The 72089-nt window shown below is 41.6% G+C and overlaps 1 long non-coding RNA gene and 1 pseudogene across 2 annotated transcripts; both read left to right on the top strand.

Annotated features, from left to right (window-relative positions):
• Positions 1-19520: 19520 nt before the first annotated feature.
• Positions 19521-22003, top strand: LOC101012512 (annotated as a pseudogene).
• A 705-nt stretch (positions 22004-22708) lies between these two features.
• Positions 22709-50028, top strand: LOC110744074. Of its 2 annotated transcripts, XR_002524169.2 has the most exons (4): positions 22709-23288; positions 44725-44817; positions 45308-45490; positions 50000-50028. It is a non-coding gene; the product is annotated as an uncharacterized LOC110744074 (long non-coding RNA). The 2 variants fall into 2 exon arrangements; XR_004177104.1 differs by having other exon boundaries at positions 44725-45490.
• The last annotated feature ends 22061 nt before the right edge of the window (positions 50029-72089 follow it).

Raw genomic sequence — 72089 nt, 5'->3', positions numbered from 1 at the left:
AAAGGTCACCCAGGCAGTACGTCAGTGCTCCCACCTGAGGGAAGACAGGAGCTGGGGTGGGGACAGGGAAAGATTTGTCAGTGGCATTGGAATCTTTGCTTCTTGAGGCCAAGTTCTCCCTTAGGAGCCAGGGATGGGTGGAAAAGCAGTCACTGTTGGCAAGGAGGTGTGGGAGGCCTGCGTGTGTCCCAGGAGGACAGGACACTGGGAGAGCTTGTCCTTGGAGGGGCAAGACTGAGGCCACTGCTGCTCTTCAGGCTGACGCATGGTGGAGGAAAGCCCCTGGAGGAGAAGAAACAAGGCCAAGGCCAGTGAAAGGCAGGCAAGAGCCAAGACCTGTTCTACCTACTTCAGGAAGCTTCCTGGGGAGGAGGCTGGGTGCAAGAAGGGGAGACTGGGTACAAAAGCTTGAGCTCATTTCTGTTTCTTGCAACTTAAAAACAAGCTGTGTTTCTACCCACAGTGGAGTCTGGTGTTGCCTTCCCAGCTCTGTGCCCATGAGAAGGGACAGAGAGACTGAGGGAGAGTGGCCACCACTGGAAGGGTCCCGGGGTGGGGCTGGGCTGAAAGCTGCTTCTGGGGCACAAGTGATCCCAGGCCAGGTGAGAAAGGAATGCAGGTGGCTTCTGGGACTTGTGAGCCAATGTGGCTGGGGAGGTGCCCAGTCTCTCTTTGGGGCTCTGCAAGTCTTTGTAGTGCAGTGACTGGCATTTGCCTCATCTCACCAAAAGCTGCCACCAGAGTGACAGAAAGAGTCCTAGCGAGTGTCCACGCATAGGTTCCCTCTCACTTTACCTGGACAAAGTGAGGACCATCTTTGGAGCAAGAAGCACATTCTTAAAGAACCAGCCACAAACTAGGTCAGTTTCAGGGGTGGAGTGTCGCAATGCTTCCAGTGAGAGGCACATGGGTGTTGTCACTAGGGAGGGGCGAACAGGTTCCGGAAAAATGCCCCCCACCCCACCCCCATCCCTACCTCCACTCTGCTTAACTTTCTTGTTTCATATTAGAGCTAAGCAGTGGTTCTTTTGTTTTTAAGGATTTTTTTTTTTTTTAAATGAGTGAGACTGTTTTTCCCCTTGCACCCCTTTCGATTTGGTTTTCAGGAGTAGTTTGGAGTTTAGCAACCATGGCTTCTAACTCTTTGGACTCTGATGCCTGTGAGGCTTCTCAGATGGTGATTTAGAGTCAAGGAACATGCAGTGCTGGGGCTGGAAAGGGCCTCGCAGTTCACCCTTGACTGACGGCAGAGCTGAGACACTGAGGTTTGCCCACCGTCCGGGAACGAAGTCGCTGCCTCTATATTAAGCCGCTTCAGAGAAATGACTATAGACATCTTTCTGAAAACCCTTCAGAGAAGCAGATCCATCATTTTCTGTGACAGGGCGCTTCAGCGTTAACCATTTCTGAAGCTCAGGAAGTGGTTTTTTATTTTATTTTATTTTTCAAAGAGTGTAGGGGCCTGGGGAAGAGGGTTGTTCCAACTTGTTCCAATATAATTGTAGGAAGATTTGACGTTGCCATCTTTTTGGCCAAAGCTGGGACCAGAGAAGTGTGGCAAGGCTATGTTTTTCCAGAACTTTCAGGATTTGAGTCTGGTGAGTTTCAGAGCTGGTTATAAATCAAACTTATAAACAAAATGTATAATCATCTCTAGCTTGTAGACATGTGTACCAGGCAAACTATCATCTCTTCCTGCTTTGAATGCCCATTACATTTTCCGTGTATCACTTCTGTAGTATACATATATACACACACACACACACACACACACACACACACACATATATATATATATATATTTTTTTGAGATGGGGTCTCACTCTATCACCCCACCTGGAGTACAGTGGTATGATCACAGCTCACTGCAGTCTTGACCTGCTGGGCTCAAGCCATCCTCTTCCCTCAGCCTCCTGAGTATCTGGGATTGCAGGCTCATGCCACCATGCTGGGCTAGTTTTTGTAGAGGTGGGATTTTGCCATGCTTCCCAGGCTGGTATTGAACTCCTGGGCTCAAGCGATCCTCCCACCTCAGCCTCCCAAATTGAGAGGATTAGATGCATGAGCCACTGAGCCTTGGTTTTGTGATATTTCTAATACTTGTTACTTTGCTACAGTCATTCATTTAATACATCATCGCTTCTGTACTGAATGTGAAGAGCTCTGAAGGCCTGAACTGTGTCCGGTCAATGCCTTGCACTTGGTAGGTCTTTGAAACACGATGTTGGGTCAGTGATGCTCCCCACCATGGCAGAGGCCATCGTTTGTAACCTGGCACCCACCAGTGATAGATGAACCTCATTTTGGAGGTCACGATTCTCTATCATTGTTGTTTAGTTTCTTTTATATCTCTTTGCACAGAAAATGCAATTTAAAATACAAATGAATGGGTCACATTTTTAAAAGATTTTTTAATGGAGGGAATATTGCAAAAAACATGTTAATAGGCTATCAGTGTTGAGGTATCAAGATTCCAGCCTAAGAGGACACAGGGGTTGACTTACAGAACACTTGCCCTTACTCCATGCCCCCCGAAGGGGTTCTCAATGTGTGGGGCTGGGGGATGTGGGGACAGGAAGCCTGTCTCAGGTTCAGAGGGTTAATGACGTCATCCTCTTGGAGGCAAATTTCTGTGGGAGGTACTGCCCTGCATCCAAAGAACCTAGCCATGATAGGTTTGAAATCTATTTGGGCTCGGAGGGAAGTATGACCTGTCAACATCTCCTTTCTATCGTCATTCATCTGATTTCTTTTTTTATTGTAAGCCATGAAAAAAGGATGCTTCAGTGTTTCCTTTCAGGAAGAAGAATCGGAATTTCATGGTAGGAAGTGAGCAGTCCTTTGGGCTTGCTGGCAGCCTCTGACCATGAGCTGCATTCAAAAATGCTTCCCAGGTCTAGGTCTGCATTTTTTAATGACGAAGTGACCTCCGTCTATTTCCTTCCAAGATGGTGCCCAAAGGCCTGGGGGCTTTGAGTCAGGGAGTCAGCATTCTGACAAACAGGTCCTAGCTGAGCTGAGCTGAGCGTGTACACTGTACTGGCCACCTGGATGGGACTCGAAGAGGACACAACGTTCAGATCAGTTTCCAAAGCTGTAGGTGCTTTTGGCTCCTGGGATCTGGGTTGGTGCTTAAGTCCTCAGAAATGTCTGTCACAGGCCACACTTGGCCTTACTGAGCCCATGGCTGGCCCCTCAGTGACATGGACCCCAACAGCGTATCTGTTTGCTCATTTGTTTGGGGAGAGGAGGTTTGGTATGAGGGGCAGTTGGCGGAAAACAAAGAGCAAGAAGACAATTTCCATTCAATTCCTAGTGGAACAATGAATTACTTGGGAGTGAATTGATGTGGGGAAAATACCAAATATTTTAAAGCAAAAGGAGTCACCGAAAGATCATTAAATCTACCTTTATTCTGCTACACAGAAAGATTATGAAGAAATGCCTCTTTGTGGCCGTTCGCGTTTAGAAATTCCTTGAAGTTGCCTGGAAGTTACCACTGCAGCAAGTCACAGCTGCTACGAGTTATTTCCGGGAGGTATGCCTTTCTGCTGAGGCCCCAGCTCTGTAGTTTTGAAAGTTTTCCATTTGTAGACAGATGCTCCATTAGTTCTCTATGCTTCTGTTAAAACTCAGGAAAAACAAAGGGACCTCATTCTTTTTGTAACAAAACACAAGTCGTTCTGATTATGATTGCTTCTATTCCTGCAAAATCACGCTGATTCTTGATAAAATGCGGCAATCACACAGTATGGTTCATTCTGCTTCACGAAGGGCTTGCAAACCTTTACGCATGAAAGCCCACCATGCTGTAGCAGGCTGGGTAGATGGGGAAAAGATCAGAAGCAGAAGTTGTTCTGGTTTGTTGGCTGAAATGGAAAGGTCTGTATAGTTGGATTCTCATATGCAAGATTGTAGAGTCACTTTTCCTTCTCATCAGGCGTCCTCATGATGCAAGAGAGCATTTTCTGTAGCAGTGTCAACAAAGGGAACATCAGCAGATAGTGCTGTTCTGAGATGTTTTCTCAAGGCCTGAGCTGGATTTGCTCTTAAGCACCTCCAGTTCTCTCTCCTGCCACAAGAACTAGTAAACCCAATAAACGTTTGTCCGGTTCCAGACTGTACACAGCCAGTGCTGTATAAAGGCACAGAGAGAGACAAAGTGGGTTACATCTAGTCCAAGCTCCCTGGGTGCCTGTTGGGAAGTAAGATTCTCATACAAGAAGACTAACATGGTCACAGAAAGGACAGAGTCACTATATATACTGAGGACCCAGTGGATGACACAGACAGACTGCTGTCAGAGTTCAGAGAAAACCAAACTGCAACTCGGTAGGACTTGATGGTCCAGAAGCCTTGGTTCCGGAGGAAAGAAGCCCACCCTTTAGCTAGAGGTGTGATCTTCTCTTTCACTTCTTTCTCTTCTCTGGGTTCATAAACATATATGAGGATCTGGATTGTAACTTGCCTTTAACTTGCAGTGCATGCTAGAAAATGGAAGTGCTTACCTTGACCACTCTTGAGTAAATGCTGCCTTAGTTAGAAAACGGACGTTTTCTTAGGGATTGCTAGGAATAGGTCCAAAATCACACATGGAAAATCAGTGTTCTCTAGCACCAAAGTCAGTCAGGAGGGTTGTAAAGAAAAAGTATGGGGTCTGCAGGCCTCTACTTCTGTCTCTGTCCCAGACTGGAAGTTTCATTTTAAGCAAATGGTCATCTTTGAACAACGACAATGATGACAATAATGACAAAAGTCTAAATAAAAGAATATCTTGTTGTAACGATTGTTGTACGATGGGAAATACTAGGATCCCATTATCCTCAAAGAACTTCTCGGTTCTTTCCTGTTGGATTCTCCAACTTTATCCGTCGGTTTTTTTTTTTTTTTCTGTCAATCATTTGGGCTTGTAAAAGGCAGAGGGCTTTGGAATGAGACAGTTTGGGTTTGTAATTTGGCTCTGCCACTTAGTAACTGTGGACTTGGGTGACTCACTCGCCATCTGGGACCCTCAGTTTCCCCATCCAGACATGATGGTAATATGCCTACTTCTTAGGATTGCTGGAAGATTCACTGAGATTGATCCTTGTGAAATGCATAGCAGAGAACTGGCATGTGCTGAGGACTCAATAATAGCATCTCTTGTGCTTTAAGGATCTGTTTCATGGCTGTGACCAGCTTTAGGGGATCCACGCTGGTGGTCTGCTGTCCTGAAGAAAAGTGGGAATGTACTTCCCCACCTCTGCAAGGCTGGGGCAACCCTGGCCTGCAAGAGTGGCTCGAAGGGTGTCAGTCCCGTTTGCTTTAGATGCCCTCGTTTTTGGTGATTGGATATTGGTCACACTGATTTCATGCTGCACCTGGGGTACTTGGTTTATCCCATCTACCAACTGATGTTTGGTAGCAGAAAGGACACAGCCAAAGCCAGGCACAGCAAAGAATCAGGGGTGATAAATCTGGACTATTGAAAGTGCTGGAACTGGGCAGTTGGACCTCATCCTATGACGTCCTACCTCCCTCTTCTTTGAGAGGTCTGGCTTAGTACTCCCAAGGGAGAAATGGGGAATGAAGCCTTGCAACTAGGGGTGGAGGTGAGATGCCTAAGTGTATACAGGCAATGTGGCTGGAACCTCTGTACCCCTCCTGGCTCTATCACTTCCCAGTTAGGCCATCCTGAGCCCATTATCTCACCTCTTGGTGCCCTGGTTTGCTCATCTCTAAAATGAGAAGAATCATACCTACTTCATGAGGTTGCTATTGGATTAAAGGACTTAATAGACACAAAGCAATAAACAGTTCCCAGCACATGATAAATAAATGTTAACGCACCGATGCTCAATAAATGTTAACTATTTTAATTCATTATCCAACTCACTGACATTCGAGTGGAATTACAGTCAGTTCCCCGAGGAAGGCAGCTGGTTTTCTGTCCCTGTGGCCATTGGCTATTACAAATTTTAATAAAGATACCATTCCCTCCCCTTGTACTAGATTTTCCTCCATCATTACAGCTTCCCGCCACTGACACATCATTGCTGTGATTAGTAGGTGTAGGAAAAACGTTGTGGTCTGGTCTATGTCGTGAAAATATTTGCGGGAGGCCCCTTTGATTAGCTTTGTTATTGCTTTTAATGCACTACACATGGGCAGTAATACGTGTTTGGAAAGAGGCCATATTGCCTTTCAAGACAGATGATCACAAACTAGCTTTCATTCATTTGTGGAGTCAAGGAATTCCAGCAAACGTTCCTAAGAACGGCCACTAGATATTCGCTGGTATTCTCCCTGTGACCGCCAACGTTCCTTATAATCTTTCCCTGCTCTATACATTCTGCCCTGGGTCTCTCAATGATGCAGATATAAAATAACATCTGAATTTTAATAGTTTTGATTTTATTTTTATCAAAGTTGCACATGTACATAATTTAGAGAGTCAGATTATGAAGCTTATTATGAAAAATGGTGATCCCTTGCCCAAAACCCTCCTACACTTTCCTAATCTCCAGAGAATATCACCTTTTTTTTTTTTTTTTCTGATGAAGTCTCACTATGTTGTCCAGGCTGGTCTTGAACTCCAGGGCTCAAGGGACACTCTTGCCTCAGCCTCCTGAGTAGCTGGGACTGCAGGCATGCTATTCAACTATTTTAATTGTTCCTTTGGTATTAACCTCGGTTATCTCTAAGTAACATGTTTTGAGTGCTATTTCTTGAATTTCACCATTAGGCATTTTCTATTTTCTTTCCACTGCTGGAGATGAAACTTACTTTCTCTTTCACCAAATCTGCCCCTCAGGTACCTCTGATTACCTCTCAACATTCGCTCCCCGCTCCCCATTCTCCCACTACGGTTATGTAGTAAATGTGGTCATGCTATTTTATGTTAGTGTTAATCACAACCAAGACTTTAAAAACACTATGATTACTCTGTTTTCTTACAAAGTTTTCACTTTCTTGGAGTTAATAATTGTCTTATATTTATTTAGTTTTTAAAAATAATGATCAGGGCTAGGTGCAGTGGCTCAAGCTTGTAATCCCAGCACTTTGGGAGGCTGAGGTGAGTGGATCACCTGAGGTCAGGAGTTTGAGACCAGCATGGCCAACATGGTGAAACCCTGTCTCTACTAAAAATACAAAAATTAGCCAGGTGTGGTGGCACACACCTGTAATCCCAGCTACTCAGGAGGCTGAGGCAAGACAATAGCTTGAACCCGGGAGACGGAGGTTGAAGTGAGCTGAGCTAGCACCATTGCCCTCCAGCCTGGGTGACAGAGGGAAACTCTGTCTCAAATATAAATAAAATAAAATCAAGATAAATAAGCCCTAAACATCTGCTTGTTTTAGTCTCTGCTCCATGTGTTCAGATTCATCTAGTGTGCAATACATTTATGTTTTGGAAAGTTCCTTGTGTGTGATTGATAACCTGGTGATTGTTCTCTGGCCTTGAAATCTCCCTTCCCCTCATCCTAAAGATACTCCTTGGCCTTTAAGGGGTTGGAGCCCTGTTTCCTGGTTCCTGTGTCTTCATATCTTCCCCCTCCTTTCCTCACTTCACTTGCTGGAGAACCTCCCCTGGTTTTCTGTTTTCTCCCCTCAATATTTCAGTATCTTGTCTTTGTCTCCAGTGATTAAAGCGTCACAAAGCTCTATCTTGGTGTATGTCTCTTTTCATTCATTCTCTGGGGCCACTCAAGCTTTTACAATCTGGAAACCCACGTGCTTAAATTCTGAGAAAATTTCTTGAATAATGTATTTGATAATCTCCCTCCACCTTTCTTTTTTCTTTGTTTTGGAGTTCTAAAACAGATCTCTAATTTTTTTTTTTTTTTTTTCTGCCCAGGCTGGAGTACGGTGGTGCAATCATAGCTTACTGCAGACTCGACCTCCTGGACTCAAGGGATACTTGCATGACCCTTGAGTGCTAAGTGTAGTTACTATCTAAGCAATCTCTGCAAGTTGACTGGTCTTCACGAGATGAACGTTCCATGCAGTAGAAGGGTGGAAATGGTCCCTCTTCTCTTAACCTTTTCGCCTAATCTATCAATTCAAGCTTCTGCTAATTCAACAAGCAGTTGGAGATGGCGGGAGACCCTAGACAGTGTTTCTCTTTATAATACCCATACTGCTCAAGTCTCTTAAACTTTCCAAAGATAGTACTTACTCAAAGCCAGTTTTCATCTTAGATCTGGAAGTGTTTATAAAAATGGTTTCGTTCACATTTATAGATGAATATACAAAGGCCAAAACTGTGAACTGGCTTGCCCAAGGTCACACAGGCAATATGAGGGACAAGACCTTAATTCCAGCCACAAATGGAAAAAAAGCAGTTTTGTCTATTTTTAAGGACAGTTTGGCCGATTATAGACTGTTTGGAATCTTTATAAGTGCATAGGTCCTTCTGTTTCTGTCTATGGCTAGGGAAACGGAGAGCTGCCTATTTTTAGTTTGGAAAAGTGACAATGTAGGCTGGGCACAGTGTCTCATGCCTGTAATTCCAGCATTTTGGGAGGCCAAGGTGCCAAGGTGGGGGGATTACTGGAGCCCAGGAGTCCGAGACCAGCCTGGGCAACATAGTGAGACTCTGTCTCTACTAAAAATAAAAAAAATGAGCGTGATGTGGTGACACATGCCTGTGGTCCCAGCTACTTGGGAGGTTGAAGCAAGAAGATCACTTGCTTCATCCCAGGAGTTCGAGGCTGCAGTGAGCTATGATCTTGCCTCTGCACTTCAACCTGGGTGACAGAGCAAGACCTTATCTCAAAAAAGTAAAAATAAAAATAAGAAAAGTGAAGATGTGAATAGGATATAAAATCATACATAAAAGTTGAATCCCAGGCCAGGTGCAGTGGCTCACGCCTGTAATCTCAGCACTTGGGAGGCTGAGATGGGATGATTGAGTGAGCCTGGGAATTTGAGACCAGCCTTGGCAACAGAGCAAGGCCTCATTTCAATTTTTTTTTTAAAATGAAAAAATAAAAAAAATTGAAATTAGGTAACAAAGAAAAATATATAGAAAATAATTAGAAGTAAATGAGAGAGAGAGGGAGAGAGAGAGAGAGAGAGAGGATTTTCTAGCTCACTTTCAGCTTACATCCTTATGAGCAAGGCATATCTCCCTGGGAGCCAGGTTCAGAGGACAGCAGTTGTACTTAGTATCACGAGTAGCGGTTGCTCAAATGTGGAAACCATAAAGAAGATCCTTAGTTGGAAAACTCTGATTTTCAGATGAAAACCATCGCTGCCTTCCTCCTGTTTCAGCTAGGTGCCTTAGCGTGCCCGCTGATGTTGAGGAGGGGACAAAAGCCCTCCCTGGTCACCCTCTTAGGCAGCAGATGCACCTGCAAGATGGTAGCATTCCTCTTAGGGTTTATGGTCCTCCTTCCTCCTACTTGGGGGCCAGTGAGCAGGCTAAAGAACGAAAATGAGCAGAACAGTCAGACCCTCGTTGATCTGGGATCTGAAGCAATCTGCAGCCTCAGAGCTATGGCAAAATGCACAAGGTCTGACTGAAGTACTTAGTGCAGTTAGCTGACCAAACCACCAATGTGGTTGGGAAAAGAAACTGAGTTGGATGGACTTGCTCGATTCATAAAACTGGTTCGAGCCTGTGGGGGCTCAGCCCTCATCTCACTGTTTCTAACTGCACTTACCAGCAGGGATGACTTTGATTTGTATAATATAAGAAAAAAGCAGCTCAATAAAAACGCACTTGGTTCTGTGTCTTTACATGAGCGGCTAACAAATTAGCACAAGGGAAGCTTTCGCAAATGAGAGATTAAATTTCCTTGTTTATGTTGGAAATCTCCCCTCCGTCTCTGTCAGCAAATGTGCTATAACATTCTTTCCGTGCTGGGCAGCTTTCAGTTCGTTTGTTATTTTTACTTCTTTTGTTCTTGCTGTTAGGCTTCAGAGTGACCATCTCTGTAGGGTAGATAGAAACTCTTGTCTGGGCTTAGGGAAGGCTTCCTGGGAGGCGGTGGGGGGTGGGAGTGGAATGGCGAGAGGATTGGCAGACAACCGACAGGATGCTCAGTGCCAGGAGTGGCGTTGGAGTGGAGTTTATTTTTTCTAAGCATAAGTATGCCCCAAACATTGCATGGGATGTACTTATACTAAAAAAAGTACCCTTGTTTATCTGACATTCAAATGGGACTGAGGGCCTGTGTTTTTATTTGTGAAATTCAGGGAGCCACAGAGCCTCTTTGGTGAGGGGAGGAAGGGCCTGTGGGGCTGAGACATTCCCAGGGCTGTAGGGAGGGAGCTGCTCTTCCCATTGTCCTTTTCTTTCCCTAGACAGAAAGAAGACTAGGTTTTTTTTTTTTTAAATTTAAATTATTTTTTATTTTTGTGGAGACAGGGTCTTGCTGTTGCTCAGGCTGCTCCCAAACTCTTAGCTTCAAGAAATTCTCTCACCTTGGCCTCCCAAAGTTTTAGGATGACAGACATGAACCACTGCACCTGGCCTTAGACTAGGTTTTAACTTAAAGCCTGCCACTTACTTGTTTTAGGGACCAGGTGAGGACAGTGGGTCATTGCCTTGGGCACAAACCCAGTAACAAAGATAAATAATATTTGAATGCAACATAAGACAAATTGGAAAATGAACACTTCTGTCTTTATTTAAAAATGTCATAATTTGTTTATCGTTACTCTTTGGTGTGGTGGCATGCACCTGTAATCCTAGTTATTTGTAAGTCTGAGGCAGGAAGAGTGCTTGAGCCCAAGAGTGCAAGGTTGTAGTGAGCTATGATTGTGCCACTGCACTCCAGACTGGGCGACAGAGTAAGACCCCAACTAAAAAAAAAAAAATGCTCCAATGTTATATTAGTCGATTGTTGTACGTGGACGAGGTAAACATTTTTTAGCAATACAAATACTTGGAATCTTTAGTGTGATAGTTTTGTTTGTATTTGTGTTCTGTGATATTTAGAAATCCTGGATAGCTATGGTTTATGCATTCAACTCATGGTTGGTACATGTAAACCCAGTGTTTTAGACTTGCCACATGGAATAAATGGAGCCAAATGTCAGTCAGTTATATTACCCATTTGGCTGAGAAAGACATGTGCTGTTCATATAATAATCAGTGTACACAACACACATGCATGTGCACGCGTGCGTGTGCGCGCGTGCACACACACACACACACATACATACTCTCTCTCTCTCTGCCTCCAATACATAAAGATTTAAAAGCAGAGATTAGGCTACTCTGGGCACTTATCCTAAAATGTATAAGTACCACCTTATGGGGTAGTCCGGCTCTGCGAGGACTAAAAATAACTTTATTTTTATAAAAATAAAAAAGCAACCAATACACATAAATACAAAATAAAAGTAGAGAGTAGAAGAATAAAAATACGGGAGGGGAGCTTAAGAAAGTGGGTGTGGGATGCTTAAAAAATACAGAAGAAAGAAAACTTGGGACAGCACTGGCATTAGTTGAATGAATGAATGGAACGAATGAATGCAATGAATGAATGAGGGAGGGAGGGAGGAAACAAAGACAGCCCTGGGCTCCATGAAGCACATGGCAAGGAATACGATGTGGGGGTAGATCCCAGTGGAACCAGGCAGTGATCGCTCAATAGCCTCTCCTCTGTTGGGTGGTGGCTGAAGGACTCCTAACCCCTAGCCCAGTGCTCCGGTAGTGATGAAAAACTCGCATTCTAATTACTGCCTTTATTTTTGCATCATTTAATACCTCATGGTATTCTGAAGAAAAGTGACCAACCGCCCCATTTAGAAATTAGAGCTATCTCAAAAATAAATCCGATGTACAGTATTTTAGCAGATGATGTGTGTTGAATTTAGAAGTTTGTAAATGAACAAGAGTAGGAGTCTCTTAATGAACAATTTCACCTACATGAGTTTATCCTGAGAAAATCTTGAATTTGAGCAAAGAGTAACTGACGTTGATGTTTTCTGTAGAGGTGTTTCCAGCCTCAAAGACTGCAACTACCTAAACACAATAATTGAATTGTTAACTAAATTATGAAACAATTATACAATGAAATTGTGTATAGCAATTAAACAGTCACATTGTAAAACAATATTTAACAATGTGGGGAAATGTCCATTTCATAGATTGTTAGATGAAGATATTACATAAGAATGAATGAAGTATGATCATTAAAAAACATGATCATGTATCTATGCATATCATCTATCTAATTGTATATAATCTTTATATACATCTAGTCTATATAGAATTGTGTGAAAAGCGATATAAAGGAAAGAAAAACCTAGGTTCTACGAAAAAATGTTGAGAGCAGCAGTTTCATTGGATGGTGGGATTTTAGATGATTTCATTTTCCTTCTTCACAGTTTTCACTGTTTTTGTTTTTGTAATGAACTTGTTACTTTCACAGTTATAGATAAATTAAAAGTATTCACTTTTAAAGGAAAAAATCCAGATTATAAAATAATTATGTGGAAAATGGTCTTACCACATGTGTAGCTATGTGTGTCTGTCATGCCTAAAAAAAATGGATCATAAATAAATGTAACAAAATGTATACAGTTTCCACAGGTGATAAAATTGCAGGTGATACTTTTTTTATATTTTACAATTGTTTTGGCCAAAAACATATAATACTCTGGAAAGCAGAAAGAAAATACAATAAAAAGAATTGGCCAGGCACAGTGACTCATGCTATAATCCTAGCACTTTGGGAGACCAAGGTGGGCAGATCACCTGAGGTCAGGAGTTCGAGACCAGCCTCGCCAACATGGCGAAACTCCGTCTCTACTAAAAATACAAAAATTAACCAGGTGTGGTAGTGGGCACCTATAATCCCAGCTACTCAGGAAGCTGAGGCAGGAGAATGGCTTGAACCTGGGAGGCAGAGGTTGCAGTGAGCTGAGATTGTGCCATTGCAGTCTAGCCTGGGTGAAAAAGGGTAAAACCATGTACCAAAAAAAAAAAAAAAAAAAAAAAAAGAGTAAGTACAATAAAAGGAATCTATGAATAACCTGGATAAAGGAAGGTATTTAAATTACATGTAATAATATTCTTTCAGTATCTTTTTGTGAAAGACGCTTAAGATGCAATTTCTTTCTTTTTTGAATAGGGTCTCACTCTGTCGCCCAAGCTGGAGTGCAGTGGTGTGATCACAACTCCCAACAGTCTCAACCCCCTGGGCTCAAATGACGTTCCCGCCTCAGTCTCTCAAGTATCGGGGACTACAGTTGTAAGCCACTACGCCCAGTTATTTTTTTTGCATTTTTTGTAGAGAAGGAATTTCTGCATGTTGCCCAGGCTGGTCTTGAGCTCTTGGGCTCAAGTGATCCACCCGCCTGGGCCTCCCAAAGTGCTAGGATTACAGGCATGAGCCACTGTGCCCTGCCTCAAGATGCAATTTCAAATGAAAGTTACTTATAAGAGATAATGCAAACTCTTGGAGTTATTGTTACGCATGGATCCCTGCAGACACTTCTGCTTACTGCCTTTCTGCCAGGTGTTCCTCCATCTCATAGATAGTGGCGAGATAAATTTTCTGAAGCACACAGATACAATCATGCCACATCCCTGTTCAAAAACCTATCAATTCCCGTTACAATCAGAATAAACTCCAGCCTTTTTTTCCCATCGTGAAGTTCCTTCACTGTCTCGTGGCAATCTGTTTTCCTGTCTATCCTTCCAGACTCCACACTATGCATGGATTCATCAACCCATATTTAATGAATTCTTGTTACGTGTAGGACACCATGCGAGGTGCTGACATACATAGTTTGTTCTCGTCCAACTAGACAACTCAGCTTTCTCATCTGTGATTTGTGGTTAGTCATCTCTGTGTTTTCTCTTAGGCTGTTTTCTTTTTACGAATGTTCTTTCTTCCACTTGTGCTTTTCAAATTCCACCCTTTCTGTAAGTCCCAGCCCAGGTGGCACCTACTAGTTCCAGTTGGTGATGGCTATATTTTTCTGAAGAATTCCTTCTTTGTACATTTCTTACAGCTCTCCTCCACACACTGTATTTTACTCCAGCAGGCAGAGATTTTGAGTCACACAGGGACTAACCGGCTTGGGCCAGGGCAGGGCTGGGGGATGGCAGGGTGGAGATAAGGAGCTCCCCAGAGAGGAGCGAATATCAGAATCGTGGTGGGCAGGACTTATGGTGGTTTAAAACAGACTATTAAAAATAACCATTACCAGGCCGGGCACGAAGGCTCAGGCCTGTAATCCCAGCACTTTAGGAGGCCAAGGTGGGCAGATTGCCTGAGGTCAGGAGTTCAAGACCAGCCTGGCCAACATGGTGAAACCCCGTCTCTACTAAAAATACAAAAATTAGCCGGTCTTGGTGGCGGGTGCCTATAATCCCAGCTACTCGGGAGGCTGAGGCAGGAGAATTGCTTGAACCCTGGAATGGAGGTTGCAGTGAGCTGAGATTATGCCACTGTACTCCAGCCTGGGCGACAGAGCAAGACTCTGTCTCAGAAAAAAAAAAAAAAAAGAAATAACAATAAAAGAGAAAAATTACCTCCTGCTTATTTTTTAGGTTAGTATGACATTTATTTGGACCTTTTAAGTGACAGTATCAAAAGGGGCATGGATTAAAAATGGTGAGCCACACTGCTTGACGGGATTGTGTGAGAGTCTCTATAGCTGCTGATTGAATGAATGAATTAAAAAAGAATACCTGAAAATTACTTTCTCCACCAGTTGCAGTGGCTCACGCCTGTAATCCCACCACTTTGGGAAGCTGAGGCCAGCGGATAACAAGGTCAAGAGTTCGAGGCCAGCCTGGCCAACATGGTGAAACCCTGTCTCTACTAAAAATACAAAAAATAGCCAGGCATTGTGGCTCACGCCTGTAATCCCAGCTACTTGGAAGGCTGAGGTGGAGAATTGCTTGAACCCGGGAGGCAGAGGTTGCAGTGAGCCAAGATCACACCATTGCATTCCAGCCTGGGTGACAGCGTGAGACTCTGTCTCAAAAACAAACAACAACAACAAAAAAAAATCCCCCCACTTTTTCCAGAGTTAACATGAGGCCTCCCTCTTGCTGTTGGACATTCTATGGGTTTTCACAAATGCATGATGACATGCATGCATCCACCATTGTAGCTTCATACAGAATGGTTTCATTGGTCTAAAAATCCTTTGTGCGTAGACTATTCATCCCTCCCTCTCCCCAAACCCCTGGCAACCACTGATTTTTTTTTTGTTTGTTTCCAAGACAGGGTCTCACTCTGTCGCCCAGGCTGGAATGCAATGGTGTGACCATAGCTCACTGTAGTCTTGAACTCCTGGGCTCAAGCAATCCTCCTGCCTCCTCCTGTAGCTTTTTTGATTTTCAGTAGAGACGGGGTCTTGCTATGTTGTGCAGGCTGTTCTCAAACTTCTGCACTCTAGCGGTCCTCCTGCCTTGGCCTCCCAAAGTGCTGGGATTACAGGCGTGAGCCACTGTGCCTGACCTACCACTAATCTTTTCACTATCTCTATAGCTTTGGTTTTTCCAGAATATCATATAATTGGAATCATATAATATGTAGCCTTTTAAAGACTGGCGTCCTTCACTAAGTAATATGTATTTAAGCTTCCTCCACAACTTTTGGGGTTTGATAGCTCGTTTCTTTTTCAAGCTGAATAACATTCCTTTGTTTGGATGTACCAGAGTATATTTATCCACTCACCTACTGGAGGACATCTTGGCTGCTTAGAGATTTTGTCAATCATGAATAAACCTGCTGTAAACATCCATCTGCAGGTCTCTGGGTAGACGCCCGTTATCAACTCCTTTGGACAATTACCGAGGTGCACAATTGCTGGGTCATATGGCAAGAGTAGGTTTGGTTTCGTAAGAGATCGCCAAACTGTCTCCCAAAGGGGCTGCACCATGTTGCATTCCCACCAGCCATGGATGGAGAGATCCTGTTGCTTCACATCTCCTCCTGCATTTCGAGCTTTCAGTGTTCTGGATTTTGGCCATCCTTGTAGGTGTAATAGATATGGAGTGGGAACTCACTGTTGTTTAATTTATGTATGCCTGATGTTGTATGATGAGAAATATCTTTTCATATGCTTATTTGACATCTGTAGCTCTTCTTCAGTGACATGTCTATCCAGATTTTTTGCCCATTGAAAAATTGGACTTTTTGTTTTCTTATTAAAAAAGTATTTTTGACCACAGTTTGCCCGTGTGTAACGGGAAGTGAGTTCCAACCAATGCTCCAGCGATCTAAAGATGACACTGTCCGACACCAACTCAGGTAGAGGTGACACTATCCAACGCCAGCTCAGCAATCAAAAGTGACACTGTCCGACACCAACTCAGGGTAGAGGTAACATTGTCCAACAGCGACCCAGGTAGAAGTGACACTGTCCAACACCAACTCAGGCAGAGGTGACACTGTCCAACACTGACCCAAGTACAGGTGATACTGTCCAACACCAGTGCAGAGAGAGGTGATACTGTCCAGTGCTGAACCAGTAGAGGTGACACTGTCCATCACATTACTGAGCCAGGTAGAAGTGACACTGACACTGACCCCGTAGAGGTGATACTGTCTGTGACTGATTTGCTGAAAATGACAACTTCTTCCAAAGCAGCATTTTGAGAAGTTAATAATAATGATAATTTTTGATTTCCACCACAACTTAGCTCTTTTTCACTCCCTGTCCTTGGTGAGACCGTGTAGCTGGGTGGAAACCCAAAGGCTGAATGCACCTTCCTCAGAGGTGGGCGTTGAATGATGTCCACATTGAATGACTGTGGTCCTAGACTCACTCTCTCACTGCTCCATGTGCCAGGGCTCCCCTCTACCTTTCTGTCTACCTCACTGGGAAGTCCTTGCAGACACTCTCTTCCCAGTACCAGAATAGGGACCTTCTTCTGAACTTTCCATCCTGTCCTTCTGCTGTCAAAGTGCCTCTCACAGGGTCTTCATGACTGTCATCCTTCCTGTGAGACCCAGGTTCAGTAGCCACCAAAAGCAGGTTAGATTCTGGGACTCTGTCTTGTTTACTTTTGTGTCCTCAATGTCTAGTAGACATGAAATCAATCTAAATTAAATCTAAATTAAAAGAATATCTGCAACAGATATTTATGGCACATCTGTGTGCTTGGAATTGTGCTATTGGCTTGGCTTGACAAAGACTCCGAAGATTCCTACCCACTAGGATTCTACATTCTTACAGGAAGTAATGACTATTTGAACAGATGAGTGTGAATTAAAATTGCAGAGGGAGAAGATGGATCCTTATGTTAATTTATTCACAATATTACCATGAATTTGCAAGATTGAAATGTACCTACATCTCTATATCTTTTTGTGGCTTGAGAGCTCATTTCCTTGTAGCACAGATATATGTTATATATCTGTCTAATATCTATATCTATCTGTTTATCATATCTCTCTATCATCTATCTATCTGTCTATCTAGCTATCTATCCATTTATCTTCTATAACTGTCTGTCTATCATGTCTGTCTGTTTAATGTTTTGTACTTTCCCACACCATGATCTCTGCCTCGAGGTGGACAGGTAGAAAGTCAGAAGGTGCCCTCTCAGCTCCCTTTCCAGCTAGGATTTTAGCAGCTGGATATGGCCACGTGTGAGGCTTGGATTTAGATGTGAGTCTCAGAGGCTGGAGATGGGCACAGATTCTGTTTTGCTGGGGAGGGTGGTGGAGGCACTGAGCCTCTCTGGAAAGTGCTGTGGCAGACCCAGTGTTCTGGGACTGTACCTGCAAGCAGTTTGCAGAGGGAGGACAATTTGCAGACTGCTCTTGGTTGGATAGTTTTCAAGCCTAATTCTTTGGCTCTCCAGGACCTTCTGTGAGTTTCCTAATAGTCTTTAATAAATTTTCTGCTTAGGCTAGTTAAGAGTGTGTGCAACACAGAGCCCTGGTGAATGCAGACCTCTCTCCTGCGTGTACCCTCAGCCCCGTTCTTTCCCCCAATTCCATGCTGTATTTAGTCAGGAATGACCAGGCAGAGATGACCTCAGTCAGCTGTGAATACTGCCAGGGCTGTCTCTCTAGTGGGAATTAGAGGTCTCCCAGCCTTGCAAAGCAGCAACCCCCATCAGAAAGGCAACTTACTGAGTTTGGGATGAAATCCAACTTTTCATATAGGTAATTATGCCAGAATTCAGGTCAACCTCTAGGCTGGGTTGACTCATATTCCGTGATATATAGGAAGTAAAACACTGTTTGAGCTGCCACTGTAGCATTTCCCGTGGAGCTTTAAAATGTCTTTTAATTATTTGTACATTTCTATTGAACTGCGAATGATTCTGCTCTTCTGAGTACCACGCTTTGCCTGCTTGAAAAATAAATACACCAAACAACTATGGATGAAGGACTGTAGTTAAAGGATGGAATGTTGTCATGAACACTTTGAGAATGGTGACAGTTGGCATTTTCCCAAAGTAAACTCAAAGGTTCAAACTATTCAAAAGGCTGAGGTGGCCAAACTTGTCTACTGTACTCCAAGATCATCTAACAAGATCATGACTAAATCCTGGCCAGGAAAACATTGACTTTAGTAATTTTGTTGGTTCTGGGGTTTCAGTGTTGAAATCTTCCTTGCTCTGTTCATTCTCTTTTCCCAATGCCTCTAGAACTATCTGAGATATGGGTTGGGTGTGGTGAACACAATTCTTTTGTTATCCTTTGTCAGAAACATGAGGGGAAGAAAATGTACATACAATCAACATAAAGTCAGGCAGTGGCACCTGGGAGCCAAAATCCCCTCTATCATCAAATTCTCCCTTTTTGTTGGTGACCTTGCTCATGGGGAACGAAGCTGTGGGAAACTTCTTGGTTTAGCTCTTCTACTCTGGTTTCTTTCACAGGCAATTAAACTTCCGGGTTTCAGTTTCCTGAGAGTTCACCTCTGCTGTTCTTACTTTCATTATTTCCAAATCTGAAAGTCAGTCATCCTATCTCTGGTACACCCTCAGTTACATCTAGGAATCCCTAGGTTGTTTTGAAAGCTCGAACACACACTTTATAACTTAATAGCCGGGAGAAAGGGGAAACATCACAGTCAATATTTTACCTTTTCCATGACACCATCTTGTACTCCCTTGTCTTCTTTCCACCAATCCTTCTGCCCCCATCAATCAAGGGTACTTCCTGTGTCATCCAGATGGCACTTCCTGTGCCATACATAAGCTCTTGCCAGGGATAAGTTTTGGCTGAATTGTCAGCTTGTTGATTATAGCACAGCTTAATTATAGCTGTGTGACATTAGTCATAAATGGCTCCAGGGCCAGACAGTGGGCTTGTGTAACCTTTGAGGGTGCACTTTACAAGTAGGTTTTGAGGAATAAATACAAAGTAGAGTAGGTTTTGAAGAGTAAATATCGGATACCTCAGCTTTAAGAAGTACCCTAGACATGCTTCTGGCCCACGGTGAGGTCAGCTCTGTGGATGACTCAGAAACCTTTACCTTGTAAAGGGCCATGGTGAGGCATAGATGTTTGATATAAAATATAAAACTTTGGTGTATTAGTCCATTCTCACATTGCTATAAAGAAATACCTGAGACTACGTAATTTATAAAGAAAAAGGTTTTATTGGCTCCTGGCTCCACGGGCTGTACAGGAAGCATGATGGCTTCTGCCTCAGGAAAATTCCAATCATGGTGGAAGGTGAAGGGAGAGCAGGCACTTCCCATGGCCAGAACAGCAGGAGAGAGAGGGATGAGGTGCCACACACTTCTAAACAACCAGATCCCATGAGAATTCACTATCACGAGAACAGCACCAGTGAGATGGGGCTAAACCATTCCTGACAAATCCCACCCCATGATCCAATTACCTCCCACCAGGCTCCATCTCCAACACCTCCAACACTGGGGATCACAATTTGAGATGAAATTTGGGTGGGGACACAGATTCAAACCATTGGATTTGGTAACTTCTTCTGTGAGAACAGCCACTCTATACTCTTATCACTGGACATCTGTGACTTCAGACCAATCAAACCATAAGCACATCCAACCAATCAGAACCCAGGAGATCCCTGATGCCCACCACGGGGTCACTCAGAAGGTTGTTTATGCAACCATCAGAGTACAGTAAGCAGATTGTAGAGCACTGATGTGGCCCTGTGTCAACAACACATCTTAGTGCTTATCAGCACTTTCAAGCATCTCTGGCTTTCTTCTGCTGTGTTATTAGTAGTCCATCTTGTCCCCACCTTGTTAGTGTTCCATTGCCTTGATTTTTTCCTACCATGTAAACTTCAGGACAATGTTTCTAAGCCAAAGGGGCTATCCACATGGTAAAAGCGATTGATCACTAATTAATCGTAATACAAATATTGTGCCTACTTAAAAAAATGTAAGTGGAATTTATTTAAGAATTTGAGTGCTGCAGTGTTTCCAGTTTCAAGATGGCCGCCTGAGCTGTTTAGTGAAACTTCTTCCACCTTTCTCCATCCCACTAGGTGTTTTTTTTTTTTTTTTTTTTCTGAACCTGGATGTGACGTATTAAAGGACCCGACGGAAATAGAATCGAAGGCATTCTAAAATGGCTGACCTTACACTGAAGGGTGCGCACAGCATCAGCTGCACCAGGCCTCAATATCTGGTGGAGAAGATCATTCGAATGTGAATCTATGAGTTCAAGTACTGGACAGAGGAGTGCTTTGGACTTATAGCTGAACTTGTAGTCCATAAAGTCATGGAGTTAATGTGTGTGGGTGGCGTCTATAGTGGCAACATAAAACCAACACCTTTCTGTGTTTAATCTTGAAGATGCTTCAAGTTCAATCCGAGAAAGGTATCATTGTAGAGTTTATCAAAAATGAAGATTTCAAGTATGTTCGCGTGTTCGGGGCACTTTACATGAGGCTGACGGGCACTGCAATTGATTGCTACAAGTACTTGGAGCCTTTGTACAATGACTATCGAAAAGTCAAGAGCCAGAACCAAAATGGGGGTTTGAAATGATGCATGTAGGTGAGTTTATGGATGAACTAGTGCTCAGTGAGAGAGTCCGTTGTATCATTCTGCCCTGGCTACAGAAACGCTAGGTATTAGAGGAAGCTGAGCAACTGGAGCCTTGAGTTAGTGCTTTGGAAGAGGACATGGACAGCGTGGAGTCCAGTGAAGAGGAAGAAGAGGAGGATGAGAAGTCGGAACGAGTGCCATCACCTGATCATCGCCAGAGAAGCTACGGAGAGTTGGACAGCCCCGTTGCTCTCCCACACTGCGCTACAGAAGGAGAAGAAGTCTGTCTCCTAGAAGGTGGAATCGATCTCCCAAAAGGAGAAGCCTCTTCCCCCGCCAAGAAAGGCATCGGAGCAAGAGTCCCAGACGTCACCACAGCAGATTCTGAGATAGGCGGCACAGATCCCGTTCCAAGTCCCCAGGTTCTCACCATAGTCAGAGATACAGGAGCCACTCAAAGTCTCCCAAAAAGTCTAAGAAGAGTCACAAGAAGAGCTGGAGAGGGAATGAGTAATGGACTCAGTTTGGTTTTAGTCCACATAGGCTCCTGTGGGTATGAGGATGTCTATGTGGAAGGATTAAGATCTCCCCAGGCAGCTATATTTTAGTTTTTTCTTGTCACGTTTCTCAACCTTTATTTTCAATGAAGGAGGTGCTGAGTTTTGTATCTCTTTTTAATCATAATCAACAACAGTTTCTGACCCAACTAATTTTGACCGTATTCAAACTTATGAGGGTAGAAAGGATCTGAAGGTTGGGGATATGAATGACAAGGATAGGATGTGGCCACCTGATGACCCTTTCCCTTTTTATTAAACCAGACACACCTGTAAAAGAAAAAAAAGAATTTGAAAAGGGCAAAAACCTAATTAGGTTATGCACAAAGGGTAAAGACAGGAGTCTTGAAGAATGCAGTTTCTCTCCTGTAGGCTTTTGCCTGGGGCCTTGCCACCTCTTGATCTGCTTGTGTGGTGTTTTCTTTTCTCCTTAATCTCCAAAGGATGCATCTTCATGCTCTGGACAGGAAAGGGGCCAGCAGTAGGGTGAATGTTGGAGAAAGCCAGAAAGGGGAAGGGGAGTTCTTTCAAGTCAACACAGGATGGGCTTACACACAATGGAAATTCCTGACTACATTTTGACACGATGAGCGACGAGAAGACCAGAGACGAGGAAGTGATGATGGGGAGCCTGACGGAGTTCATGATGATATAGATTGAGAAAGTCGACACTAGATTTTTCCTTTGATCTGAGTGAGCATTGATAGTGATTGGTGAATCCTGATGCATTTAAAACCAGGTTTCCTTCTTCCTTCCTGTTTTTCCTTTCCTTTTTCCTTTTCCTTTTTCTTTTTCCTTTTTCCTTTCCTTTTTCTTTTTCCTTTTTCCTTCCTTTTTCCTTTTTCCTTTTTCCTTCTTTTCCTTCCTTCTTTTCCAGCCTTCTTTTCCTTCCTTCCTTTTCCTTCCAGCCTTCCTGCCCCCTGCCTGCCTGCCCCCTGCCCCCTGCCCCCGGAAAGCCTGAAAGCGAGTTCTTTCTTTCTTTTCTTCTTCTTTCTTTCTTCTTTCTTTTCCCTTCTCTCTCTCTTCTTCTTCTCTTGTCTTTCTCTCTTTTTTTTGAGAGATGGAGTCTTGCTCTACAGAAGAAAGCAGTGCAGTGGGCGAATGTCAGTTCACCTGCACCCCTGCTCCTCCCAGGTTCTGCCTCAGTTTCCCAAGTAGCTGGGACTACAGGTGGATGCCACCATGACCGGTTAATTTTTGTATTTTTAGTAGAGACGGGGTTTCACCATGTTGGCCAGATGGTCTCGATCTCTTGACCTCATGATCTACCTGCCACGGCCTCCCAAAGAGCTGGGATTACAGGCATAAGCCACCATGCCCGGTCTCTGTTTCTGACATAGAAGCAGTGGAGTTGCCGGTGAGGAGAACACAAAGGTAGATCAAAAACATTGACACTTGCCTATTGGTTTTTCAATATTACCCACCTTTTCTTTTTTGAAAAATAATGGACTTAGATGTTTTCTTGGGGGTCTCTATATGAGTTTTTCTCTTTACAGATTCACCAATGAGAGCTTATGAACACACTCAAGTGTGTCCAGTTTTCTCCTACCATGTTATTAACAGTCCATCTCTTCCTCACCTTTGTTACTGTTTCATTGCCTTGATTTTTTTGGTCCAACTTAAACTCCAGGACAAGCCAAAGGGGTTATCCAAAGGTCTCTGTTTTACTACCTTTTTTGTTTCTTTGTTTTTTGAAGGATTATCCTCGCAATAAACCAACAAACCAATTGCCTGAACCAATGGGAGGTAAGTGCCAAGTGGCACAAAGAGAGCAGAATATTCCAAAGGCTCCCGTGTACCTGCAAGTCTGGTGGCCAGATATGATAAGTAAGTGCTTCTTTGTTTGTTAGCCTTCCAGAGAGAGCTGTCCCCACAGCAGTCATTGGGAGTGTACTTGAGAGGATTTTAAGTAAATACCACCATGAGGCCAATGTGTGCGAACTGTCAATTTGTATTTCTATGACGTGTGATTGTGCTGAAGCAGGCATCATGAATCATTCAGAATTACCCTTATGGAGAGCCTCTAATTCTGCCTGGAGGATTAGGGAAACAGGGTTCAAATGCCATTCATCAGCCCTGTCTTTTAGGGAGCACTAGTAAAGTCATCCTGTGCCTGACCTACAGTTGAAGCACTCCATTTCCAAGTCTCAGAGAAAGGTCACCTAAAGGTAATGGAATATTTTTGTCAAGGTGGCGCAGTCCTGCTCCCTCAGCTGGCTTGAGAAAATACTCTCTGGGACAGAAGATGAGGAGGAGGGGAGACTCTTAGGGAGAAGAGAGACAATGGTTCATTGCTCTGGTCATTTCTGAAAAAGGTCTTCCTGAATCATAGGTATTAATGCTGCTTTTAAGGGTATTCCTACTGAAATGCAATGTTAAAATCTTCTCAAAGGAGAGTACATTCACCATCAAGTGGATGCTAAATAGACGAATAGGAGACGTTTTTTCAACAAGTAGTTTGCAATTCCCTTCCTTTTGTGTCTTCTCGGTTCAGGCCTTTGGACAGTATCTGTATCTTTTTGGTGCTTGGCAACCTTAATTATTCTGTTAATCACTCTGGGTGTTTGATTTGATTTATATTTAAATACTGAAGCAACTTTTACAGAACAGTGGACATTATGGAATCATTAAGAATGAGAATAAGAAGTTCAATGTAAAGAATGTATATACCCAAAGGAATATAAATCATTCTATTATAAAGACACATGGACAGATGTGCTCATTGCAGCATTATTCACAATAGCAAACTAAATGCCAATCAGTGATAGACTGGATAAAAAAATGTGGTACATATATACCATGGAATACTATGCAGCCATAAAAAAAGAATGAGATTATGTCCTCTGCAGAAACATGGATGAAACTGGTGGCCATTATTCTTAGCAAACTAACGCAGAAACAGAAAACCCAATATTGCATGTTTTCCCTTATAAGTGGGAGCTAAATGGTGAGAACACATGGACACACACTAGGGCCTGTTGGAGAGTAGAAGGTGGGAGGAAGGAGAGGATCAGGAAAAATAACTAATGGGTACTAGGCTTAATACCTGTGTGATGAAATACTCTGTACAACAAACCTCCATGACAAAAGTTTACCTAACAAACCTGTACTTGTACCCCTGAACTTAAACTAAAACTTAAAAAAATGAATGAAATAAGGCCAGGAGATCAAGACCATCCTGGCTAACACGGTGAAACCCCGTCTCTACTAAAAAGTACAAAAAACTAGCCGGGCGAGGTGGCGAGCACCTGTAGTCCCAGCTACTGGGGAGGCTGAGGCAGGAGAATGGCGTGAACCCGGGAGGCGGAGCTTGTAGTGAGCTGAGATTCGGCCACTGCACTCCAGCCTGGGTGACAGAGTGAGACTCTGTCTCAAAAAAAAAAAAAAAAAAAAAAGAAATAGCGTAGGTTTGGATTTTAATATTTGCTGTTGGCTTCAGTGACTTGCACCAACTATTTTGTAATTGTTGTGAAGATATTTGCATCATGGCAGACAACTTTTGGCACAGTGGATCACTCCTGGACATGCTTTTACTCTTGGCCTCTCACATGGCGTCCTGCTCTGGCTCTCCTCCTATCCCATCTCCCTGGCTTCTCCATGTTGGAATGCCCTAAGCCTCTTCTCTTGGGCCCCTTCTGGTCTCTCTCTCTCTTTTTTTTTTTTTTTTTTTTGAGGCGGAGTCTTGCTTTGTCACCCAGGCTAGGGTGCAACAGCATGATCTCGGCTCACTGAAACCTCCGCTTCCCGAGTTCAAGTGATTCTCATGCCTCAGCCTCCCGAGTAGCTGGGATTACAGGCACCCACCACCATACCTGGCTAATTCTTGTATTTTTAGTAGAGACAGGGTTTCACCATCTTGGCCAGGGTCTCAAACTCCTACCTCAAGTGATCCGTCCACCTCAGCCTCCCAAAGTGCTGGGATTATAGGTGTGAGCCACTGCACCCAGCCCCTTATGTTCTCTATCCATACTTGTGCATTAGTGATTCATCTTGCCATATGCACTTAAGCATCATCTAGACACTGGTGACTCCAAAATTTACGATTCCAGACTGGACCTTTCTTTTGAACTCTAAACTCATATTTTGACCTGCTTCCTCAAGATTCCCACTTGAGTTTTCAAATTTAACCTGTCTAAAACTGACAGCCAAATGATCACCTCTCCAAACCTACTCCCACTACAGCTTTCCCCGTCTCAGCTCATGGAAATGCTACTATTTTCATTTCCTGACCAAAATTCATTTATACCCCTAGCACAGATCTGTCTCACGAACTCCACACTCATACATTCAGTTGCCACCTCGACTTCTCTACCTGTGTGTCTCACAATCATCACAAACTTCTATCCAAGGCTAACTCCTCCAAGCACACCCCAGCTGTGGCCCCCCCATGGCTCCTTGGTGGATGCTAATTTTACCTTTGTGTAGGTCAAAAATCATGGAGTTATCCTTGACTTTTTTCTTTCTTCCACATCCACATTCAAACTGTCAGCAGATCCTGTTGACTAAGCCTTCAGAGCTTATACACACCTTTATTGCTTCTCACTCCTCCCTGCTTCTCACTATATCACCTTTCTCACGGTAGTGCCTATCGTGGTTTTTTTTTTTTTTTTTTTTTTAGGATATTTCAGGACACATAGAAATTATGTACAATTTATTTTATTTACTGAGACAGAGTCTCGCTCTGTTGCCCAGGCTGGAATGCAGTGGCATGATCTTGGCTCACTGCAACCTCTGCCTCCCAGGCACAAATTATTCTCCTGAGTAGCTAGGACTACAGGTGTGTGCCACCGCGCCTGACTGATTTTTGTATTTTTTTGTAGAGTTGGGGTTTCATCATGTTGCCCAGACTGGTCTCAAACTCCTGGGCTCAACCGATCTGCCAGCCTCAGCCTCCCAAAGTATTGGGATTACAGGCATGAGCCACTGTGCCCAGCTGATATTTCAAAGATCTTTATTTTTAGTCTTTTCACTCTTTATGGTGTCTTCTGATGAACTGAAGTTCTTCACTGCAGTGTGGTTGAATTTAACAACTGTATTTTTTATGGTTTGTTTTTATATGTCGTGTTTTAAAAAGTATTGTTTATCTTGAGGTCATTAAGATATTTGCCTATTTTTCCTTTTATGAGTTGTATTGTTTTGCCTTATAAATTTAGATATTTTTATCAACCTGGAATTGGCATTTGTGTATAGTGTATTTCTTAATTTCCAAATACCCAAGAGTTTTCCGGTTAACTTTTCATTTTTGACTTGCAGCTTAATTACATTGTGGTGAGATAATGCAAATCTCTATGATAATCTTTGAAACTTGTTGAAACTTGCTTTATAGTTCAGCATATGGTCAATCTGTGCACAAGTTTGCAAAGAACATGTATTCCATGGTAACTGGGTGAAGCGTCCTACATGTGTCTATTAGGTAAGACTTATTGATTATGTTGTTCAAAACTTTCTTATTCATTCCTATTCTTACGTGCTAGATATGTCAGTTATTGAATGAGTTATTGAATGAGTTGTGTGAAAAATCTTTCACTATGATTCTGGATTGTCTTTTCTTATAATTTTGTCAGTTTTTGCATTATGTATTTTAAGACTGTGCTATGAGGTGCAAACAGATATGCAATTGTTATATCTTCTTTGTGACTTTATTTTCTCATATTTATGAAGAGATCTTTTAAAAATTTAATGGTTGAGATTAATATATCTTATACCATATATTTTGCTTTTGGCCAATACTTAAATACATTTTCTTTTCCATCCCTTTATTTTTCACCTCTCTATATCTTGTTTTAGATGTGCTGTTTGCAAACGGCTTATTGTCAAATTTAATTTCATTTTATCTGCTTGTATTAGTCTGTTCTCATGCTGCTAATAAAGACATATCAGAGACAGGGTAATTTATAAAGGAAAGAGGTTTAATTGACTCACAGTTCCACATGGCTGGGAGGCCTCACAATCATGGCGGAAGGCAAAGGGGAAGCAAGACATGTCTTACATGGCAGCAGACAAGACAGCTTGTGTAGGTGAACTCCCATTTATAAACCCATCAGATCTCATGAGACTTATTCAGTGCCACGGGGACAGTATGGGGGAAATTGGTGCCATGATTCAATTATCTCCACCTGGCCCTGCCCTTGACACATGGGGGTTATTACAATTCAAGGTGAGATTTGAGTGGGGACACAGAGCCAAATCATATCACTGGTATACCAATCTTTGCCTTTTAATGAGAAGCATTTTGTCTAAGAATTATAAATGTAATTGCCCATGTATATGTATTTAAATCTTTCATAGTATTTTTTATTTTCTATTTGTCCCTTCTTTCTCTTATTTCTCGCCTTTTTTCTCATTCTATTTTTTTCCTCTACTTGGAATTTGTGTATGTTATTTCCATTTTGTCACTAGCCTAGAAATTAAGACGTGCTTATTAGTTTAACAATGCCTAAGTTAAATGATATCTTCATTTTCCTCTCAGAGATACGAGAACCTTAGAATACAGCAACTGCAATTATATTTCTCCTAATTTATCTGATATCATTGTCTTGTATTTTAATTCTATTTTTTATACCTCTCAGGACATTTTAATTGCCTGGTGTTGTCTTAGTTTTGATTTCCCACATTGTAATATAGTCCATCTTGAAGCTTAGAGATTCTTTCTTGTAGTCTGGAATTACTTTTTTTTTTCCTGAAGTACAATCTTTAGATTTTTTTTTTTGTGGGGTCTGTTGGTGGCAAACTGTCTGGTTTTGCATGTCTGAAAATGTGCTTGTTTTGTCCTCATTCTTGGATGATATTTTTGCTGGGTATAGAATTCTAATTTGATAGTCTGTTTCTTTTTCCCCAGCACATCAAGGATGTAATTTCAATGTCTTCTCTTGCTGCAGTTGAGAAGCTAGCTGTTGCTTTGTCACTCCCTTGAGGATTATCTATCATTTCTTTTTGGCTACCTTAAAAATCTTTTTTCTTTGATATTTTGCATATTCACTATGATATGTGTAGCTGTGGAATTATTTTTATGTATCTTGCTTTAGATTCACTTGTCTTCTTAAATTGGAGTGATGTCTTTTATCAGTTCTGCAAAGTTCTTCTCAATTATCTCTTTTAAATATTGTGTCTTCTACATTACTTTTCTTTCTTCCTCTAGAACTCTGATTAGACCCTAAAAATTGGGAACATTGTTAGTCCTCTGTCTTATCTCCATCTTTCTTATTCTCTCTTGTCTCTGTAACTTTATCTCTCTTGTTTCAGTCTGAATAATTTCTTCAGAATCATCTTTCAGTTCATTAATTCTTTCTTCACCTGTGTCTACTCTGTTCTTATACCTGTCTTTTGATTTAATCTTAACTATTCTTATTTTTATTTCTAACAGGTTTATTTAATTATTCAAATCTGTGTAATAATTCTTTATACATTTTTAGGCCCTCCAAATATTTTCAATTTTGTCCTTTCTTAATTAGACATAGTAAACTTAATTATTTAATATTCTGCTTCTGATAATTGCAATATCTGAAAACTTCCATGATCTTTGTCTTCTGACTGCTGTGCCTTCTGTTTCTCCATCAAGTGTTTAGTGACTGTTTCCCTCTGAGCTGCTCATGATCCATGGAATCTTATTTTTGGTAATTCTCTGATGTGGGGGGTGAAGGAGAGTCTCTTCAGAGAGTATTTATATATGCTTACTGTACTTTATTGATCTTGGGATTACTTTAAATACATTCTCAATATGAGATATTTAAAAAAATTTATTCCTCTCTCTCTATCTCAATATTTAGATACAATAAATTCAAACTACAAATCCACATTGGGGCTAGCCTGTCACAAGAACTCAGGGTCTGGTGTTCCCATTCTTCCTAGCCTCTGCTCTGGAGAAAAGGTTGTTATCCCCCCTTGTAGACCTTTAGGGGGAATTTATTTCCAGCTCATTGTTACAATGAGAGTATAACCCTCTGAATTTTAATCTGTAGATAAGAAAGTGTCCACCTTGGGCAGGTCCTGGCCTTCATCTCCCATATCTTTTACCCGACACAGATTTGCCGCTCATTGATTCTTTTAAGGAGATGACATTTCTTTTCATGCAGAATTTTAGTTGTTTTCAGCAAGGGGGTCATTTGAGGAGACCAGTGCATCATGTTTCCAGCGTGTACGCATCTCATTTTTAAATAGTGGCAATTATAGGACATAATACCTCTCCCAGAGCTTTTACTCTCTTATTTCAAAAATACTTATTAGCATATCTGTCCCACTCTATACATATATATATATAAAACTTTATATATGTGTGTGTATATATATATATGGAGGTAACTTTATATATATATGTACTATGTGTGTGTGTGTGTGTAATTTTTGCCCTGGATACAATGAGATGTGACTCTATAGATTTCAACACCTAGTAAGTACCTTTGAAGAGTTCAGTTCTGAAAATAATTTATCGATACTTAGTCCTTGCAAGTAACGTGCTGTACTTGTGACTGGGGTGTGCTGAAGAGAGATGAATGGCATCATTCCTGCCCTCTGGAAGCTCCAAATCTAGTATTGGAGATAGGCATTACAACTTTTTAAAAAGTTTTATTTTTACAGACAGGGGCTTACTCGATTGCCCAGGCTGGGGTGCAGTGGTGTGACCACAGCTCATTGCAGCCTTGAACTCTAAGGCTCAAGTAATCCTCCTGCCTCAGCCTCCCAAGTAGCTGGGACTACACTCATGGGCCACCACACCCAGCTAATTAAGAATTTTTTTTTAGAGATTGGGTCTTGCTATGTTGCCCAGATTGGTCTCAAACTCCTGGGCTCAAGCAATCCTCCTGTCCCAGCCTCCCAAAGTGCCGAGATTACAGGCACAAGCCACTGTGCCCAGCCAACATTAACTTTTATACTGAAGAACCCAGTGATAAATGCTGTAGAGGAGGATGTACGACAAAGAACGGCAAGATTATAGGTGTGGAACAGACTGGGTGGGGGCAGGAGTGAGGGCATTTATGAGAGAGGTCGTAGCTGTTTGAGCAAAGACATGGAAATGGGAAGATGCAGGACATGCTGGGAAAATGCTGAGTGTCCTGAGTGGGTGAACCAGAGTATAGGTGTGTATGCTCGTGGCCATGTGTGTGAGCATGTGGGCAGCAACTGTGATGCTGAGGAGATGGTGATGGGCATCACAGTAAAAAGAAAGGCTAGAAAGGAGTGTATTAGCCACAGTTCTCGGGAAGCAGAACTTGGAGAATGTGTGTGTGAGTGTGAGTGTGTGTGTGAGTGTGTGTGTCAGTGTGTGTGTTGGTTCAAGTGATTGTGGATGTCTTGTGAGTCCAAAATCTGATGAGGGAGGTCTGCAAACTGGAGACTGAGGGAAGAGCTGTCATTTGAGCATGAAGGCTGTCTGCTAGAAAACCAGGGAGAGCTCCTGTTGCAGATGCAGTCTGAAGGTGTCTGTGGAGAAGCTCCTCTTGCTTGAGCAAGTTCAGTCTTTTTGTTCTATTCTGGTCTTCAACTGATAAGATGAGGCCCACCCACATTACGGAGGGTGATCTGCTTTAATCAAAGTCCACTGATTAAACTATTTTTAGTTTTAACTATTAATCTCCCTCCAAAACACCCTCCCAGAAACATCCAGAATATTATTTGGCTGAATATCCAGGCACCATGGCCAGGTGAAGTGGACACATAAAATGAATTGTCATAGGTAGGTTGTAGCAAAACTGTAGAAGAGTTTAAATGCCATTATGAAGAGATGGGATCCTCTCCTCTATTCAGTTGAAAGATGGAAGTATTTTGAGTAGGACGATAACCCAGATAAATGTACCAAGGGTGGGCAGGAGGGCAGAGAAAAATACTCCAAAGAGTGAGACATTGTCCTTGGGAAAGGATGGAATGGATTCTGTCTACTATTAGTTTTGGGTCTGTGGATGAATGATTTCATTCCTAGAGTTTGTTTTGTCATTTGAAAAATGAGAACAAAAACAAGCTGAATGTGGTAGTGCACGTCTATAGTCCCAGCTACTTGGGAGCTGAAGCAGGAGGATTGTTTGAGTCTGGGAAATCGAGGCGGTAGTCAGCTATGATCATGCTACTATACTCCAGCCTGGGTGACAGAGCGAGACCCCATCTCTAAAACAAGCAACAAACAAACAAAACAAAATGAGAACAAAACCGGGATTTGCTTCACAGCGTTGTGAACACCTTATTGAACAATGTATGCTCACTGCCTGCCTGTGCCTTCCCGCTCCGATGAGCTAGCAGATGTGGATTGAGAACGACTCTGTAGTAGACAGCCTTCAAGGTGGCCCCCAGGGGCCCCTGCTGCCCATTGTATCAGGCCTGGTCTGCAAGACCAACAGTGTTTGGCAGAAGTAATGTACCACTTCTGAGGTTAGGTTATAAAAGACTTGGACTTCTACCTTGAGCATTCTCCACTCATTGCCTCTCCATCCCTCTTGGATCCCTGGCTTCTGGGGAAGCAGGCTGCCACTCTAGGGAGAGGCCTTGGTGGGAAGACACTAAGGCCTCAAACCAACAGCCAGAGAGGAACTTAGAGCCAATGCCATGTGGGGGAGCTTGGAAGACACTGTTGAATTGTCACATAACGGTGTCCTGGTTGACTGCTTGATTCCACCTTCATGAGTGACCCAGATTAGCCACTTCTGGATTCTAGACCCACAGAGAAAATGTTCCTTGAGAGAAAAATGTTTGCTGTTTTAAGCTGCTAAGTCTTGGTAATTCATTATGCATCAGTGGATTGCTAGTAGAATGCCACTGGCATTCAGCAAATGCCTGCAATTTTGGAATATGTGAGGTGCAAGGAGGGAGCAGGGTCTTAGCACTTTATACTTTTCCAGGCAGAGTTGGTGCATCTCGGGACACAGGGGAAAAGCGGCTTCAGATGGGGTGGAGCTTATGAGAAGAGAAATCTGGAAAGAAAAAGAGGAGAGTTAGGGCATGAATATTCTCTGATGACCTTGAGAACATGTGTGTGTGATACCCGAGACAAGGCTAAGGAAGTAAGGCTGTGCCCTTGACATAGTGCAAAGGAATTAAGCGGTGGGCTCACGTGCACAGTGACCCTGGGCAGCACCCCCACCATGACATACATGCACACACACACATGCACACACATGCATGCACACGCGCATGCACACACATGCACACACACATGCACACACACACGCATACACTTTTTTTTTTGATGGAGTCTTGCTCTGTCACCCAGGCTGGAGTGCAGTGCTGTGATCTCCACTCACTGCGACAGCCACCTCCCAGGTTCAAGCGATTCTCCTACCTCAGCCTCCCAAGTAGCTGGGATTACAGGCATCCACCCTCATGCCCGGCTATGTTTTTTGTAGTTTTATTAGAGACAAGGTTTCTCCTTATTGGCCAGGCTGTTTTTGAACTCTGGAACTTGAGCGATCTGCCCACCTTGGCCTCCCAAAGTGTTAAGATTACAGGCATGAGCCACCGCGCCCGGCCACATGCACACACTCTGAATGATCATCCTAGGCTTCCGCTTGCCTGTACTGAACTTGTGTGTGAACTAGAGCAAGGTTCTCTTCTGGACCATTTAGAACAAGGAACCACCCCTAGGCATCCTTGTCCCTACAGGCACATGGCTTGGCAAGGAGACTACACCCTTGTGTGGGGAAAAAGCATCCCTTCTTCCACATGGACACATGCCAGTGCCAAGGCTCTGGGCTTGGGAAACAAAACACAGGCTGGATCTCAGACTGCACTTTCCCCTCTGTCAGCTGCCTTGTGCAATGCACACACCAGACAACTGTACTAGAGCTTGCAGCCACCTGAACGCTTCTGTAAAAAGCTGCTAGACATTTGTACGATTTTGGTTGAGGGGAGGCAGGAGGGCTAGGGGTTTCTAGCATCAGAATCAGTAACGAGTAATTCTGTTTTGTGGAGTTGTGGCTCGTTATGGACTCCAGACAGTAAGGAGTGTCCATGCCCTGATGATTACCTGTGTGGGACAACAGTGATGATTCTCGTGTTTTCCTGTCCCCTGAGGATGGCATGCAGACACACTGCGGGGCTGCAGGAGGCCAGCCATCCAGGTACGTGTGAATAGCAGCCAAGTGTTCACCCCATGCTGCTCTCTGCCTTGAAGAAATCCAAGGTGCCTTCCAATTTTTAAAATCAAAATGCCAACTTTCTGTTCTTGCCTTTCCTGCAGGTTCCTCGGTTAGTATATAAAGCTTAGACAAAGAAGCTCTTAGTGTCTTTACGGTTTTGAACCAAACAAACAAACCCATAAATATACGGGCCAAAGATCATTGTAGGATGCCACCAACTTGCTTAAAGGTCAGGTATCTGGTTCATGGCTGGTCACATAACATTCAGTGGTGAGACTGCAGGGAATGTCATTCAAGACTCACATGTTCATTCATCCACCATGGACTAAGGCCAATCACGTGTCATGCCTAGTGGTAGAAGTAGGTATCTAAATAGATATTTCTAATACAAAACCCTCTTATTGAGAAGCTTTCTCATGTGTCTTGGCCACTAGAAAAGCATGGTGGGTCTAGAGAAAGAAAAATACTTTTCTTCTTTCAAAGAGAACACGTTAACCTGTTTTATATTTGTAATCATTTGGCAGCTGGTATCTAGGTTGAGGGTAGCTGACTTACGTAAGATGAGCAATAAAGAAAATGCATTAAAAGGAATTTGTGCAGATTTCCACTTTGTAGTGAGTGGCAAGAAACCAAACCAAAACACAACAAAACAAAAACTCCACGAGTATAACTAGCAGCAAAAAGTTTGGGATTCCAGTGGTATTTGTAGTCTTTTGAATTAATCTACAGGTAAAGGACTTGAACCACTAGGTCAAAAGTGACTGGGCATAGCGGAATACAGAAATGGGCGCCAAGGACAAAGACGGCCCAAGGTCTTACACAGATCAGGAGCGCCAGCAAACTTTGAGTCACTCTGAGAATTTTGAAAGGAAATGTGAAGTAGTGGCCCTGAGGATAGGATTAAATGTAATCATCATATGTTTTATGGAAGGGTAAATGGCAAAAACATAGTGTGGGCAAGAAAGGCTGATTTCATGTACAATGCACATTCTCTGAAGTAATATTTAGAAGCCAGAAAAAATGGATACGTCCTGGGAAAGGGAATGTAATAAAACCCCACATCAACAGCAAATTATTTTGTCACATGGAGTTGATGCACCATGAAAAATGGATGAGAAGTGCGGTACCTCCTGTTGCAATTGTGTAGAACATGTGGGCAGCTACAAAGCAGAGCTGTCTCCCAGGAGAATGTGCAGCGTTAGGTTACAGCCATGGCCGGGCCAATGCGGGGACAGCTCCTGCAGGCTCTGCGCAGTGGAAGGTGGGGGGTGGGCCCCGGGTAGGGGAAGTGGGAGTGCATAGGGAGAGGCCTCTGGCAAGGAGCTTTCTGGGACTGCCTGGTGGAGAGTTTATACCTGGTTATACCAGGAAATGCCCTATCTGTCTTCTGCTGATTCACCATTTGAACTTTAAAATTTGACAATTACACGGGCAACAACTTCACATTCATTTTGGTCACTTTTATAAATTTAGGTAAAGTCACTCTTTGGGGGCCTATTGCCCAGGACAAAGAAAGTAGGTTAACAGAATGTGGGAGATGCTTTTGAGCACATGCTCCTTCCTGCTTTGTACAGATTCTCCTGTTTGGCCAGGCACGGTGGCTCGCACTTGTAATCCCAGTACTTTGGGAGGCTGGAACAGGAGGATTGCTTACTTCCAGGAGTTTGAGACCATCTTGGGCAACATCGTGAGACCCTGTCTCTACAAAAAATAAAAAAATTAGCCAGATGTGGTATGCATGCCTGTGGTCCTGGTTACTCAGGAGGCTGAGGTGGGAGGATGACTTGAGCCCAGGAGGTGGAGGTTGTAGTGAGCTGTGATCATGTCACTGAACTCAGCCTGGGTGACAGGGAGATCATGTCTTGAAAAATCAAAAAGAAGATTCTCCTGGTAGATCTGGGTCTGGGATAGTCTACATTTATTGCCACAATTTCTGTTCCTTCTTTTTCTTTTTATTTGTTTTTTGAGTCGGAGTCTCACTTTATCACCCAGGCTGGAGCGCAGGGGCACGATCTCAGTTCACTGCAACCTCGGCCTGCCAGGTTCAAGCAATTCTCCTGCCTCAGCCTCCCAAGTAGCTGGGACTACAGGCATGCACTGCCATACCCAGCTAATTTTTTTTGTACTTTTTAGTAGAGATGGGGTTTTACCAGGTTGCCCAGGCTGGTCTCAAACTCCTGACCTCAAGTGATCTGCCCACCTCAGCCTCCCAAAGTGCTGGAATTACAGGCCTGAGCCACCACACCCAGCCTGTTCCTTTTTTTTTTTTTTTTTTTAAAGCACACACGCACACACACATACACACACACAATGCATAATAATTATGCAAAATAAACTTAAACAAACTCAAAATGTCTAATTTTGTCATCAACTATTAAGTGCTGTTAGTCATGATTTAATCTAATCTTACGTTCAGACTTGACAAAAGCAACTCTTTCTTTCTCAGCTCTAAATTCCTATTCTGGAAATGGACCCCAAATCTGAGATGGTAGCAAACCTGGTGTCCAAAGCCCCATTGGGATTTGTCTTCTCTTTCTAGTCATTCATCTGTCTTGGTCTCACATAGACTCTCCTTTGCTTTGGCTGTTCTATCTAGTTAAGAGACAAGCTTGAGTCGACTTGACTGTTAAGTGTCTTCACCCAGGATAAAAATCTATCTTCTTTTGATCTTTAAGTATCTTCTCTGGAGATGCATGTCAGGTAACAGGGCTCCTTTATATAGCAAGTGCTATATGAAGCCTATTTTGTACTCCTTCCTTCCTGTAGCGTTTTTCTGAATATATATTTTTTCAATCAGAAAACTTCGAGCCAGATTTATTCTATACCATTTCACTTTTCTTTCCATGATAATCAATGGATTATAGAGAGAAAGATGTTGATTTAAAAATGGTGACAATGGCCAGACACAGTGGCTCACACTTGTAGTCACAGCATTTTTGGAGGCCGAGGCAGGTGGATCACTTGAGGTCAAGAGTTCAAGACCAGCCTGGCCAACAGGACAAAACTCCGTCTCTACTAAAAATAGAAAAATTAGCCAAGTGTGGTGGTGCACACCTGTAATTCCAGCTACTCAGGAGGCTGAGATATGAGAATTGCTTGAACCGGGAGGCAGAAGCTGCAGTGAGTTGAGATTGTACCACTGCACTCCAGCCTGGGCAACAGAGAGAGACTCCATCTCCAAAAAAAAAGTTGTGGAATTGTGGTATGGAGATGATAACTGAGATTTTTAACTTGTTTTCTGACTCCTATTAGGGGGCATTTTAAGAAGAAAGAGGCTATAACTTGCTTCCTTTTATGTTCCCTAGAAAACATAACACATTAAACAAACTGTACATACTTTTAAAACATGGCATTCCCCAGACCAGTGTTTCTCAGCACTGACTATACAGAAGTATTTGTCTAGGAAGCTTTAAAATACATTGATGCTCAAATCTTACCCTATAGCAATTAATTCAGGTGTGGTTTTCTTTGTATTTATCCTGCTTGGAATTTGTTGAGCTGTTTGACTCTATAGATTGACATCTTTCATCAGTTTTATAAAATTTTCAGTTGTGATTCTTTCAAATATTGTTTTTTACCCTTTTTCTTCTGTTTCTGAGGTTGCAATTATACATTTGTTAGATCATTTGACTATATCTCGTGTGTCCTTTGTTTTCTGTTATTTTTTTTTTCTCTGCATACTTATTTAAAAAATATTTTGAAGTTCATCTGTTTTTGAGTTTGCTAATCCTGGGTTCTAACTTGCCAGTCTGATATTAAACCTAACCAATGAATTCTTACTTCCAGATATTTTAATTTTTAATTGTAGAGCATCCTTTGATTCTTTTTTATATAGAATAAATATTATTTTATTTAACATATTAACAGCATTTATTTAAAATGCTAGTTCCAACATGTGGATCATCTCTGTTGCTTCAAATGGCTGTTTATTTTCTTCCTCTGATAATTAGCCATTTTTCTGCTTCTTCTCATGTCATGTAACTTTTTACTTTATGCTGGACACTGTGCATAAAAGGACAGTAGAGAATAAAGTTTGTATTTCTTTGGCCCAGAAAGAATTTGTTCTTTGAGGATTTAGTCAGGGATAAGACATTAGCCAAACAGTTTATCTCTGGTTTAAAATGCTTTAGGCCAGGTGCTGTGGCTCACACCTGTCATCCCAGCATTTTGGGATGCCGAGGCAGTAGGATCCCTTGAGTACATGAGTTTGAGACCAGCCTGGGAAACATAATAAAACCCCACCTCTACAAATAATAAAAAAATTAGCTGGGCATGGTGATATGTGCCTGTAATCTCCATTACTCAGCAGGCTGAAGTGGGAAGATTGCTTGAGCATGGGAGGTTGAGGCTGCAGTGAGCTGTAATCGTGCCATTGTACTCCATCCTGGATGACGGAGTGAGACCCTGTCTCAAAATAAATAAATGAATAAAATTAAAAAATATAATTTTAGGGTGGAGAAGACACTGTATAGTTTTGTGTTACTAGCCTGGCAGATCCCTGCCTTCCCCATTTCTGCCTGCCAGGACTACAGGGTAACTTGTCTTCCTTTCAACAGTTTTGAATTTTGCTGTCTAGTCTGAAGCTCCCTGCTTCTCCCAACTTTGACAAATACCTATGAAAGAGACTGGCTGTGTTTTTGCAGCAGATGCTCTTCCTTGATGGCAACTTTGTGTTTCCATTACTGTGACACTACAGTTTGAAGGGACTTCAAATAGTTGATGGAAAAATTGAATGAAAAGGTAAAAATAAAAGCTGTAAACTTCATTTCTCAACATAAGCTCCATCAAATTAAGACACTTTTGTAAGTAATGATACCAGCCATTAGTCCACCCCTAAAGGACCGAAGGTCCTGGGAATTTGACCAAGTCAGTGCACTTTTTTTTTCACCTTATTAGTTGAAGAAAAATGAGTTCCATTTAAAGTTTTTTTTTTTAAGACAAACAAACAAACACACAAAAGTCACAAGGAGCCAAATCAGGACTGTAAGTTGGATGCCTAATGCTTTTCATTGCAATTCTCACAAAATTCCCCTTGTTTGATGAGATAAATGAGCAAGAGCATTGTTGTGGTGGAGGACTCTCTGGTGGAGTTTTCCTGGGCATTTTTCTGGTTAAGCTTTGGCTAACTTTCTCAAAACACTCTCATAATAAGCAGGTGTTACAACTTTTGGCTTTCCGGAAAGTTAACAAGTGAAATACCTTGAGCATCCCAAAAAACTGTTGCCATGATCTTTGCTCTTGGCTGGGCTGCTTTTGCTTTGACTCGGCCACTTCTACTTCTCAGTAGCAATAGCTTTGGTTGTGCTTTGTCTTCAGGATGGTACTGGGAAAGCCGTGTTTCACCTCTTGTTACAAATCTTCAAAATGCTTTAGGATCTTGATCCCACTTGTTTAAAATTTCCATTGAAAGCTCCTGCTCCTGTATGCAGGTGAGTTGCATGCAACAATTCTGGCACCCACTAAGTAGAAGTTTGCTCAACTTAAATTTTTCAGTCAGAATTGTGTAAGCAGAACCAGTTAAGATGTCTGTGGTGTTGGCTATTGTTTCTGCTTTTAATTGTCTGTCCTCTTCAATTAGAGCACAAAGAAGATGCATTTTTTTCCCTTGCAAATTGATGTGGATGATCTGATGCTGGTGGTTTCATCTTCAACATTGCTTCCTCCCTTCTTAAAACAAGTTATCCATTTGTAAACTGAAAATTTATTCGGGACACTGTATTCACAAACTGCTTTTAAAGCCGCAGTGATTTCACCATTCTTTTTCCCAAACTTCGCAGTCAGTTTGATGTTTGTTCTTGCTTTAATTTTTGCAGAATTCATTTGATAGGGGGTCTTTTCAAACTGATGTCTCGTCCTTCTTAGGCTCTGAATCTAGATCCTGTTAGATATGGTATAACAAGTTACTATGAGTATATTTTGTTGCAAAACTTTTTTGAAATTCATGCATGGATTTTTCATAATACACAGCTTGCATGAAGTTTTTGAGGGCCCCTCATGTATTTCTGTCTCTTATTTCAAGGATTTCAAATATTCCACGTGCCCCTCCACCAGCAAGTGAACCACAGGGGAAAGGAGTATTGTGCACTTAGGACTTGTGAGGTTTCCACATTGTCATTTCAGCCTCACACAACCTCCAACAGCTTTCCAGTTTTTCTTTCTCACAGTAATATCCTTGTATTGAGGCCAGGTTGAGCCTCATCTTGCCCTCAGAATAGGCAACCATTAACAGGGTAGAAAACAGCCAGTGACTGCCCACTGAACTTGGAAGGGCTCTTCTGTCTTGGGTTGGGTTCATTTAGTCCCCTTTGCTTTCACAGCTTTCTGATGTCTTGGACAATATGGTTTTAGTGATTTATCTGGCTTCTGAAAGTTGTTGCAGCTGGAACAGTGTTCTTTTGTTTCCTACTGCATCTTACCTGGAAGCTCAGTCTAATTAAACCAGACTCTCTCATTGCAAACATTAACTTTGTTAGGTAAATCTTATAAAAGTAGGAAGGGATAGCATAGGAAATAAATAAAAGATGTTATGATTTGGGAAATATGATACTTGAAAGAGTAACCTCTTTTATTGTACAGCCTTACCCTCTTAAAGAAAGGTCTTACTCAGCTATATCCTTACTCTCTGTGGCTATTCATTAGTCCAGTGAAGGTGATGTCTTCATTGCAAAGTAACTAATTGTGCAGCTTAAAGAACTTAGAACACATAGCTGAGAAGTCATTACTGAAAAGACTACAAGTGAGAACTGTGAAAACATACAACCATTAAATATACAATAAAAAGTTTCCATGGCATGAACACACATCATGAGATCTCTTTTCACATGCACTTATTCTTTTTCCCTTGTAAACTCTTGCACTGCGCGTCATAGGTGCATATCATTATGAGTAGAATATGTATAATTTAAAAAGTATTTTAGTCCTATGTCTTCAAATATATAATAAACCTGCTTGGATATGGACCAAATATGGTAGTGCCCAGAGCAGCACTGATAAGACACTTTTTTGATTAATTGATTGGTTGATATTTTCCACTGGCATTTGGTTGATGTATTTAGGCAAAGAGAAAATCCATATTTGATTTACAGAGCCTAAATACATGTTGTGAATTTAGAGCAATCACATACACAAAAATTACAGTTATCTGCCATTCATGGGCAATAACTGTATAAAAGACTCAAATTTGGCCAGATGAGGTGGCTCACACTTGTGATCCAAGGACTTTGAGAGGCCAAGTGGGGAGGATTGCTTGAGCCCAGGAGTTTAAGACCAGCCTGGGCAATATATTGAGACCCTGTCTTTATAAAAAGTAAAAATAATTTAGTTAGGTATGGTTGTGTGAGCCTGCAGTCCCAATTACTTTGGAGGCTGAAGTGGGAGGCTCCCTTAAGCCAAAGAGTTTGAGGCTGTAGTGAGCTATGATGGTGCCACTGTACTCCAGCCTGGGCAACAGAGCAAGACCCTATTTCTAATAACAACAACAAAGACTCAAATTTGCTACTTTGTTTTATATTATCAAAATTGTTTAAAATTGGAGTAGGTAGTAGAATATCTTTTTGAGGAAGTGTTTGGATAGTGTCTTAAATTATTTACTGGTTCTGTTGGAAGGCTGTACTATCGACTGATTTCTTTTTTTTTCTTTTTGAGATGGAGTCTCGCTCTTGTCATCCAGGCTGGAGTGCAGTGGTACGATCTCAGCTCACTGCAGCCTCCACCTCCCGGGTTCAAGTGATTTTCCTGCCTCAGCCACCTGAGTAGCTGTGATTACAGGTACCTGGCACCACACCTGGCTAATTTTTGTACTTTTAGTAGAGATGGGGTTTCACCATGTTAGCCATGCTAGTCTTGAACTCCTGACCTCTGGTGATCCACCTGTCTTGGCCTCCCAAAGTGCTGGGACTCCAGGCATGGGCCACCTCACCCAGCCCAACTGATTCATTTTACAAAGATTTCTCTCTATCTCACGCCCCTTACTTCATCTTCATTCAATGAGTTAAACCAAGGCTTTTTTTCCCCGAAGTCTGGAGTGCAGTGGTGCAATGATGGCTCACTGCAGCCTCGACCTCCTGGACTCAAGTGATCCTCCCACCTCAGCCTCCTGAGTAGCTAGGACTACAGATGTGCACCATGATACCCGGCTAGTTTGTCTTCATTTTGTAGAGACAGAGTCTCATTGTGTTACCTAGGCTGGTCTTGAACTCCTGGGCTCAAGCAATCCACCTACTTTTGTCTCCTGAAGTGCTGGGATTATAGGTGTGAGCCACAGTGCCTGGCCAACAAAGGCTAATGAGAGCTAAGAATAGAGCCACACAGAAAATGGGCATGAGCATGGTTTACCAAGCCTTTGCATCAAATTCATACAATCATATACCAACATGAAGAAAAAATGATGGACAGAACTCCAGATCTGGGAAGACTAATAATCCGTAGATTAAGGTCCCCTTGAGTCATTTACATTAAATGTGTATATGATTACACAGAACATGCTTAAGATTTCGATTAATTCAAACTTAATCTAAGCCTAAAGAGCATAATCTTTCCTGGGATTTTACATCTGAGTAGCGGATCACTTTTGTGTCGAACTCGCAAAACACATCATTATCATTTGAATACAAGGATGGCATTTTTATTCCGGGTGAATGTATATGAAGATACGAAGATATGGGAAAGACCTACTGAGTAATTTGAGACTATCTAATTAATTTTTGATTTACTGGATAATCCATCATTTTTGGCTGGTATACTGCAAGGGGAATTTTCTACTAAAAACGTGGTACATTTCTTTGATTCTCACTTGCTTCCTATAATCTTAAGTAGCTATCTAATGTAGACAGACCAAAGTGGGGAGTCTACATAAGACTACAGATAACTTGAGTGAAATTATGTACCTTGTTACAAATTATGTAATGCAAATTTCGTATTATGTATGGTGTACATAAATGAAAAAATTTACCCAGGGACAGAATATATTGAATCCCAGTGTATCCAATTACTCCATGTAAATTGACGTGTTAAAAGTGCAATTCCTTATGGTTTAACATTCCGTTTCATCTTTTGACCACATTTTTCTGGACCCTATGATGCCATTAATTAAAAAAAGCAACTCCAACCAGGTGCGGTGGTTCATGCCTGTAATCCCAGCCCTTTGGGAGGCTGAGGCAGGTGGATCACGAGGTCAGGAGATTGAGACCATCCTGGCCAACATAGTGAAAACCCGTTTCTACTAAAAATACAAAGATCAGCTGGGCATGGTGGTATGTGCCTGTAACCCCAGCTACTTGGGAGGCTGAGGCGGGAGAATCACTTGAACTGGGGAGTCGGAAGTTGCAGTAAGCTGAGATCATGCCACTACAGCCCAGAGCCTGGCCACAGAGTGAAACTCCGTCAAAAAAAAAAAAAAAAAAAAAAAGCAACTCCGTCTCAGGTGGCTTCACTCTAAGTTATGTCTCTGTGGATACTCTAGGTTTATGTCACTGCTTGAAGCTGTCCTCATGCTGACTTTTTTGCTGGGGAGAGGGGACTGCTTCAGTTTGGACTGTAACTGGTAGTTGGTAGGTGCCGTGCTGCCATCCAATAGTCTTCATGAATGTTACAGACACGGTCCTGGTGTTGATTTAATGGAGGTCCCTCTTTTCACAGATGGTAACACAGACACAGAGAAGCAAAGCCGCTTCCTCAGTGTTCCCCAGCTCACTGGTGTCCAAGTCAAGCTTAGAATTAGGGTGTTGGGGTTCTGGCCATGCTGTATTTCTGCAATTTTTCCCCTTCACCATCATGATTTTGGTTTAATCTTGTTTTGTAATGTTGAAGCAATTCTTTTTTTAAACCAAAAGATATTCTGTTTGTTACTTAAAGTGATATTTGGGTCCCCAGTCTTTTAAAAATGTTTTATTTTAAGTTCTAGGGTACATGTGCAGGATGTGCAGGTTTGTTACATGGGTAAACGTGTGCCATGGTGGTTTGCTGTACCTATCAACCCATCACCTAGGTATTAAGCCCGGCATGCATTCGTTATTTTTCCTAATGCTCTCCCTTCCCATCCCACCCCCAGACAGGCCCCAATGTGTGTTGTTCCCCTCCCTGTGCCCATGTGTTCTCATTGTTCAGCTCCCACTTATAGGTGAGAACATGCAGTGTTTGGTTTTCTGTTCTTGTGTTAGTTTGCTGAGGTTACTGGCTTCCAGCTTTATCCATGTCCCTACAAAGGATATGATCTTATTCCTTTTTATGACTGCATAGTATTCCATGGTGTATATGTGCCCCATTTTCTTTATCCAGTCTGTTGTTGATGGGCATTTGGATTGATTCCATGTCTTTCCTATTGTGAATATCCGCATAAAGATACATATGCATGCATGTGTCTTTGTAATAGAGTGATTTCTATTCCTTTGGGTATATACCCAGTAATGGGATTGCTGGATCAAATGGTATTTCTGGTTCTAGATCTTTGAGGAATCACCACATCGTCTTCCACAATGATTAAACTAATTTACATTCCCACCAACAGTGTAAAAGTGAAGCAATTATTAATGCCATTACATCTGAAAATTTTGCGCATGTACATAATAAAAATAAGCACCCTCCTTAAATAAAAAGGTCACTTTTTACGCAGAATCAGAACAACTGGGACAGCAAGGCCTTCAGTGATTCCTTTCTGTAAACCTTCCATAGGTGAATGACACTCTCCTCATTTTACTTGCTTTGAATTGTTCGACTGAAATCTTGACCTACAAACATATTATATGTCAAGTGGCTAGAAAAACAGCAGGGGGGAAATCAGCTTTATTGCATTTTCTGTTAGGAGAATATCCTTAAATTATATCGAATTCTTGCCTTGTAAAGCACCATATGGCTCTTTTGCGTTCGTGGTGGCTGCTTTACCATACAGGCTCCTTGGAAAGTAATTAAATTGAACAGACACTGCCCTTGATTTAAAGTCAGAAGGGGAAGCAGTTAATTGAATAGAAATGACAGTTCTTTTTTTTTTTTTTCTAAAGGCTAGGCCAAGCTTAGAGAAAACAAAAATATCAAAAGGGAATTGCCCTAAACAGTCAAGATGAATGATTTGCTTGGTGAATACGATTTATTCTCTTTCACTCGAACCCTTTCTCTCCAGGCAGGCAACAGTGGGACTTTGGGATTCCTCGTCACCTTGGTACAGAGGCTCTCAAACCTTTTCTCACTGGATTTTTCTGGTCCATTTTCAGGTTGGAGGGTGAGGGTGACAGAAGCTGGGAAATGAAAGATGGGATTGTTTTCTTGTCATCCTGTACCCCTGCCACCTGGCGATGGTGTTTCTGGTGAGTGGAGATACATAATGGCTATCTCAATGCAACATGCTCCTTATTTCCTGGGGGTCAGGCACCAGGAGGACCAGGAGGGTAGAAGATCTGTTGAAATGTGACCCTATGTGGAATAGGGATGAGAGTCCCTGAGCTTGTAGAGGGGTCTGAGGAAATGACTTCAAGGGAAAGTTCACAGAACTCTGAAATCAATAGCTAAAAGTAAAAATGCTCATTTTCAAGAACAAAGTATTATTTAAATGCTCCCGGGGAGGTGAATGAAGAGAAGGAGCTAATCCTTGTCAAGTGATGGATATAAAACAAAAACCCAAAGTGGAAAAAAAATCAAATTTCAATGCTAAAATCTACCGCCACGTACAGAGAGAGCTGGAAGCTCCTAGGACATTTGTATTGAATTCTTCATAGCTTGCCCTATTCAATTAGCTTTTGCTTTTAAATGACATCCTTTTCATTTCTAGCTAAATCCTTAACCTTATGCACATCGCAGGAGAGTTACCTGGAACTTGATGGATCCGTACAGAGAAGACTGAGTTGGGGCATCGGTGAAGACAGTGTTTCTCCATGCTCCCATTATTCTTCCGGAACTGTTAGGAGTGGAAATCATTTCACCTTTGCACTTAGAATAAAGCAACTCAGCGTTCACAGTAAACTGCGTCCTGCATACTCTTAGGTAAGCAAGTGCTTCTGCCGCCGAGTCCAGTTTTCTAGTCTGCAGGTCAGGGAGCAGGTTTGCGTAACCCTGGGGAAGGTGAATGCGGAGGAGCAGGGAGAGGCAATCAGGAGAGATTCAGGTAAGTCTTGGCTTGGCTTTGAATGAACTGTCTTTTAGGGGATGCCAACTTCCCTCTTGAGGCCACAGTTCCCTTATTGCTGTAAAGTGAAGGCATCAGGGCTGATGATCTCTCAGCTCCTTTTAGCCTTGACATGGCTGTGTGCCAGGCCTCTTCACACCTACCCAGTGTATGTAAATGGTGGAATCACACACCAGCTTACACAACCAGGCACTGGCTGATTGAAGGGGGTGATCTGAGATGGGCCTAGGTTTAAGCTGGGATCACAGGCTTCCAGTGTAGGCGAATTATTTTTAAGCAGCTCCTGTGTTTTAGGAACAAGTACGCAAAATGGGAGACTTCTTCCCTGCAAAAGGGAATTGACTTGCGATCTCAAAGCACAAAAAAAGTTGACATTTTTGTTCAGGAGGGGTTGATAACTTTTCCATACAAAACGTTTGCAAGTTACAGTCTTTCTAAGTTCCTTAATCATAAAATAAAGATATTGGCTTGGGGATTTAAGCACCATCTCCCAATGTGCATTTTGCGGTGAAAGTTCAAGAACTAACAACAAATGTCTGGGGATGGGGGTGGGGGAAGGACCCTGCTTATAAACGAGGTCATGTGGATATCATTACTACTGGACTTCTGAAAAATTTTAATATGCTAATAGTACATTTCAAACTTTTAAGGTGGGAATATAGTATTTACTTAACTCGTTTAATTATAATTCATTTAATTATAGTTAATCCTTCCCCCACAAACTCATTATGATTATTATTTTTTGAGGGGGGGGGTTAAAGGCAAAGGTTTATTAAATAGAATGCAAAGACATCAACCATAAAAGAAAATAACATTTTACTAAAATCAAAAATTTTTCCCCAAAAGACATCTTTGAGAAAATGAAAAGATAAGCTACTGACTGGGAAAAAATATTTTATATAAATAGCATATTTTACTCTGTTCCTATCTTCATCTATCCCTCTGCTTTCTTTTTTTTTCTTTCCAAGTTTTATTTTGGGTTCAAGGGAATTCATTGTTATTATTATTATCTTAAGTCACCAGTGTTCTGAGGAGGGGAGTTAGGGGAACATTGCTTCTGGGAGTCCATGCTTTCAATCTTCACTTACTCTCCTGAAGAGAGTTCCCGTCATGTCTCAGCAAGGGAGTTTCAACTTAGACATATTGAAGAACTTTCCGTTGTGAAATTGTGTCACAGTTGAATGAGGGGGACTGTAGGATTTTTCCTTTCCCAGGATTTTTGTTCCATCGTCCACGAACCGTGGTTTCTGTTCTCATTCAATCAACTTTCCTAAGGTTCTTGTTAAACACTCTGATTTGTGAATGAAAAAAAAGTGCTCTTTCAAACAAAGAGCAATTAGAAAAAGTGTCATCAACACTCACGTCAAACCAAGCATGGTTTTCTGCAACAATTGGGAGTAATACTTGGAGGTTTTGTTCTTTCTTTTTATTTCACGTTGTGGCCAAGAAGTCGGTATTAGCATTTTCATGCAATCTGCGGGTGGTGTTGCTTATCTCTGCTGTTACCTAACCCTCATTACTCATTAGGATGTGGTGTTCTTATTGTGTGGCCTCAAACATTTCTCAGACAACAGAATTGGATGTAATATTTGGTAGTAGAGTATTCAAGCTTACCAAAAACTTTTTGCATTTGTGGATTTTTTAAAAAAAGGTATATGCTACTTTCACTGGGTTTTGTTAAAATGTTTCTTCTGTTTTGGCAGGTTTCGGTTTGAAGACAATCTAATTGTTTGAAAAATATAGGTTAGCATACCACCTAGGAAAGTCCCTCCCCAAAGCACAGTAGACAGAACAGGAAGTCACAAGTGGCTGGCAGAGATTGCTGCTCCTAGCTTCTCAGTGTTCTCCCAGCATCCGCATCTTTTCTGATTGGTGTGAAATCCACAGTGGATAATGAATAGGGAGAGGCAGCACTGATTTGCTCTCCTTGGGTTTCTAGATTAGGGTAATTTTCATTGAGGTCATTGCTTGCTATTGTACATTTCTGGTAAGCAGAGTTTTGTATATTACCCCATGATTATGACTCTCGCACTGGGGTGGTGGCCGTTATTTATTTTTGAATGAATGAATAAATGGATTGTACAAAGCTTGGTATCCTGAAAAGATGTGCACGTGAACTCCAGCTCCATCAATAACCAGCTCCCTGTCTCTGGAGAGCACAGCTTTTCTTGGCTGTAGTTTCTCCACTAGCTTAGATTACGGATACTCTCCTGGTAAAGTTGACTCTATTTCTCATAGAATATAGCAGAGTCTTACAGCAGAGTTATGACTCAGTTTCTATACCATTCTTATCCCTGGATTTGTCAGAATTCCCAGCAGAAAAAAGAACAGAACTCGATCTGGCACCTTCTTTCTGTACCAGTCTTTACTCCGGACTCCAATCTTTCTCTCTTCGACTACCATGTAACTCACCCCACCCTCTCCCGGCCATAAAAATATCCCAGAAAACAAAAATATTTCAAAAACATCTAAATACTAAAAAGAATATGTCATTTACTATTAGCTTACTACATTCCAAATTTTCATGCTCTGTTTTACTGAATCCACACAACAATTGTGTTGTAGTCGTGATTATTCCCATTAAATGACATAATGAGGCTAAAGGGGTTGTCCTGGACACAAAGTCACACAACTAGAAAGTGTGGGAGCTAGGATTAGAACCCAAGGCTCTACTTTGGGAGGCTGAGGTGGGCGGATCACCTGAGTTCAAGAGTTCAAGACCAGCCTGGCCAACATGGTGAAACCTCGTCTTTACTAAAAACACAAAAACGAGCCAGACGTGGTGGCACATGCCTGTAATCTCAGCTACTCGGGAGGCTGAGGCAGGAGAATCACTTGAACCCGGGAGGCAGAGGCTGCAGTGAGCCGAAACTGCCATTGCACTCCAGCCTGGGCAACAGAGCTACACTCTGTCTCCAAAATAAATAAATAAATAAATAAATAAATAAATAAAAAAGAAAACCCAAAGCTTTTTGTCTTCAAAGCCTATACTGTCTCCTTACAAGAAAAGTGAGAGCCTTGGACCAGCCCTGAGGTTCCTTTTGGCTCTCTAATTCTCTGTGCCTAAACATGTTGCCATTGTCTTCCCTACTTTGTATCTTACTTTGTATTTCACCACCTCTGATTTTTTTTTAGCACCCCTAATTTTATAGCCCCAAAGCAATAGCAATCACGTGTTCTGATGTGGCAAATATTGAGGAGTTTATTTGTTGAGTCTGGGTTTGAGCCAGATGTCACCATGGTGTTTCTGCAGCCTCCTGCAAGCTGGGGGCTGTGTTTTATCTTTTCATATCTAGACTAACCTGTGAGGTCAGTTTTATTATTATTGCTACTGTGCAGGCAAAGAAAATGAGGCAAAGAGAGGCCGCACAGCTACTAAATAACAAAGCCAGTCTTAAATCTAGGTCTTTTGTCTGGAAGTCAAGTGTTATTTGCATTCAGTGCTGGCACAGAGTAGGCATTTAACAAATATCCATTGAATGAATGAATGAATGACAGGATCATGTCTTAATTTTTATTTATTTGTTTATTTATTTTTTCTGAGATCGAGTCTCTCTCTGTTGCCCAGGCTGGAGTGCAGTGGTGCCATCTCAGCTCACTGCAACTTCTGTCTCGGCTTCAAGCAATTCTCCTGCCTCAGCCTTCTGAGTAAGTGGGACTACAAGTGTGCACAACCATGCCCTGCTAATTTTTGTATTTTTGGTGGAGATGGGGTTTCACCATGTTCGCCAGGCTGATCTTGAACTCCTGACCTTAGGTGATCTGCCCGCCTTAGCCTCCCAAAGTGCTGAGATTACAGGCATGAAACACTGTGTTTGGCATGATGTCTTAATTTGTTTTCTGTGCTCTTAAAACGCAAAATGTAATTCCTACACAAGGTGTAATCTCTTCATCCCTGTAATTTCAGTACTGTGGGAGGCCAAGATGGGAGAATTGCTTGAGGTCAGGAGCTCAAGACCAGCCTGGATAACATAGAGAGACCCCCATCTCTACTAAAATTAAAAAACATTAGCTAGGCATGGTGGTGTGTGCCTGCAATCTCAGCTACTCGGGACGCTGAGGTGGGAGAATCGCTCCAACCCAGGAGGTCAAGGCTGCAGTGAGCTGTGATTGTGCCACTGCACTCCAGCCTAGGTGACAGAGCGAGACCCTGTCTCACAAACAAACAAACAAAAAAGAAAGAAAGAAAGATTTCTTGAATCACAATAATGATACACCTCCTTTTATATGCTTCTCCCAGTGTGGAACTTATTTCCCCATGATTATTTATTTGCTGATTTTTAAATAAGACGTCTCCTTAGTGATGGTTTTTCTTTTCCTACTGATCTATACCAATATGAAAACATCGCTTTCTCTTCCTTCTTCAGGGCCTCTATGGCATGATGAGAAAGCTGCCTAATTCTTCTTTGCCTCAATATTCTTCCCCAGAAAACAGAGAAAATCAGAGTGGCTTTCAGGTGAGATAATGTGCATGAACTGTAAAGCAAGCACAAATGTTTGTTATTATTTTTTATCCATTGTGCTTTCATAAGAAATGCCTTGAGCAACAGGATATGCATTTGGAGCAGTTTTTTTTTTTTTTTTTTCAGTGAGGATGAAGGGGAAATTTCCTTGGTTCATCTCTTGTTGTTGTCAGCATTATCATAACTATTATCAACGAACATTTATTGAGTACTTATCATCAGTAGGGCAGGGTATAAGATCTGCTGAGAAGCGTAAGATGTCATCTCTGTAGCAGAGAGATTTATAATTTAATTAGGAAGACCACATATGCTAATGGATTAAATAACAATGCAGAGTATCCTAAGATAAATGCCCAGTGAATACTTTGTTTTATTTTGTTTTGTCTTCTGAGACAGGGTCTGTTGCCCAGACTAGAGTGCGGTGGTGCAATCATGACTCACTATAGCCTCGACCTCCTGGGCTCAAGTGATCCTCCCATTTCAGCCTTTCAAGTAGCTGGGACTACAGGTATGCACCACCATGCTTGGCTAATTGATTTTATTTTGTTTTGTAGAGACACAGTCTCGCTTTGTGGGCCCCATCTGTTGTCAGATTCCTGGCTTCAAGTGATCCTTCCTCCTCGGCCTCTCAAATTGCTGGGATTACAGGCATGAGCCCCTGTGCCCGGACACCAAGTGAATACTATGGCTACTAAAACCTACAAGAAGTCAGAGGGGAGACCACAGTGAAGACAGTATAATGAGATGCTGATCTTGAAGAATGATCGAGTAGCATTTGGTAGTCAGTGACCCAGTGGTGCGTCTGTTGGCCAACAATTAGGGAGCAGTTAGCTATGGAAAAGAGACGCATTGCAAGGCCCAGGTACTCTAGCCATTTGAACTAGCTAGTGATAGCACCTTATCATGATGGGTTTTCAATCCATCTGCTTTTTTTTTTTGGATCCAGGAGACATTGATAGTATAAGGCCTAAGGAAAATTTGTTAAGTTGTTGTTTGTCATAATATTTATTGTAATTACTGAGATAAGGCTAGATACTTGAGATACGTACATCTTTGTATCAACAAAGGCTGAAGGAGAAAATTAGTTTGGGGTTTTGTAATCTTGAAAATGACAGCCAGTAAAATAAGATTCACATATCATCTCCAGAATTGTTTATATCTGACTTTTATTTCACAATGTGTTCCACGCCCTGTATCTCAACCTACTGGCTCATCTTCGCAATGAACAACTCACTCATTTTACACTTCTGGCCAGTGGCCCTGCTGGCAGCTCTTCTCCAGGTTGCCACCTGACCATTTTGCACAGATTCCCTGGAATGCGACCGTGACCTTGCAATTAATTAGCTTTGGGTCTTGGTGTGAGTCATTTTCTGTTTGCAGGACTCAACCTCCCAGTTTAGACTGTGAAATAGCCGGGTTAGACCGATGTATTTCAAATCTCTTTTAATAGCTAAACCATTTCCTCCTGCAGAATATTCTATGGAATCACAATTTATAATAGTAGAGTTTTCTTTTTCCTTTTTTTTTTTTTTTAAATTGGGCAGCTCCTGAGCCAGAATAGGTACAGAGAGGCTCCCTATAACAGTAGTTTTCTGATGAAGACAGAGGTGAAACAGGGGTGAAGGAATGCGAAGTCCTGCCGATGGGCCTTTTCCTTAGTTGCTTTAATCACCAGAGCACTGTGGAAGCCAGGTGGGGTGCAGTTGAATTGAAGGAACTTAAAGTCTGTTTCAGGGATAATATTTGGTTATTGGAACTCTGTTCATAGAAACAACATAATGGGATTACGTTGTTATTCTGGCATGTCATTTCACGGAATCCCATGAAAGTTTCATTTCTTTGGAAAAACTCCATGTCACGGAGACTATGGGACTTGATTTAATCTGGGAGATTACATCGTAAAAGCCTTCCCTGAGGAGATATTTGAGCTGTTTTTTGATCTAATGTATTTTGTTTATTATCTGAAGGTCGCTGGTTGTTAGGAAAGGTCTTTAGGAGGGGGAACAGCATAGGTCAAGTCCTGAGGGGAAAGGTACACTTCACAATTAAGAACCTGGGGGAAGGTCAGAGGATGGAAGACAGACGTTCAAGGCGAGAGTGCCAGGGAATGACATTGCAGGTGGATATAGAGGCCGACTCCTGTAAACCTAATGGGCCATGCTGAAGATTTAGGTCTTTATTCTCAAAGCAAGGGGCAGACACTGGAGGGATTTTAAGGGAGGCATATGTGTTACAAGGTCAGGGTAGTGTTTTCTACCTACTCTGTGGAGTGTGGATTGGAGTTGGGAGAGGGCTGAGCAAGAGTGTCAAAACCCCATCTCTATGGTGGGCAGATCACCTAAGGTCAGGAGTTCCAGACCAGCCTGGCCAATATGGTGAAACCCCGTCTCTACTAAAAATACAAAAGTTAGCTGGGGTGTGGTGGCAGGTACCTGCAATCCCAGCTACTTGGGAGGCTGAGGCATGAGACCACTTGAATCCAAGAGGCAGAGGTCGTAGTCAGCTGAGATCATGCCATTGTACTCCAGCCTGGGAGACAGAGCAAGATTCTGTCTCAAAAACAAAAAAACAAGAAAACAAACAAACAAAAAAAAAAAAAAAAAAAAAGGAAAAAGAAAGAGAGAGAGAGAAAGAAAGAAAGAGTGAGTCTGGAGAGAAAGAAAAATTAGGGTCTAAGGGAGGGTCGGAAAGGGATGTGGGCACACCGGAAGAGTTTCAGGAAGTGATATTGTTGGGGCTTGGTGAATGACTTGAAATGCGTGGGCGTGGAGAGAGGGAACAAAAGGGATCCCTAGGTTTCTGGCTTCTGCAAATGGACAGGTTGTCTTTCTATTTCCTGAAACAGAGGGGAAGACCATGTCCAGAGAGGAGAATCCGGCATTTTGGGGGAGGTCTCAGGAACAGGAAGGTTGAAGGGTACAGTCATTGGATGGGTACTTCGATGGATGGTTCCAGAACGCCAAGAAGAGGTCTGGGCTGGAGATGTCATTTGGGAAGTCGCTGATCTATCGATATTCATCTGGCAAACAGACCACGGGCATGGCTGAGATTGCAGAGGGAAAGAGTATAGGAGGAGAGGAGAAGAGAGTCTTTTCAGAATCTCTACCATTTAATCACCCAGTCAAGCAGAATAATCTGGCAAGGGGGATGGGTCGGGTGGCGGCAGAGAGGAGGATGACTGGAGAGGATGGGGTCACTGTGTGGAAGGTTTGAGCATTAAAGCAACTACCAGGGGATTTTGTAACGTGAGATCCATGTAGCTCTGGTGGCTGTTGAGAACCTCTGCAGTTGGAGGGTGGGAATGGAAGCTGGGCTGGGCTGGAAATGGAGGTGGAAGGTCCGGAAGGGGTAAAGGGAAAAGCGGCAGTCTCTGGAGGATGTGTGTAATTGAAGCTCAGTTTCTTTAAACTCTCCAAATCCATGTGATCCGTAGAGATGATGAAGAGGCTCGAGCATTAATGGTAATGGAAGGATCTGGAAGAAGAGGAACTGTGGACTTGAAAAGAGAGAAACGAACTAATCAAGAATAGGTGCTTCCTAAGAAGGCAGGAGAGAGTGGCATCTAAGCCACAAATGGAGAATGGGCTGACGGGCGTGCCTTTGACTCCCGGAAGGTATTAGCAGAGCATCTTGTTGTGTACCTCACTGGGGCAGTCAGTTCAGTGGGCACCATATCTCAATTATTCAACCATGGCCGGGTGCAGGGGCCTACGCCTGTAATCACAGCACTTTGGGAGGATTGCTTGAGCCCAGGAGTTCAAGACCAGCCAGGGCAACATGGAGAGACCCCACTTCTACCAAAAAAAAAAAAAAAAAAAAAAAAGCCAGGTGTGGTGGTATGTACCTGCAGTTCCAGCTACTCGGAAGGCTGAGGTGGAAGGATTGCATGAGCCCAGGAGATCAAGGCTACAATGAACCCGTATCATGCCACTGCACTCCAGCCTGGGTGACAGAGTAAGATTCTGTCTGAAAGAAAGAAAGAAAGGAAGAAAGAAAAAAGGAGAAAAGCAAGGAGCCCAAACAAATCAAAATCTGTGATCTTCCTACAGATACATAACTTTGGGTATGTACATTTTCTGTGTGTGTGTGTGTGTACTGTATAACTCCTGAAATATTCCCCAGAGAACTAGCATTTGAAATACTAGTCAATTTATGTACAGCTCCAGGCACATCACGCAGCACTTGGTAGATTCTCAACAAACGTCTTTCAAGGTAGGGGGATCCCTTGAGCCCAAGAGTTTTAGGTTGCAGTGAGCTATGATCGCACTACTGCACTCCAGCCTGGGTGACAGAGCCAGACACTATTCTAAAACTCATTTAAAATAATCAATTATTCAACCACTGATTAAGCACCTACTGTATGGCCAGTATGTGTTAGCAATGGGGGCTGCAAAAATGAACTACAGTGGAAGTACAACCAAGCTAGTGGGAGAGGTGTGCCCCAGAGACGACCGTGACACAGGGGTGTCAGAGTACCACTGTGTTTAATGGCCTCGTGTGTTCAGCGCTTAGCTTGGTGAGATCTGCTGAAAAGTTCTATGCAGTGACGCATCTCCTTACCTGACACAAATTATTTAAATTTTCTGTGCCTCAGTTTCTTTGTTTACCAAGTTAGGATAATAATAGTGGCTTACCTTAGAGGAGTGCATTGAGAAAAGTCTAATTGACAAGGTTTGGCTTTCTGTCCCCACCTAAATCTTGTCTCAAATTGTTGTAATTCCCCCATGTTGACCGAGGGAGGTGATTGGATCATGGAGATAGTTTCCCCCATGCTGTTCTCTTGATAGTGAGTGCATTCTCACAAGACCGGATGGTTTTATAAGACAGTTTTTCTCTGCTCTTGCTCCTTTCTCTCTCCTGTCGCCATGGAAGACGTGACTGCTTCTCCTTCTGCCATGATTGTAAGGTTCCTGAGGCCTCACCAGCCATGCAGAACTGTGAGTCAATTAAACCTCTTTCCTTTATAAATTACCCAGTCTTGGGCAGTATCTTTGTAGCAGTGTGGAAATGGACTAATACACTAATAAAACAACGAACAGTACACAGTAAAGGGTTTATTAGCAATTAGTGCTACATGAATGCTGAATTATGAACTGAGATTACATCTTCATCAAAGGTAAAAGCCAGTTGGGCAATGTTCTAGTATTAAATCTCAGAACAATAGCTTGCTTTCACGAGTTACCTAGAATAAAAACTTGTCCCCTTAATAATAGGACCATGTATTGAAAAAGTGCACAGTAAAAAGTCCAAAAGGAAACATCATTTAAGCCTTTTGAATTGTTCTATGTGGATAAGGATTTTTTTTCTTGAAGATATTGAGGAAAAGGAGATTTCCTCATTCACTCATTAAGTCATCAAATGTTATTTGTTGGACCTGACAGTGTTTAACAAATCTCTGATCATTCTTGGACCTCTCTGGCCATTGACACGCTGGCTTTCAGTTTTCATAAGTGAGAAATGGGCCAGATGCAGTGGCTCATGCTGGTAATCCTAGCACTTTGGGAAGCTGAGGTAGAAGGATTGCTTGGGGCCAGGAGTTCGAAACCAGCCTGGGCAACATAGTGAAATCCCATCTCTGAAATAAAATATGAAAATCAGCCAAATGTGGTGGCATGCACCTGTAATCTTAGCGTCTCAGGAGGCTGAGATATGAGGATTGCTTGAGCCTGAGAGGTTGAGGCTTATAGCAAGCTATGATGGTTCCACTGTACTCCAGACTGGGTGACAGAGCAAGACCCTGTCTCTAAAAAATAAGTTAAAAGCAAACAAACAAAAACCATAAGTGAGAATAGACCTTTTAGTTATTTTAAAGCATTGTGTGTACAACTCAGAGAACAATGAGCCTTAAAATACATATCCAATTAATTAATTAAAGCTAATAAATCTGGTTGAACAAATATTAGTAACTCAATCTTTCAAACATCTCTGAGAGAAAAAGAGCAGCTATTTTTTGAGTGTTGACTTGTGCTGGGCTCTGTAACCTTATGTATCTAATCTCATTTAGCCCTCCTAGTAGCTCTGCTAATAGGCATCATTATCTCCATTTTACAGATAAGCAAAGTGAGGCTTTGAGAGATTGAGAAATTTGCTTGTGTTCACACATTCAATAAGGACTGAGACTGAGCTATTAACTCAACTGTGCCTCATTCCAGAATTCTTTCTCCTTCCATTCTCTAGTCTCTTTCAAGAAGTGAGAATCTAGGCCTCCTCCCCAGCCTTCCATGCAAATAAAACATGTGTGGGTGTTTTTATAAATGCTCACTAAGTATTTGATTTTTTTTTTTTTTTTTTTTTTGAGATAAGGCTCCATTCTATAACCCAGGCTGGAGTGCAGTGATATAATCACGGCCCACTGCAGCCTCGACCTCCCCTAGCTCAGGCCATTCTCCCATCTCAGCCTCCCAAGTAGTTGGGACTACAGGTGCATGCTACCACATCTGGTTAATTTTTGTATTTTTTGTAGAGACAGGGTTTCACCATATTGCTCAGGCTGGTCTCAAACTCCTGAGCTCAAGTAATCCACTGGCCTTGACCTCCCAAAGTGCTGGGATTATAGGCCTGAACCACCGTGCCTGCCCACTATTTGTTGAATGAACAAATCAGTGGAACAGTATTTATCAAATTTTAGTAGTATGTCACAATGCTAAGGTCAAGGATAATTTATGTAAATTTAAAAAATCTATTTAAATTAAGGAGTTATTGTTAAAGTTTTATGAGTGAAAATGGTATTATGGTTATACGTAATAAAAAGAATCCTTATCTTTTGGAGAAACACTCTGAAATGTTTACAGATGAAATGACAAGAAAGTCTGATATCCAGTTCAAAAATAATGAGATGGAAGCGGAGAGTTTAGATTAAACAAGATTGGTAGTGGTTTGATAAGTGATGACCCTTGACATGTACCCAAGGGCTCACTTGACCATTTACTGTTATTGTATACATTTAAGATTTTTCATAAGAAAACATTTAAAAATTAAGTTTCAGTGGGACAATAAATAAATAAAGGGAGTAAACATTCACTGTGGGGAAGTCTCCCAGTTTTTTGTTTTTAAATAATTGCTTTATTTTCACTAGAGTATTAAACATAACTCTCTATGAAACAACTTTGGGGGAGGGTATTTTCTATATCATTTATCTTTTAAAAATTCACTCTCTTGATGCAGAGAGAAGGATTGATTTTCCTAATGTATTGTGTGAATGTGAGTCAGTCATAGCCTTTGTGGGCAGGTTTCTCACCTGGAAATGAGAGAATCAGTCTAGATAAATATCTGAAATTCTTTCCGTTTCTAAATTCTATAACTCCGACTAACTAGGAAAATACTATGCGTGTCATTCCTTTCCTGTTTAGTCCTTAGCCCTTAGCACCCACATTCATGGACAAACAGCATAAGAATCACGACACACCTTGAATTCAGGGGATTAGCCCACCCACATCACACCTTGAATTCAGGGGGTAAGCCCACCTACATTTAAAACTGCCTTTAGGGCAGAATGCGTTCCTAGTAGTTTTCCCTAATTCTAGCTGACTGAGTAGGGTTTGTCACAGAGAGCAGGAGATTTAGAACGCAAACAATATTGGTTATCTTGAAGAAGACTCCTTATTTCCTGAGAGACAGAATTAAACCAGAATACGACTGAAATGAAAAGTCTTCTTTTAGAGCACTCCAAGTAAATGTTGAGTAGATACACCTTTTATTAGATACAATGCAATTAAAGCCAAACTGGTTTAAGAAAGACGCAAGGGTACAGGGTTGAGCAATGATGTTCTTGTGTGAATTTAACAGGTAACAGACCCACCTAGGAGCTGATGTGATTTGATAAGCTTTGTCCTCAGGTGTACTGTATTTGCACATGTAGCAACTATGTATCCACCCACAGAGCAGTGCCAAGGGCCTGAAAAGACCCATCTAAGAAAACGGTAACAAATCAGAAACATGCTTAAGATACTGTCCTGTAGCACTGAAAAAATTTGTACCCAGAACTTGTATTTGTAGAATCAGGATTTCCTACTTTTGTGTACTTCAAATATATTTGAAGGAGTGCACTTTTACCATTATTATAATTTACCATATATTTAGTAGTAAAAAACATATTATTAATGTATGGGTCACACCTGTGATCCCAGCACTTTGGGAAGTCAAGGCAGGCAGACTGCTTGAGCCCAGGAGTTTGAGACCAGCCTGGGTAACATAGCAAGACCCCATCTCTAAAAAAAAAAAAAAAAAAAAAAAAAAAAATAGCTAGGCATGGTGGTGCACATCTGTAGTTCCAGCTACTTAGCAGGCTGAGGCAGGATAGCTTGAGCCTAGGAGGTCGAGGCTGCAGTGAGCTGAGATTGCGACCCTGCACTCCAGCCTGAGAGACAGAGTGAGTCTCTGTCTCAAAAAATAAAATAAAACAAAACAAAAACCAAAAGCAATTTGGAACCCTCCTATGGAGACATAACCGTTGGGCATGTATTTTGTGTGTGTGTGTGTACTGTACAACTCAAGTAATATTCCCTGAAGAACCAGCATTTGAACTACTAGTCAATTTATGTAAAACCCCGTATCCATTGCATAACACATGGTAAGATTTTCAAGACACTTCTTTTCTTTTTTACTTTTCAGATGTTCTCTCTCAGTCTTCCCTTCACTGAGTCTTCTTACTCATCACCTCTAACTTCTGAGTCCACTGCTATGCCACATGTGAGGGCTAATTTATTTCAAGAAAACTCATTGCTCACTTTTTTTGTGGCCCTACTTTTCTTTTCTTTTCTTTCTTGAGGCAGGGTCTCGCTTTGTGGCCCAGGCTGGAGTGCAGTGTCGCTATCTTGGCTCACTGCATCCTCTGCCTCCTGGGCTCAAGCAATCCTCCCATCTTAGCCTCTTGAGTAGTTGGGACTACAGGTGTGTATCACCATGCCTGGCTAATTTTTTTTTTTTTCTGAGACAGCATCTTGCTCCGTCACCCAGGCTGGAGTGCAGTGGCGTGATCTCAGCGCACTGCAACCTCTGCCTTCCTTCCTTCAAGCGATTCCTTCACTTCCTTCCTTCCTTCTTTTCTCTCTTTACATCTGCTCTCTACTCTTGCTTTTCTAATTTCTTTACTTTTTGTAGAGACAGGGTCTCACTATGTTACCCAGGCTGGTTTTGAACTCCTGGACTCAAGTGATCCTCCCACCTTGGCTTCCAAAGTCCTGCGATTACAGGTGTGAGCCACTACACCCTGCAGGATTCAATTTTTAGCTGCATGTAAAATGTAATCCTCCTGGAAAAGAATTGAACAAATTATAAGGATGCAAATTAGAGCTATCATTGTAATGACAGTGGTTTGAAGGCAAGGTTGCCATTATTGCTTATGGTTAAATTCTTGAATCTGCAATGTTGCTCCTCTGATATTAGTATCCGTCAGGGCTGTTTGTGAGACTAGCATGAAGATACCTGTTAAAACACCAGCATAGACCTAATAAAATGGCCTTTAATTGAACTATAAAAGATCCCAAGGATAAAGTTGCATTTGATGCAGATCTCTATCTATATAATCTATATTCATGTTTACATACATATCCATAACACGAATTTAATTATTTACACTCTGTAGTTATACTATCTAAATTGTTTCTCACTCTGTCCCTCAGACTGGAGTGCAGTGGCACAATCACAGTTCACTGTAGCCTCAACCTCCTGGGCTCAAGCAATCCTCCCACTTCAGCCTTCTAAGTAGTTGGGACTACAGGTGCATGCCAACAAGTCCAGCTATTTTTTTTTTATTTTTTATTTTTTTGTAGTGACCATGTTTTGCCATGTTGTCCAGGCTGGCCTCTGACTCCTGGGCTCATGTGATCAGCCTGCCTTGACCTCCCAATGTGTTGGGATTATAGGTGTGAGCCACAGCACCTGGCTCTGATTCTTTTAAAATTTATTTTTATTTATTACTAATTATTATTTTTTGTAGAGATGGGGTCTTTCTATGTTGCCCGGGCTGGTCTCAACATCCTGGGCTCAAGTGATCCTCCTACCTTAGCTTCCCAAAATGCTGGATTATAGGAGTGCGCCACTGCAGCCAGCCTTTCTGATCATGATACCTGTAATGAACATTATTTATATGCTTCTTTCTGATAAATGAAATGCTGGTTTTCTTATATTAAGCTTTAAATAGTCTCCTTTGAAGTTCATTAACTCTAAAATACTCTCAACAATTTCCCTATATCAACTTCTACTGTAATCAAATGAATGTAAATCGAAATAAAAATATGATAGCATTGCACCCCTACAAAATTGGCAAAGCCCAAAGGAATAAGCACACTATATTGGTCAACAATGTGGGAAATCAAGGAGTTTCATTTACCGCTGGCAAGAGTGTGAATTTATGCAACTTTCTGGTACAGCAGGTCGGCTCTAAGATTTCAAAGCCTTAAAAGTGCTCATAACACAAACCTAACAATTCTGCTTCTCTTCTAATAATTTACCCTTAGGAAACAGAGATGGAAAAAGGATGAATATATGAAATATACATTTTAAATTGTGAAGCCCTAGAAGCAATCCAAATGTCTCACAAAGAGTCCTGGTGAAAAGAATTCTGGTGTGTCCATGATAGCCTGCTATGTAGCTAATAGAAATACTTCTGTGGGTGAATGTTCCCAAATAGCAAGAAGATTCAGGATATGTTGCTTAGTGAAGATAGCAGATTACAATACACGATTTACTACACGATTATAATTCCGTACCAGAAATGTGTAGAAACGTGGAAAACATTAACTGTTAATTTCCGATTAGGATATTATACGTGATTTTTATCTTTTTTTTTTTTCAAAATTCCCATAATTTCTCCAATAAAATATTTGATTTTAGGCCAGGTGCAGTGGTGCATGCCTGTAATCCCAGCACTTTGGGAGGCTGAGGTGGGTGGATCACGTGAGGTCAGGAGTTTGAGACCAGTCTGGCCGACATGGTGAAACCACATCTCTACTAAAAGTACAAAAACTAGCTGGGCATGGTGGTGCACACCTGTAATCCCAGCTACTCAAGGAGGCTGAGGCACGAGAATCACTGGAACCTGGGAGGCGGAGGTTGTAGTGAGCCAAGGTAGCACCACTGCATTCCACCCTGGGTGATAGAGTGAGACTATCTCAAAAAAAAAAAAAAAAAAAAAGGTTTTAAAGGAAGGAGAATGCAATGCAATCATAAAAGTCAAAGTTTATCAGACATTTAAATTTATTACTGTTTTCGAAGACTGGGCATGGTGACTCACGCCTGTAATCCCAGCACTTTGGGAGGCTGAGGCAGGCGGATCACCTGAGGTCAGGAGTTCAAGACCAGCCTGACCAACACGGAGAAACCCGGTCTCTACTAAAAATACAAAATTAGCTGGGTGTGGTGGCGCATGCTTGTAATCCCAGCTACTCGGGAGACTGAAGCAGGAGAATCGCTTGAACTCAGGAGGCAGAGGTTGCAGTGAGCCAAGATCGCGCCATTGCACTCCAGCCTGGGCAACACGAGCGAAACTCCAACTTAAAAAGAAAAGTAAAGAAAAGAAATTTATTACTGTTTTTAAAAACTTCATTAATTATATTGATCTTTGGGGATATGGTTAATACTTGCCATGTAAATATTAACCGTAAACAAACTTTAATATAATTATACGTGTTTCTAATATTATGTATAGATTTTATGTAACTATATATAATATCTCTCTATATATGATACATTATATCACACCTATCATATAGATATGACATGATGCCTTAATGCTTTGCAGCTTATAAAGTACTTTTTCAGAGATTATTTTATTTAGCTCTTAGATAATGTGTAAAAGGTATTATCTCAATTTTATGGAAGCCAAAAGAGAGGCTAAAAACTCTAATAACTTGCTCAAAAATCTCTCTACTGCTTAGGCAGACCCCCTGATGTCTGTACCTCCAGAGCTACTTCTGCGTCCCCCAGGTGGGCTTGCTCTATGATGCTGCGTTCGGGAACATGACTTGGCCAGCAGGGTATCTGAGAATGCCACATGTCATGCCACATTGGAATTCTAGGATATCAGAATTGCTGCTTTTTCAGAAAGGACATGGAATAGGACAGTCATTCTCTTTGGTTAAAGTTAACTGCAGGATGATCAGCTGCTCTGCAAATTTCACTGTGGTTTGTTTCCTATTCTTTCTTCCTTTTCAAGCCTTTGCTTTTCTTTGCATTTAGAAAAGTCTGAAAATCGTGACTTGTGCCAGCTACACTAATGGTAATAAAGAAAGACACACCATCCTCCTTCGTTGCTGATAGTCAGAGTTCTCAAGGAAAAGCCATGTGATAGCAGCAAGTGGGGTCACAGTGATAGAATCCCAAGGACAAGATTAAAGCCCAGGGAAAAAGGCTGAGAATTCTCACATCCACTGCATTTCCCCACCTAGGACATTTTCTTTCAGAGATATAAAGCCCTCATTTTGGCATGCATTAGAATGACCTGGAGAGCTACTTACAACCCACGTTGCTGTCCCTTCCTCACTGTTCGCCGACCCCCACCAGAATTTTTTTTATTTTGAGACAGGGTCTGGTCTCATTCTGTTGCCCAGGCAGGAGTGCAATGGCGCAATCTCGGCTCACTGCAACTTCCGCCTCCCAGGTTCCAGTGATTCTCGTGCCTCAGCCTCCTGAGCTGAGACTACAGGCACGCCACCGTGCCCAGCTAATTTTTGTATTTTTAGTATTTTTTTATTTTGTATTTTTGTATTTTTAGTAGAGGCGGGATTTCACCATGTTGGCCAGGCTTGTCTTCAACTCCTAACCTCACGTGATCAGCCTACCTCGGCCTCCCAAAGTGCTGGGATTACAGGCTCACGCGTCAGTTTCTGATTCAAGTGGTTTCAGGGTGGAGCCTGGAAATGTGCATTTCTAATACAGGGGATATTTCTCTTGCAGAGGAACAGTATCAGGTACTTAAGGATAGAAAGATGAGTAAGAGATGATAATTACAGAACTATGTGGTAAGGACTGTAGTGAATATGTGTGATCAGAGGAGTTTGTGCTTAGCAGTGTCTTGGCGGAATCCAAGAATGCTTTATGATAGTCATATTCAAAGGAGGAGGGGGTCTCACTGGGCTTGAAAAAGAGTTCCAAGCAGACAAAACAAGAAAGCAAAGGCATAGGTAAAATAGATTATTGCGATATAAGCTCTGAAGCAGTCTTCGGAAGTAAATATTCTTTATGGAACCTATTTCTGTTGTGTTCTATAAATAGCGTATTGGCACTTTAATTTATAATAATAATGAAATATGCAGTGACTTATCTCTTAAATGTTCCAAGTTGCTTACCTGATTGAAAAAACTGATTTTAGTCGGTTTCTTGTTTAGTCAACTGATAAAAGATATGATGGCTTTCTGAGGAGTGACACCGGGTGGGAGTTGGAGATTTTGGCAGGGCACTGCTCAGAAAAGACGAGCCTGCTGCCAAGAAAATCCAATAGGAGTAATTCAATCCTCGCTTCCTGGCTAACGGGTTTATGTACAAATTTTAAAATATGAGATTCAAGGACTTAGAAACTCACTTGAGAGATATTTCCATTGATCAGTTATAATTGATTTTATAATTGCAAAATGGCCTTTATAAAAGTAGAGTATTGTCATCTGTGAAAATCGTTACGTAATTTGACCGTGTTAAAAGAGTAGGTTACATGACGTTTAACGTCCATTTCAACTCTAAGATTTTTATCACATTAGGATGAATACATGATTTTGAATTTAAAGATTTATTTTAAAAAGAAGGTGGAGTGCAGTGGCTCACGCCTGTCATCCCAGCACTTTGGTAGGCTGAGGCAAGCAGATCTCCTGAGGTCAGGAGCTCGAGACCAGTCTGGCCAGCATGGTGAAACTCCATCTCGATTAAAAATACAAAAATTAGCTGGTTTTGGTGGTGGTCGCCTGTAATTCCAGCTACTTGGGAGGCTGAGGCAGGAGAATTGCTTGAACCCAGGAGGCAGAGGTTGTAGTGAGCTGAGACTGTGCCATTGCACTCTAGCCTGGGCGAGAAGAACAAAACTCCGTTTCAAAAAAAAAAATAAATAAATAAAATAAATAAATGTATGGTGATTTTAGCAAAGAAGCAATGAACTGTAGGCAAAGTTCTAAGCATGTTCTATGCACCATTCTGTTTAATACCACGGATGACACATAGTAGGTGTTTAAATAAATATTTAAATTGTGGTTGTTTGATACAGGATTTAATTTTTTTAATAGCATACTTGTGATACTGTTGTTTCTGAAGACATAAACTACAAAAAATTTCAGAGATGTTCCTATCTGAGTAAGAAAAAAAAAAAAAATTGAATCCCTCATTTAAATCATTTGGAAAGTAAATGACTTTGGCATATTACGTCCAGAAATTTCAGGCCTTAAAATTATTTTCTTTCTGATCTCTTTAGAAAATTGCTTCAAATTTCCTTTTTGTGAAAATGTTTCAGAAAACAAGCATCAGTTATTAAGTATAGAAAAGTTTTCTTTTGGAAGTGGTAGGAGCTCCAGGCTTGACTTAGTACGTCTGCGTCTCAGTGCATTGGGTAAGTGGAAGGAGGGTCAGTCTATTGCTTTTGATGTGACTTTTTTTTTTTTTTTTTTTTAGATTGAATTCCGTGTTTCCATTTGCCTCCATAGACATAACTGAAAGAGCTTGGCCAATTCTGGGCTATGAAAGTGCATCAGTGAGTTATTTTATGTTTTATTGTATAAATTTAAGGGGTACAAGTGTAGTTTTGTGACATGGACATATTGTGTAGCGGTGAAGTGTGGGCTTTTGGTGTATCCATCACCTGAATAATGTACATTATACCCATTGTATAATTTCTCATCTCCTACCTCCTCTCACCCTCCCACCTTTCCTAGCCTCCAGTGTCTGTTGTTCCAGACTCTATTTCCATGTGTACACGTTATTTAGCTCCCACTTACAAATAAGAATATATATGTATTTTTTTGACAGAGTCTTGCTCTGTCACCCAGGCTGGAGTGCGGTGATGCGATCTCAGTTCACCGCAACCTCTGCCTCCTGGGTTCAAGCATTTCTCCTGTCTTAGCCTCCCAAGTAGCTGAGATAACAGGCACGTGCCACCATGCTTGGCTAATTTTTTGTATTTTTAGTAGAGATGAGGTTTCACCAAGTTAGCCAGGATGGTCTCAATCTCCTGACCTCGTGATCTGCCCACCTCAGCCCCTCAAAGTGCTAGGATTACAGGTGGGAGCCACCATGTCCGGCTGAGAACATGCAGTATTTATCTTTCTTTTTTCTGATTTGCTTTACTTAAGATAACAGCTTCCAGTTCCATCCACATTGCTGCAAAAGACATGATTTCATTCTTTTTCATGGCTGAATAGTATTCCATGGTGTATATACACCACATTTTCTTTATCTGATCATCTGTTGATGGACCTACAGGTTGATTCTATAGCTTTGCTTTTGTGACTAGTGCTGAAATAAACATATTAGTGCAGGTATCTTTTTGATATATTGATTTCTTTTCCTTTGGGTAGATGCCCAGTAGTGGGGTTGCTGGATTGAATGGTGTTTCCATTTTTAGTTTTTTTATTCTCCATACTGTTTTTCATAAAGGTTGTACAAGTTTACATGCCCACCAACTGTGTATAAGTGTTCCTTTTTTTCTGCAACCTTGCCAGCATCTGTTATTTTTTGACTTTTTAGTAATAGCCATTCCGGCTACAAGATGATATCTCATTGTGGTTGTAATTTGCATTTCTCTGATGATTACCGACGTTGAGCATCACTGAGCTTTTAGAAACATGACAGAAATCCCAGTATTTTGAGACTTGAGGAAAAGCTCTCAAACAATGGAAAAATTTGTGCTCTTCTGATTGGCTCAGGAAGTATAATCCGGCCTTCTGCTGGTAGCATTCCAGAGCTGAAAAAATCATCTTACCTTAAGTCTTTGATGGCATTCGCCATCAATGGCATGAAACGTTTATGAGGTCCCACTAATTTCAAAGAGTTGCAAAAAAATGTAATTTGATACAAGAAGTGATTTTTGCTTATATGCTAGTCTTTGGCCAAGATTTAGCCTAAGAGCTTATCTTCTCACTGTGAATGTGGCACAGGGACCAATCGCCAACCAGGTAGGCACATAGAATAATTTTGAGGTTTTATCATGTGGCAAAGGGTGCACATCAATATTATTTAATGATGAACTGAGAGAAGAGAAAAGAGACATAGCAAAAGAGAAGTTGAGGGAAAGAGGGAGAGGAAGTTGAGGAAAAGAAGAGGAGGAAGAAGGAGATTTAACTGAATTTCATCCTATATTTCCAAGACTGATCATATTTCTATGGAAAACCTCTTAAAATAACAAGTTACCTTGTTCAGAAGATATGAATGGGGCTTATTGTCTGATTATAATTTCTTAACAATTGTGCCAGTAAAATTCAGTTAATAAACAAGGTAGTTACCCGTACATTTTTAACACCAAGCCAAATATTGCACCCAATATGTGGAAAGCTTTTATCACCTAATTGATTATGTTTATTAAACAGTTATGTTTAATAAACAATAATTTTAGACAAAAATCAAGAGGCACAAACCGCTTTTCCCTTAATTCTGTCCATACAAAATTATCTGAAATGATTTCAAATTATATAATTATCCTAGAGTATGGTGAAGTTTCTAGAAATCATCCACAAATTGTTTCTTTAATAAAATAAAATCCAAATCTGTAAAGAAGCATTGGCAGAACTTATTTCTCTAATAATATAAAATAAAATGTAAGTTACAACTAACTGGTTAGAATTTACTAATTGCCCATAATTTGTTTGAAAAATAATTAACCACCATGAGCAGTGCCTCATACCTATAATCACAACATTTTGGGAGGCTGGGGCAGGAGGATCGCTTGAGCCCAGGAGTTCGAGATCAGTCTGGGCAACATAATGAGACTCCATCTCTGGAGAAACAAGACAAAAATTAGCCAGTTGAGGTGGCATGTGCCTGTAGTTCCAGCTACTTGAGAGGCTGGGGTGAGAGGATGGCTTCAGCTTGCGAGGTTGAGGTTGAAGTGAGCCAAGGTCATGGCACTGCACTCCAGCCTGGGGGACAGAGCAAGACCCCATCTCTAAATAATAAAGAAAAAAATTATTAACCTTCTTTTACACATTTAAAGAAATTCATAGGACATATTTGTAAGGCGTATAAAGGTTTGCTGGGTAGGTAGTCACCTTTAGGTAATATTTTTGCTGTCACGGTAATGAATGGGCAAGTGCAGACTGTGTTTTAGGTGGATTTTGTGAAATCTCTCCTGGATTCAGGTGGGACATAGTTCTATAGACATTTGACACATGGTTGAAAGACCCCAGCGATGAAATTTTGTTCCCAGACTGTTATTCTTTGTATTTCCTGTTTGTTTTCTGCATAGTTACTTTCTGATCTTCCAGTACCCTTGAAGTAACACAACTGAGCATTATGCGCAATCAGAGGTTACGTCACAGCCACTTGCAATGGGCACGTCAATGGGAAGTGTGCTAATATTATTTGAAATTAGGAACTGGTGTTTCTGTTTGTCTTTTTATGATTAAAAAGAGCATCCATCAACATCGTAGAGAGAAGCCACACACCTTACCAAGTACTGGAAAGAAATAATCAGGTTCCTGTTTTAAGTGACAGAATCCATTGTTCTAAGAAATTCTGTCATTTCTCTTGGATGTGCTCAGAGATGAACGCTTCCACCTGGTTGATCTAAATCCAGGAAAATGTTGTATGCGTTACATACTGTAAATTTACTACAGAGCAAATATCTCCAGGAAAGGACTGGGCACATAGATATCTGCCGTGATCTTTGTGTACCTATGTAATGCTTTGCACTTAGTAGGCTCTCAACCACTGTTTATTTACTGTGACTTAATCTGTTGAATTGGTAAGATTCCTGTATTGGTTTACTCTTTGGTGAACTGATGAAACATAAAATTAAGAGTAAATTAGAGTAGGAGGGACACAGTGGCTCACACCTGTAATCACAGTATTTTGGGAGGTTGGGGTGGGTCAACTTGAGGCTGGGAGTTCGAGAGCAGCCTGGCCAACATAGTGAAACCCTGTCTCTACTGAAAATACAAAAAATTAGCCAGGTGTGGTGTCATATGCCTGTAATCCCAGCTACTCTGGAGACTGAGGCATGAGAATCACTTGAACCCGGGAGGCAGAGGTTACAGTGAGCCAAGATTGCACCACCCACACTCCAGCCTGAGCGACAGAGTGGGATCCTGTCTCAAAAAAAAAAAAAAAAAAAAAGAAAAAAAAGAAAAAGAAAAGAAGAAGAAATCAGAGCAGATGGTGATTCTGAAAACAAACATACAAGCAAAAAATAATAAAAAAGAAAAAAATAAAGAATAAAGAAAACAAGCTTAAGAAAACAGGCTTGTCCTTTATTCTTAAGAGCCATATCTTTTCCATGAATGAAGATTAATTATGATAGGATAGAGATTTGCTATCTGTTTTGTTGCTACTCTTGCTGCCTTGTATTCATGTTGAAGTGTGGAGGTTGCATCACCCCATGTTGACTTCCATTTTTTTGGGCTCATTTCTTATTTTGAGTACTTTTGCTGTTTACAAGGTTGTGTTTTCTTTATGGTGCCAGGTGCAGTGGCTCACACTTGTAATTCCAACACTTTAGGAAGCCGAGTATGGAGGATCGCTTGAGCCCTTACACTGCAGTTCAAGAACAGCTTGGGCAACATAGCAAGATGCCATCTCTACTTAAAAAAAAGAAAAAAGAAGAGACTTCAAACTATTTGGAATGATAGTGAAAAATTTAGCTAGAATGTATATTTCAGTAGTGCTCAAGCTTCTTGATGTTAGGATCCTTTTACCCTCTTAGAAATTACTAAGGACCACAGTTGCTTTTGTTTATGTGTGTTATGCTTTTACTTTTACTCCACTGGAATTTTAAATAGAATGCTTTAAAAATGTTTATTTTAAAATTTATTTAAATGTCACTGTAATAAGTTAAAACACATGAAGTAACAGAACTAATATATTTTTATGAGAAATAATTGTGTTTTCCAAAGTAAAATTAGTGAGAAGAATGGCCTTGTTTTCTATTTTACATGTCTCTTTACTGTCTGGATTAAGTGGAAACAGCTGAATTCTCATGTCTGCATTCTGTCTGTGGTGGCCTCACATGTCTATGTAGTTGGAAAAGAGAGAACCTTTCATCCCCCTGAGCCTAGTTTGGGAACCCATAGGGCTTATTCAACCACACTTTGGGAACTGCTGGCCCATTTAACAGCAGAATTATAACTATGAATTATCTGTTGAGAAAACATTCAAAACTTAGTGTACTGGTCCATGGGAACATAGAATTTTCTATGATTTTCCTGGACAGCTCCTGAGGGGTTTTATTTTACCTAGAGTTGCATTCATTTTGCTTGGGTTAATTTTGATAATCACTTGTCCTCTGGCTGAAGGAGCAGAGCGATCTTTAGAATCTATTACTATCTGTACTTACCATTGTGTTAATGGTCACCCTGCCATCGCCAGAAGTGTCTGTTAGTCTATCATTTAAAGAAAAGGACACAACTATGGTCCCCCTAGGGTTTTCCTCTCCTCTAAGACACCTTTGCCCTGATGAAATATTCCAGATCTGTGCAACTCTCACTTAGATGTAGTGATAGATAATGATGAGTGGGTTGATAAGCAGATGAATCTGGTTACATGATCGGCATAGTGAAATCCTGGAGATAACTATCTGGTTTTATGGACAGTTTTATGAAGACACTTTTCAGACTTCTGCTATTGCCTTGAAATGGCAGCAGCGAAAACATGCCAGTTGTACTTCATGGGCTAAAAATCTTAGGGCTCACCACAGACTTCACAGGTTGCAAACCTTATGGTGAGTTTTGTCAACTTTGGTGGATGCAAATTATCTTCCTTAATTTGCCTACTTCTAGGCTTCTGAGAATGCAAAATCAGAGAATAGCCACAGACACAGTTTTTACAGTGTTGAAAATTCTAAAAGAATTTGGAAGATCTAAAAGCATCAAAGAAAGAAAATAGAAGTATTGATCTGCATGTATCATCTCATTTTCTTTTTTCTTTTCTTTTCTTTTTTTTTTTTTGAGATGTAGTCTCGTTCTGTCACTAGGCTGGAGTATGGTGGTGCCATCTCGGCTCACTGCAATCTCTGCCTCCCAGGTTCAAGCGATTCTCCTGCCTCAGCCTCTTGAGTAGCTGGGACTACAGGCATGTACCACCACTCCCAGCTAATTTTTGTATTTTTAGTAGAGATAGGGTGTCACCCTGTTAGCCAGGATGGTCTCCATCTCTTGAACTCATGATCTGCCCAACTTGGCCTCCCAAAGTTCTGGGATTACAGGCATGAGCCACCGCACCCGGCCTGTATCCCATTTTGTAAACCTTGTTTCCTTCATCCAATGGCATGATGGAATAAGTTCAGTTTTGGATGGCTGACATAAATAGTGACAATTTCACTTTTGAACTTATAGCATTTAATATTGAGTACTCAATAGATATTTGTTGAGCAAATAGAAACATTAATTAAAAATTAGCTGTAAATGACATTTCCTTATTCTTACAGAGTCGATGAAGGTGGAAAGAAAATAGGTCCACAACTTTTGTAGTTCACCAGGGAGATGTTTGTGTTTAACCTATCATTTTTAAATCAGAGGATATTATTTAGTGGCAGTTCTATAGAGAGCTATTTCTTTGTCTGAATGTCCCATATTGGCAAGTTCTTTGGCTTTCATTTAACAAACATTACTTGGTGGAATTCTACTGAATATCTGTCATGTGCCACGCACAGCTTTGGACCTGAGATGTAAAAAGGAGGGCGAATCAGTCTTTTCAGAGGCTTGTGGTCTAAAGGGAGAGACTGACCAGGAGAGAAGAGCTGGAAAAAGGCAGGCACAGGGCCTTCTGGGAAAATGCGAGAATATGCTTGTCTTTCTCTGGAAGGTCAAAGAAGGCTTTCTAGAGGAGGAAACATGGTAAATGAGTCTAGGCTCAGAGAAGTTGAGCAAGTAGTATGGATATATCTGTCAGAGTAAGCCATAGGCTTAGAGTGAAGAAATATACAAGGACCCTCAGACAGAACTCATGTGATTGTAAGTGACAGAAACTCAACGCCACCTAGTTTAAGCCAAGAGGCAATGTAGTGGCTCACACGTTGGCTGGGAAGTCTGGCTTCAGAAACAACTCTATTCAGAAACTTATACAAGGTCATCAGCTTGTTCTTTCTTTCCTGGGTTTGTTTGTTACTTGGAGTTGCCCTCCTCCTCTTCTCCTTCAGATAGACTTTTGGTTCAAATAGGGAAGAGAGCCACTATGGTTCCCAGTGCACATCCATCTGCCTCTTTACCCAAGACGCTTCAAACAATCTCAGTGATAGCCCCCACTGCCATTGGTCCATTCCTCTGGTGGGGGCTTGGAGCATCTGATTAGTAGCTTGACCCAGGTTCAACTGGAGTGGAGAAGGAGCAGTTCCCTGAATAAATGACTGGGCACATGTGGTGGTGGTGGTGGCAGAATCCAGGTAGCTAAACACACCAAGAGAATAGTTGTCTACAAGAGTAGACAAATTTGACTCAATTGCTATGAATTTGACAAAGATCTTTCTTAGCATTAGGATTTTTTTCAAAGCTCATTTAGGTATTTACTTAAGTAGTTTTATACTTTCCTGGATTTTTTTAAAAAGAGGATTTTGTTTCATTTCAGAAAATACAGCCTCCCCAAGGAAGGTAATAGGTAAGGGCTTTCTTTAGAACTTCCATGTGTCATAGCTTATCCTTTTTCTATTGTAAACATTTTTATGTAGTTTGGTCAAGCAAATATCAAGGGAGTAATGAAATTGTAGCAGGGCAGAATCTGTGGGTGGAGGAGAGAATAGTCCGACCTTGGCACCTTGGTGGTGATGGGAAGTTTACTGTGGACCATTGACAATCAGCGACTCTCGTTTCATGCAAAGGCTAGAACAAGGACTTTACCCAAGTGGTAGGGACACTTAGAGAAAGTAGAGAAAGAGAGA

The sequence above is a fragment of the Papio anubis genome, chromosome 11 (assembly GCF_008728515.1).
Source record: "Papio anubis isolate 15944 chromosome 11, Panubis1.0, whole genome shotgun sequence".
NCBI lineage: Eukaryota > Metazoa > Chordata > Mammalia > Primates > Cercopithecidae > Papio > Papio anubis.
The sequence above is the reverse complement of the archived record's forward strand: the minus strand, read 5'-3'. Positions and strand labels throughout refer to the sequence as shown.